At 45.3% G+C, this 65511-nt stretch overlaps 2 protein-coding genes across 2 annotated transcripts; one reads left to right on the forward strand and one right to left on the reverse strand.

Annotated features, from left to right (window-relative positions):
• Positions 1–6457: 6457 nt before the first annotated feature.
• Positions 6458–31242, reverse strand: TOP2A (DNA topoisomerase II alpha). Its single transcript, XM_081027045.1, has 36 exons — positions 31083–31242; positions 30053–30208; positions 29749–29839; positions 29407–29470; positions 27626–27771; positions 27340–27437; positions 26915–27127; positions 26406–26579; positions 26123–26224; positions 25882–26019; positions 24488–24626; positions 23632–23789; positions 23216–23341; positions 22796–22906; positions 22564–22669; positions 22365–22474; positions 22021–22113; positions 21364–21478; positions 21155–21276; positions 20032–20180; positions 17990–18221; positions 17675–17809; positions 17352–17552; positions 16984–17179; positions 15388–15479; positions 15124–15282; positions 14908–14991; positions 13841–14020; positions 12980–13070; positions 9818–9976; positions 9563–9715; positions 9209–9332; positions 9048–9091; positions 8509–8649; positions 7862–8061; positions 6458–7551 (listed from the first exon to the last, which is right to left on the reverse strand). The coding sequence occupies exons 1-36, from the start codon at positions 31101–31103 to the stop codon at positions 7423–7425; spliced, it is 4752 nt and encodes a 1583-aa protein (XP_080883171.1). The 5' UTR covers positions 31104–31242; the 3' UTR covers positions 6458–7422.
• Positions 31243–47811: 16569 nt separating this feature from the next.
• On the forward strand, positions 47812–59793 carry IGFBP4 (insulin like growth factor binding protein 4). The gene is made up of 4 exons (XM_081027265.1): positions 47812–48743; positions 55589–55746; positions 56507–56641; positions 58593–59793. The coding sequence occupies exons 1-4, from the start codon at positions 48395–48397 to the stop codon at positions 58725–58727; spliced, it is 777 nt and encodes a 258-aa protein (XP_080883391.1). The 5' UTR covers positions 47812–48394; the 3' UTR covers positions 58728–59793.
• The last annotated feature ends 5718 nt before the right edge of the window (positions 59794–65511 follow it).

Here is a 65511-nt window from a genome sequence, read left to right on the forward strand (position 1 = left end):
TAGAATAGGTATGTTTTATGTATGTAAATTGTACCTCAATAAAGTTGCTTTAAGAAGAAAAAAGTAATGTTAGTCTGTACTGAAATTCTTTTGCGGAGGTGATGAGAAAGTGAGACTTTCCCTAAGTCATCATTACATATCTCTCTCTCCATCTCCCTGGGAAAGCTTCTTTCCTCTCCCTGTTCTTTCACTTTCTTGTCCTCATGCACTCCACATTGGTCATCCTGACTCCTTTACCACCTGCCTCTTTCCCATTTTTTATGAAATAATTTGGCTTGCTCCTATCAATCTGAGTTTGATGTGTGAAGGGGGATTTTGTGCCCAAAATCAATATCCTTGGGTTTGAATTTATATTCTAGTTCTTAAAATTTTAAATTTAAAAAGTAACTTTTTCCTCTTAAGCCTTCAAGTTCAACTTACACATTTTGGTATTCTATTTATACACTTAATACTTTGAGTATAAAAATAAGAATAATCACTTCCACTTGTTCTTTAATTACTATTCAATTATCTCACAATTTTGAGAAGCTAAATTTGCCTAAGCTATGAACAGTAATTACAAACCTGATTAATTAAATTTTCAAACATTTCCAATGCCTGATGGACTTTCAGTCCTAACAAGTAATATCTTTGTATGCATTAAAGCAACTCCTATAATCCTAATAAACCAAATATACAAATATAGTAATTCAAGTTCTTTCCAATTTTACAAGTGTTTACAAATTTGATCAAAAAATTTAAAACTTTTAAAATCACATCTAAAAGTAAATTTAAATCAAAATTATAATGCTAATCTGTCAGATTCCCTAATGTCCAATTCTCTTAAACATTAGGGACATTCAAAATACGTAATACAAGCACATTATCCTGAATGATTATGAAACTATTCTTAAATTTAACACAGAATTATAAATACTGTTGGTTCGATTGCTTCATCATTTACCTTCAAGGTTGTAGAGTCATCTACCCAACTCAGAATAGTTTAATCATGTCAGGTGGACTGAGAATTTCTAAATGAAAAATATCAAGACTGAGATTCAGGGTTAGAATCAAGACTGAGATTTGGAACCAGGTTGACTCTTGTGGTTGAGCCTATGTGTCTTGTCAGCCCAAGCTCACCCTTTTCAGTGGGAATTTGTTTTATAATTCAGTTTGTCTGATTGTTCACATGTGGTGAGGTTCATGTTAGGTGTTTTTTCCCGTGACACTACATCAGGAGCATGTTGTTTTGTTTCATTATTGGTGTGCTATATTTGATCACTTAGTTAAGGTGGTGTCTGCCAGAGCTCTCCATCATATAGGAAACTTTTGTCTTTGGAATTTATTAAAAGTACGTGTTCATGTTGTCACTTTTAGCCTTTTCATGTTTATCACTTCCTGTCCTTGTTTAGCAAAGACAGTTACAAAGCACATGATTTGGGTATGCACTCCCTGAATTCTATAGCCATATAGGTGGCAATGCAACCGTTTCTTCATCCAGTTCCAACTCCTGTGTTCCATCTGGCAAGAAATGATACATTAGTGGTTTCCATGGAGATTCTTCGAGGCAGGATCAATAGTTTCCCCATGGTGCATCAAAAATCTCTCCCTAATAACCACAGTACATGTTCCAGTTAATTCCAGATCATATTGATAAGCGACATCTTTGGTTCTCTCTTTCAAGTGGGTTTCTTGCATAAAAACACACAGAATCTGCGATCACAATAGCTCTAACATGAAGGTCAGAGTATCACTTAGCAGGAATAGTGGCCACCATTTCCCACTCACTTTTATTCACACTGGATTTTCTATAGTTATTGAAGACCCATCTACTGTGTACAATACAAAATGTTAATATCAAAGGCTGCAGCTGGTCTGCCTCATGGCCACTGTTGCAGACCTGGGGCAGTCACTGTACAAGAGGTTCATTATTGTCACATAACTACACTTGTGGACCATAACTGCTGAGCACAGGACAACGGCCTCACCCTTGTCTGTCATCCTCCTCAGGGTTGTACCTGTCAGCAGTCCTCTGATCAACACTCTCTGCCTACGTTCTCTCCTCGCTCATAGTTGTGTTCATGGCCATACTCTCTCCTCGCTCATAGTTGTAGTGTTCATGGCCAACCAAAGATGGCTTTTGCCAGGGCCTTTGCAAATCTTGCTGTGCATTGAACCAGTGAAAGTAATTCCAGATCTGAAGGCAACGGGAAGTTGGGTTTTTTTGAGACTCCTTCCTGTGTTTTTCAGAGCAATGTGCCTACCTGCTCTAGAGATGTCATTATCAGGAGTTACAACTGTCCGACCTTTTGCAAACCAGCTGGTGGGCTGCACTGTAAATCAGCTGAGAACTTCTTTTTTTAATCTGGGGGTTGTATAACCAGAAAAATGAAGACTAGAAGGCTCTTCATAAGATGCTTTAATGGAAATTTTCATCTCTTTAGTCAATCCCCAGAGCACCCACCCACTTTGATGTGGTTGAGAAATATCGTGAAGGTGATTCTGGGTTGATTTCTAGCCACAGCTCAGCAGCTTTGCAAACTGTCCCCTCATTTCCCACAGGTAAATTGTCACTACTGGGAACACCTACCTGTAAGGCAGCTGGCAGCTGCATGAAAGCATTCTGGTGATACCCAGAAGTGAACTTGTGCCCACCAATCTTTTAGCATTTTAATTCCTCACAACTAAAGAGATAGGCAAAGTGCAATTATTCTCTACACTTATTTTTTGCTAAACATCTTTGACATTGTTGCAATAACTCTTCTACTTGTGGGAAGCGTGTTGTTTCATAAAACTGTTCTACAGTGCTGTCATTTATTGCCAAGTTACCGTGCGTAAGTTACTCTTACCTCTAAGGCCGTGGAGTGACACAACATCCCCCTAGTGTGATGGTTGTCCGCTCTTACTACTTCACTCATGAACGTGGCCTGAAATAAGAGCCACCCTGTGACCAGGGAGTCTGATGTCCTCACTAGCAAACACTGTGCCAGTGAGGAACTGCTCTTTGTTAAAGTTTTAACTGGTCCAGCAAAGACACAGCATATTCAAAATTGGTCTCTTGTGATGGGTATGATTGTGTTCTATTAATATCTTTAGGATGAGATTGGAAAAATTAGTCTTTCTAATGAAAGACAATCAAGTGAATGCTTCTCAAGAAAAAAGTGAACTTATCTGCAGCATTGAGAACTGAGGCTGGCATATCCACTACCAGGTCCATCCTGGGCTCTTTGGGTACCAAAGTGGACTTTGAAGGTTGTATCAGTCAGGGTTCTCCAGAAAAACAGAACCAGTAGGATATGCAGTAAGTCCTTACTTGAGGTGGCTGATAGGTGGTGTAATTCAGTCCGAGTTTGAAGGCCTAGAACCAGGAGCACTAATGTCCAAAGGCAGAAGATTAGATGTCTCAGCTCAGAGACAGCAAATTCACCCTTCCTCCACCTTTTTCTATTCAGGTCCTCAATGGATTGGACACTGCCCACAGCATTGGTGATCTTTCCTGTCTATTGATTCAAATGCTAATTTCTTCTGGACACATCCTCATAGATACACTCAGAAATAATATTTTACCAGCTACCTGGGCGTCCTTTACCCCCGTGATGTTGACACATACAATAATCATAAGAGTTTTTCAACACGGTCTGCAGATATTCTGCTCAGATCTGCAAGGGGGCAGCACATGAGCGCAAGAGAAAAGCACCTGAAGCTGATTCCTGCACTACTCCCAGGTCAGCATCACATTAGGACTAGAACCTATATATTACTTTCAAAACAAGAACAAAAAATTTTAAAGTTATTTTCATTTTGAAAGAGGACACGTAACATTTACTATTTTTATAAACTATAGGAAAATACAAAGAAAGCAAAAATCACTCAAATCTCATCCAGAGAAAAGCAGCTGACATTTTGTTGCAACTTGCAATAGGCCTTCAGTGCATGTAGCATTGGTTCTCACATTTGAGCATGCGTCAGAATTAACTGGAGAGCTTGTTAAAACAAGTGCTTTTAAAGCAGTAGCTCTGGAGTGGGCCCAAGAATTGGAATTTCTAACAAGCTCTCAGGTCACGCTGATACTGCTGGGCGAGGGACCACACATAGAGTGTTTTCCACCTTTGCTGTTTCAAGTAGGGTCTCCAACCAGCAGCAGTGACATCACTTGGGAACTTGTTAGTAATGCAGTCTCTGGTCCCACCCCAGAATTACTGAGTCAGAATCTGCAGTTTCACGAGATTCCTGAGATTTGTAAATACAAGTTTGAGACTCACTGGTTTATATTTGAGCCTCATACTGTCTAGCTTTTCCTTCCTACTTTATTGCGGTAAAAACTTACACACAGTAAAATGCACCATTTTATAATAAAACTTGATGAGTTTTGACAAATTATACAGGATAGTTTTGTGTCTTTTCCCCCTTAACATGTCTTTCTAGTGCTATTAAATGTCCTGGGAGAACAAACTGGTACATTCTTACATGTATTATAATACATGGTAAGTATGTATTATACTTAACAGGACATCAGTGCTGTTCCACTTTTCACCAGTGTACATAATGCTTCAGTGAAAGCTTTGGACCCAAACTTTTTGCTTTTCAGACTTCAGAATAATTTTCCCAAAGTGGACTTATTGAGGAAAGGAATACTGGACAGGCAAGATGTCCATTACTCTAAAAGAAAAAGTTAATGAATCAAAAATTTTCCTGTTTGGGTTTCAGGAAATGGCCAGAAATCACTTAAAAAATTCCATTGCAGCAGAACAGTGGGGTCCAATGTATCTTAACAAACAAAAGGGCTTATTAGTCAGCTTAGAGGATCACTTATCGTTTTTTTTGGTTGGGGAATATTGGGGGACGGTGTGTTTCTCCAGGGCCCATCAGCTCCAAGTCGTCCTTCAATCCAGTTGTGGAGGGTGCAGCTCACTGGCCCATGTGGGAATCAAACCAGCAACCCTATTCAGATCTTGTGCTCTAACCAACTGAGCCATCCGGCCACCCAACTAATATAATTTTTGAATCTTATTTTCTCAGTAACCATTCTTTTGTAATTTATAATTGATGTGATATCTATTCATCCAAGCAATATTTCATCTGTGTAGGAAATAACTATCTTCTATATAAAGGGTCTAAATGTGTATAACCACCAAATTTATTAGTATTGGAATGTTTATCTCCTAGAATGTCAGTGACTTAAGGAATGACTAGAATCAAGGAAATGTATTCACTTAGAGTATTTTTAGTAAGTACTTGAGTGATCAGCAGCAAACTTCTTTCAAAAGGGAAATGTTTTTGATGTTTTTCTTTCTAAAGAGGGTTTACATGTTTTTTCACCCATTATTTATTTTGTAAACAAATACATACTTACCAGACAGAGATTTCACCTTTGATTTGTAATGTGCTTTCTTCACTTCAGCAATGTCCTGAATCTTTTTATGTCAATAAATATACATGGTCATTCTTTTTTTTTAATATAAATTTTATTGGGGAATATTGGGGGACAGTGTGTTTCTCCAGGGCCCATCAGCTCCAAGTTGTTGTCCTTCAATCTAGTTGTGGAGGGCGCAGCTCAGCACCAAGTCCAGTCGCCGTTTTCAATCTTAGTTGCAGGGGGCGCAGCCCACCATCCCATGTGGGAATCGAACCTGCAACCTTGTTGAGAGCTTGCGCTCTAACCAACTGAGCCATCCGGCTGCCCCTACAAGGTCCTTCTTAATGAGCACTTGGTATCCCTCACTGTACTGTGTTATTTGAACTTGCATTTGTGTGTGTTTACCTAGCTTTTTGTACATGTCAATTCTTCTCTTGAACTTTCTTAAAGTAAGAATTGCTGGGACAAAGAGTTTGGCCTTTTTGTCCAGTTTCTGATGAATGGGTTCATTTTTCCATATTTCTGTCAACAGCATCCTTGGGGACAAGTTTAGGATATCCCTCTATAACTCAAGATGACTTTTCTTCTACTACATTTTAAAATAGTTTTATTTTTGACATTTAAATATTTAGTCTACTTGAACTTAACTTTGGTGTAAGATGTGAGGAGGGGTTGGATTTACATAACATTTGTTTTTATTCTAAGTGATTAGCCAGTTGCCCCAATCTATTTTACTGATATAAAGTAGTTGACCAGGTTATCAAAATAGTTGTTAAAATAGTTAATCATTAAAAACAAGACATGCACATTTAAAACTATATTTACTGATGTAGAGCCAAGGTCTTTGAGTATAGAGGAGATGAAGAACTTAGAACTCATGTATAAAGTCCCTGGAAAATCCTGACTGGCCTCCCGTAGGCATGGTACTGGTTTCTTACATCCATCTATGGCCCGGGGCTATCAGATACATCAGAATAGGATCAGAATATTCTCAAAAGGAAGTGGTAAAAAAAGTATCTAAATTCTTACAAAAGAAAAAAAAAGGAAATGAAGAGGGACACATTTTAGAGTAAGAAAAAGGGTATAGCGCAGGGGGAAAAAGGGCAATCAATGGTGAGTTGCAATGTTTAGAACGTTTTATTAAAGTACAAAACTGTTGGAATTATGCTAAATAGAAAAACATAGTAAATATTTACAAAAACATGAACACCACCAGTCAGGCCACACACATGTAAAATGCAGAAAGGTCTTTAAAAAGTTTACAAGTTGAAAATTATGGAGATTTCCCAAAATGGATATAACAGTCCACTGCTGAGTATGGCATCAATAAAATATGTAAGATCTTTGAGTGATTGTTGTCCCCACTCTTCTCAATCCAGTGCTCCCTAGAAATTTGTTCTTTGGGAAATTCAGACTCAGAGGCAACCAGAGGGGACAAATCAAGAGTCACATAACTTATGGTCTAATTGTCTTCATCCTGTTTGACTAAGTTGAGGTTATGTAGACACAGCCAAGGTGTTTGTCTTTAGCCTCTGCTGATAGTCTAAAGGGTATGAAGAATATGAGCCATTTCTCATTGCTTGGATAAAAATTCAGCACATGCAAGGCTGAGTGGGGAGTATCTGTACTAAAACTATAAGGTTCTAGCTGATGGAAAATTACCTGTACAACTAAGATAAAACAGAGAATTAATCATGCTCTATCACATACTTATGAAAGTAGGAAAGGAGGCACAGTAGACACTGTTATATCAAAGCGCTCCAATGTTAGCTTAATGTATGGCCCATAAACAAACGACATTATGCTGAAGTGACCACACAACTGTCTCTAGGGTCCAGAAGTTAATAATGGATTGAAAACAAACAAAGCAGAGAAAAAAGACACGCCCCATAAGATGGATCTCCATTCAGAGCGTATTATAATAAGAGACTCTGGGCTCTCCTTCCACACACTTCACTTTGATGGTTCTAGATTAAAACTATTTTCCCCAAACTAAATTCAAAGGGGAGGAAATTAAGAGATTGAGGTAACTTTAAAACAAGTCACGGGCTCAGTAAGACCATTACTTAAAATAGTCACCTCACATTTTAAAACAGATCGTCTTCATCTGATTCTTCGAGGTACTTTATGGGTTTCTTTGCCCGTCCAGATTTTGCCCGAGGAGCCACAGCAGAGTCCAGCTCCAGATGGAGGTCATCACTGTCCCCCTTGGATTTCTAAGAGAAAAGCCCAAGTAATTTGCAGTGTCAACCTGACAGCAGAATCTCAATGTAAAAAACATATCAACAGACTACAATCCTAGTTTTCCGCCTTCTAATAAGGAGTAAGAAATAGAGCTAAGGCAACTCTCTCATTGACTAAGTGGCATTTGTAACTTTGTTACAACTACACCAAACACTGTAAAAGCTAATGGGTTATGGGATTTAAATTTATTTTCTTAAAAAATGGGCCAAACTGTTGAGAGCAAAGCTTGGTTACATGTTTGAAAACACCTGCAGCAAAGGGGCCAATTAGATAAACACTCACCTTGCTTGTGACTGCTTTAGAAATCATTTTCTCAAAATTAGAGTCGGAATCATCAGATGTGGATGGCTTCCTCTTGCGGCGATTCTTGGTTTTGGGGGAATTAGGCTTTTGAGGGGCATCAGAATTCAAGCCTGGATCCTTCTTGGTTCCTTTTGGTGCAGCCCTTTTTTTGGCACCTGTTGTGGAGGTGGAAGACTGACCTGCAAGTCAACACAGGCATTCATCACGGCCACTCTTAGATGAATGGTTCTCTCTGTGAACTTTAGCAACCTGTTGACTGCTTATATTTAACTGAGGAAAAGACCACCTTGTCTAGCTGAAAATACATTAGAGAATCAAAGTATTCTTAAGCATCCAATTTTTTAGACTAAGTATATGTTTCACCTTAAATATTTGCAACTGTTTATAAAATCCTATCTCCATCATAGAAATGAGCTAGACACTAAGGCCTGGCATTTTGAGAAAAATGCCGATTTTAAACCTTTGGACCACCAATTTTGACTATAAAGATCTAAAGATTCGCTTTCATTTGGAAAAGGTTTAATTTCAATATCGACAGTAAATTTTGGGTATAAAAAATTGAAATTGACTTGTGGTGGCCAGTTAGTTAATCCCAATATTAAGCCATGTTCAAGGTTTAGGCTCACCTTTTGCCGCCCTCTTCTTCACCGCCACGTTTTTCTTCGAAACAGGGTTTATAATTTCAGTTTCAGCCGGGAAATCAGCAGCAGAAGAGCTTGGAGAAAGTGGCACGTCGTCCTTGGCATCGTCAGCACCAAGGTCTATTTCTTCAAATGAAAAGGAAAATAGTACATATAAATAACACACGAAAACCCATTTACTGCTTTGTCCCCGCCATGAAGTCTTCTTTAAACACTAAGACTGTGACTTTTGGGGAATATTTAAAACACTCATAACTTTGTTCTAATTTCTGGATTCTTTATTAGCAAGAAAAGTTATTTTTCTGTTTCTCTAGCACCTAGCACAGCACCCAGCAAGCACATGATTACTTTTAGTGTATCAAATGCAGAACCTATTTATGTGCAAAACTAAACCTAACGAACAACATCAATGTAATGCTAACAACCCACATTTCTTTTCCTGGCTAATGTCCTCCAGATAAAACCCAGCTGGACTTAGCTCCCCAGCAAAGCAGAGGCCTCACTACTTTTACTTCAGTACACACCTGCTGTGGCTCTCTTCTGTGGCATCTGTTCTTTGTTAGGACGTCTAGAATAAAAACAATCACATCCTGACAACCGAATCTCAATGTGTCAAACAACAAAGACTATGTCATTAGCTATTAAAAATCATCACAATAAAATCCACACGAGAGAAGATACTTACTTTGGAGAAGTCTTGGTCTTAATTGAACTGGCATCCGATGGGACAAAATCTTCCTCTTTACTTTCTTGATCAAAATCTGAGAAATCTTCATCTGAATCCAAATCAATCATGATTTTATTTTTTGCTATTAAAAACATAGACGAAGAATCAAGAGGGTAACAGGAGAAATATTTAATCCACAGATTGATATAACATTTTATGAAGATTTAAGCTTCAGTTTAATCTCTTAAAAAATGCTTTAGTTTTTAAAAAATTTAATATAATTACTGCTCTAAGGTAAGACCATTTCTGGGATGAAGTGCCCTGAAATGTATCAGCCATTCAAATCTTTCAGCATCCTTCAGCTTTTCTTACCTGCTGCTCTCCGTGGCTCTGTTTCTCGTGGAGGGACATCAAAATCATTTTCATAACTGCTCACATCTGACTCTGAATCAGACCAAGGGTTTCTCTGCTTTCTTTTTTTGATTGGTTTAAGCGGCAATGTAGTTTGTTTCTTTGTCTTGGTACCTAGAAGGGAGATAGGAATTAACCACCTTTACATATTCTCAGACTCACTTTTCTTTGCCATTCAAATCTTTCAGCACCTATATGTTTTTCAGTTTTTCTTACCTGCTGCTTTCTGTGGCTCTGTTTCTCGTGGAGGGACATCAAAATCATTTTCTTTACTGCTCACATCTGATTCCGAATCAGACCAAGGGTTAGGGTTTCTCTGCTTTCCTTTTTTGATTGGTTTAAATGGCAATGTAGTTTGTTTCTTTGTCTTGGTACCTAGAAGGGAGATAGGAATTAACCATCTTTACATATTCTTAGACTCACTTTTCTCCACCTATCATTCATCCATCCTTCAAATATTTAGTGAGTTCTGTGCTACTACTGAGAATACAATGGTGAACAGAAATAGACGCAGTCCCTCTTCTTGTGTAGCATGTAGCATACAGCTTGGTCACCAACCGTGTTTCCCCGAAAATAAGACCTAGCCAGACAATCAGCTCTAATGTGTCTTTTGGAGCAAAAATTAATATAAGACCCGGTCTTATTTTACTATGTATACTATAAGACTGGGTCTTTATGATATGATATATGATATGATACCGGGTCTCATATTAATTTTTGCTCCAAAAGACGCATTAGAGCTGATTGTCCGGCTAGGTCTTATTTTCGGGGAAACATGGTACTCCCATAAATAAATACAGTGTGTTTATGCAGGTATGAGGTATGTATACTTACGCATATAATATGAGGCTTCTCCAAGAAAGGGATACTTGCATTGAGATCTGAAGGTTAAATAAGAGTTAACTAGTTCAAGGGAGGTGGGTGATGAAACATTCCAGCTCAAGAAATAGCATGTAAAAAAACAGAGAGCACTTAGGAAACTGAAAAAAAATCCATTGACTGGAAAGTAGAAGTTAGTGGGGAAGTGGCTGGTCTTGTTAAGGATTTTGTTTTAAACAGGGAACCAATATGAGCAGATTTGCCTTTTAAAAAGTTCTCAGGTTGAAGAGTGGAGATCAGAAAGGGGCAAGAACAGGTGCACAGAGATCAACAAAAGGTTACTGCTGATGTCAAGGCAAAGGAGACAATTCACAGGGAAAAGAATGGCTGAGACCAAACCTTGAGGGGCATTTAATGGCCGAGTGAGGTGGTTTAAGTCTTGTTAACTCTTTTCCCCAAATGTCTCTCATACCCATCCTTTGCTTTTTATTCCCCTCATCTTGGTCCACAAAGATTACAAGGGCAGTCTCCTTATTGTTCTGATCTAGTCCTTTCTTCATATTTTTATCAGTATACCTATCGATTTCATAGTCCCTAGTTGAATTTAATCTTACTCATTCTTCAACAACCTGGTTTTCTAGCTCTCCATAATCTTGTTTAACTATGTTTTATTATTTTCCAATATAAAAACTCCCCTCTCTGTTAAGGGGCGTTCTCATTGTCCCATGCATATTATATGCCCATTTTTCTTCTCCCAATCTAGAATGTCTAAATTTTACCTAATCTTCAGTACACTAACCCCAAGTTTTACCTCTTTCACAAAGCCTTTTAATCTACATGTACCCACACTGCTCTCACCTTTCTCTATTTTTTTTACAATGGCTAGTATATACTGCCTTAACTTTCTTTCTTGATAAGCCTCTTGAGAGTAAATGCCATGCTCTCCCACTTCTTGTGCCCTCACAATATTTGAGACAGTAATGGGAATGGAAATGCTCAAAATACTTAACTGACTCATTGATTTCTATGCTAAATGATTGCTAGTTGGATTTAAAGTATAATGTGTGTGCTGCATTAGAAAGCCAAAATGTGTATATAATTTTGCACATGACATACTTTTATTCTTTTTAATACTAATGTATTTCCATTCATTTTATTCATCTTTGTATTCCCCACAGAACTGAGTACACATTATCTATCAAAAGTAGATACTCAAAGATAGGCAGAGGTCAATCAATGGAATAGAGTTGAGAATCCATAAATAAACCTTAATATTTATGGTCATTTGATTGTTGACAAGGTTAAAGATAGTTCAGTGGGGAAAGAAGTTTTTCAGTATGTGGTCCTGGGACAACCAGATATCTACATGCAAAAGAATGAAGTTGGACTTCTCCTTTATGCCATATACAAAAATTAATTCTAAATGTAAGAACTAAAACTAAAACTTTTAGAAGAAAACAAAAGGGTAAATTTTCATGACCTTGGATTTGGCAAGAGATTAGACATGATACCAAAAGCACAAGCAACAACATTAATAACAATCAGATAATTAGACTTTATCAAAATTAAAAACTTGTGCTTCAAAGGACATCATCAAGAAAATGAAAAGACAAATCACAGAATGGCAGAAAATATTTGAGAATGATCTATCTGATAAGGGACTGCCATCTAGAATATATAAAGAGCTCTTACAACTAATTCAACAATAAAAAGATAAATAACCCAATCAAAAAGTGGGCAAAGAATCTGCAGACATTTCTCTAAAGAAATACAAATGGCCAATAAGCACATGAAAAGACACTTGACATCAATAGCCAAGAGAGAAACGCAAACCCAAACCACAACGAGATACCATTTTATACCCACTAGGATGGCTAGCATGAAAAAAAAAAAGACAATTAACAAGTGTTGGCAATGATGAGGAGAACTTGGAACCCTCATATGTTGCTGGTGGAAATATAAAATGGTGCAGCTGCTTCAGAAAACAGTGTGGCATTTCTTCAAAAGGTCATACAACAGAAAAATCATATGACTCAGCAATTCCACTCCTAAGTATATACCCAAGAAAAATGAAAACATAAATCCACATAAAAACTTGTACACAAATGTTCATAGCAGCATTATTCATGATAGCCAAGAAGTGGAAATAACCCAAATACCTATCACAATTGATGAACAAATAATAAAATGTGGTATATGGGGGTGGCTGGTTAGCTCAGTTGATTAGAGCATGGTGCTGGTAGCACAAAGGTTGCCGATTTGATCCCCGCATGGGCCACTGTGATCTGTGCCCTCCACAAAAAAAAAATGTGGTATAGTTCTACAGTGAAATGCTATTTAGTGATAAAAAAAAGAATGCAGTATTGACACACGTTACTATATAGATGAACCTAGAAAACATTATGATAAGTGAAAGAGGCCAGTGACAAAAGACCACTTACTGTAGCTCTCCTTCATGTTACTCAATAATAACTTTTTGAACATCTATTTGAAATGCGCTAGGTAACAAAGATAATTTTATCTCAACTCTATACCATTTTCCTTAAAATGTTTTAATACCTGGTTCACTTTTCAGTTTCTTCTCTAATCTTTGTTTTAGGCCTTCTGGTTCCATATCATTCTCTTGAGAGGTTCCTTCAGTATTTTCATTCTAAAAGATAGCAAGATGAAAATGGTCTAGTTCTGCCAACTTATTATTTGGAATACTGTATGGTTAAACATACAAATATGTATCTGGTCAGAGAGTGATATTTTTTCCTTTGGGTTCTGGTTAAGAGCTCTGAATAAAGGTCTAAGTATGACTTTTTCAAGATACTTAAACATTAAAAAAAAAAAAATCAGGCTCATAAGAAAGGAATGTTATGGGGCCAGCCCGGTGGCTCAGGCGGTTAGAGCTCCATGCTCCTAACTCCGAAGGCTGCCGGTTCGATTCCCACATGGGCCAGTGGGCTCTCAACCACAAGGCTGCCGGTTCAACTCCTCAAGTCCCGCAAGGGATTGTGGGCTCCGCCCCCTGCAACTAAGATTGAACACGGCACCTTGAGCTGAGCTGCCTCTGGGATGGTTCAGTTGGTTGGAGCGCGTCCTCAACCACAAGGTTGCCGGTTGGACTCCTGTAAGGGATGGTGGGCTGTGCCCCCTGCAACTAGAAAACGGCAACTGGACCTGGCGCTCAGCTGCGCCCTCCACAACTAAGACTGAAAGGACAACTTGACATGGAAAAAAGTCCTGGAAGTACACACTGTTCCCCCAATAAAGTCTTGTTCCCCCTCCCCAATAAAATCTTAAAAAAACAAACAAACAAAAAAAGGAATGTTATGATTAGATATACGATAAATTCCAAACTATGGAATTTATAATTCACTTTTATGTGGAAATATGCTTAAAATATTTTATGTTTAATGTTTTCAAGAGCATTACCTTAATTTTCCTTCTAATTTTCTTTTCTGCCTCTGCTTTCATCTCTATGGTAACTCGGGGAATAACTCGCTTTCCACTTGGAGAAGGCAAAACTTCAGCCATTTGTTTTTTCCCTTTTCCTTTCCCCCCTTTCCCAGGAGGTCCCATTTGTTCATCTTGTTTTTCCTTGGCTTCAACAGCCTACAAAAGGAATAGAAGAAAGCAAATTTATAAGCTAACAAAGACACTACAACATCTTTCTTACTTTATAGGGACAGAATAAAGAGACAACTGTTAAATTGATTTCATTTTGTTACACTGCAAGGTAAAATTTGTGATAACCTGTTTCTATGACTAAGTATACCATTACAATAGTGAACATATAACTAAGACACACTGAAAAATTTGGAGACAGAAGATTGGGTTCTACTCTTGATTCTACCACTTAACCTTTTTGAGGATAAAAAGGGGAAACTGGGTTAGGGATAATATATATATATGTATATATATATATATATGTACACACATATGATGTACACACTTGTAAACTCAAAAGGATGTGATTCCACTAATGTACATTTATCCAGTCAATTGATTGCAAGTTGGACATCACACTGAAGTGCCAATAATATAAATTTGCTTTTTAGTTTAATTTCTGAAATGCTTTTTGTTAAAATAATGTTGGAAAACCATATTAATGAGATTTAGGTAACAAAGGAGCTTCTGAAACTGCTGACTGGCTAGCCCTGAAGGTAAACTGTCTTTGTCCTTTCAGGATGACTTGGGGGACTGGGTTGGTCTCCATTTAAATTCTCTTTAGCTTCTTAGTTCCAACAGGTCAAAAATAAACTCCTGCCCTTTCCTATCTTGGACCAAAAACGTCTAGGTAGTATTATTTCTTGGCATCATTTACATTATTCTAACTATTTTTTTAAAACAATTTATTCTTATATGTGCTATCTTGGAATATTTTCTGTGCCTCCTATATTCGTTCTATTGCCAGTTGTGAAATGTTGTGACAGACAGGTATATTGCTGGAATGTTATTTTATTAATAAAATTCTAACATGGGCATTATAAACTACACACCTCCAGTTCTTCAACAAAAGCAGCCAAGTCTTCTTTCCACAAATCTGATGGACTCTTTCTCTTTAATATTTCTAGCTCTTGCTCCTTCATAGGATAGTCAGAAAATTAAGAGTTAGTTTAGTGCACAAACAGCATTTTCATGAAGCACACAATTAAGTTTTTACTTTCACCATTAGAACATAACTAAGCAATATGTGCGATCTACCAACAACTAACTTTTTCATTTTTCAGTTTGCACAGTTCATCTTTCTTTTCCTTGGTGAGATACCAAAGAGGCATATCAAGAAGGTAGTTGAACGTTGGTCCAGTTACAGAGTCACTTTTATCAGTTTCCTTTTCATTATCGCTCTCTCCATTTTCGTCTTCATCTGGAACCTAAAGGAAGAATTAAAATGTAGCTTTAATAGGAACTGTGAAACATAGACATTGGATTCTTCTTCAGTCTTTAATAATATAGAAACATGCTAACCAAGAAATTACCTTTTGCTGGGCTTCTTTCCAAGCCTTCACAGGGTCCGAATCATATCCCCTCTGAATCAAAACTTTAATTAATTCTTTCTTAGGCTTGTTTTCTATTAAAAAAATGGAAACAGAGATAATGGTTTTGAGCAATATTTTAGGAAGGTGATAAGGTTTTACCATATTAATTCAAAAGATTAAAACTAGATATTAAACTGTCTTGGTCTTGCATAAATTTGTACATCCTGATACATACAGTTGATCCTTGAACAACATAAGGGGTTGGGGCATATAATGACTCCCCCAAAATGTAGCTACTAATAGCCTACTATTGACTGGAAGCCTTACCAATAACAAACAGTTGATTAGCATATTTTGTATATTAAATGTATTATATACTTTATTCTTATAATAAAGGTAGAGAAAAGATTAAGAAAATCATAAGGTTTGTCACTGAATTTTTTTCAAATTGTCTCAAATCTCCAAAAAATTTTCCAATGTATTTATCAAAAAGGATCCGTGTATAAGTGGGCACGCACAGTTCAAACCCAAGTTGTTCAAGGGTCAACTGTAATTAAGTATTCTCCCTAAATCATTGACAAGTATAAATTACGAGGGGGGAGTCAAATCATGACGTTGTGATCTAATCACAATTTTTATAAGAACAAAAGACAATCAAAACTTTTATTTCTGGTAAGTCTCTATCTCAATTACGCTCCCTGTTTTTGTTTTGTTTCAACATTTCATAGGGCAAGTTAGTGCCACTATACAAACACTGATTTCTTCATATTATATTCATTTCCTTTTTCAATAGTACTTCTAATGTCTACAGTAGTCAATGCAACCTTTACTTTTTGTTTTTCTTTGAGTCATGTCCAAAATTACTCATTTTAGTCTTGCCTTAAGCAATAATATCTGTGAAATTAAAGGGTTGAGATACTAGTGTTGTTATTTTTTAAACATATTCATGAAATTGAACATGTAGCTATCAAGTTAAACATTTTTGTGTACTACCAGAAAATTATCTTGTTGATCATCAGGAATTCATATTGTCATGTTTTGGGACTTGCTATTATAACCTAGTAGCATGAGTTAATTACCCAGCTTTCCTAGTTAGCCCTGGCCAGAACTGAGCTATTAATATTTCTTTTAACCTTTTCCATACCCCAAACTTTAGTCAAAACTGTTTTCTTCCTGGTCATTTAAACCGTGACTTTACTTCCAGAATGTCTTAATAGAGAAAAAAATTCTCCAAGACATGACTCTTTCAGGCTTAAGTACACAATTTACTTATAATAGAAGCCATTTATATTCTTACTTCCAGCCTTTTTTTTTCTCCCTGTCATACTTACTATCTCTTCTCAGGAACCGCTTCTAACTCTCTATTCTGTCTAAATGTCAACTAAATGTTGATTTCTCAAGGTGCTCAATCTAGGAAAAGCTGTCTTTCAAACTGAAAATGCCTAATTAAGTATTTCAAAGAAATGCTCATAAGTAGCCAGCTGAACTAAATGAATTTTTCCCACCCTCCCCACCATTGCTCTCTTCAGAAATGTTTAAAGGAAGTTTGGCATGATTGTAGTTTTAGTACAGGCAGTTATTATTCCAAAAACATACCAATAACTATTTTGCCATCGATTTTCTCTAAGATAAAGCGAGCCTGATTGTTCAGTTTAGCAGATTCAGCACCAATCATTCCTAGAAGCCATTCTTTTCTTAATCCATAATATTTAAGCCTGAGTTCAAAGAACTCTCTTAGAATATCCAACACTGTGTCATATTTCTTTAAACAGCCTACGTGGTCAAAAAGCACCTGGAAAAGAAAAACAAGATTAGAGCCAAGAATAGATAAATTGGCTACACTTTAATGTTTTAGAGAAATGACTTTATTGTTTGAAAATATAAAAGTAGCCTATGATTTTCTTTTAAAATTGATATTAATCTTAATGTAAATGGAAACATATGTCTCATAAAACAAGACATACCATAGAGTTGCACGTGAGACTAGTTTGGAGTTTGAAGACTTTGTGCAGTCCCACTCTCTCGGCCTCTGCCAGTTTTTCCTCAGTCATCTTCACAACAAACTTCACAGTGGTATCTGTATGGTATTCCCTGTAATCCGTTATTAGAGGAGGTGTCTTCTCAGTGCCATTCAACATGGGTTCTAGAACCTGTTCTTTATATGTCTAAAGAAATAAACAATCCTTTTGTAAGTTTCTAAAACATAGGCTCCTGAATATTCAACAAGCAGTACAAAAAAAGTGTTTCCCCTGATCACAAAAATCAAAGAAGAAATCCAGTTACGTACCTGGGTCCATGTTCTGATGGGAAGCTCTGAGATTTCAATGGTTGTGGAATTAAGAATAGCCACTTCACCACTAATCACATATTGATTGGCAGCCAGCTCTTCAATAGTACCCTTGAAGTTCTTGTAACTCGGCAGCTAAATTGTTATTTTAAAAAGAATATAAACACATTTTAAATGTGACACTAAAAACAGAAGTCACAACAGCATTAAAAATCTAACATTTAAGTATGAAATAAATTGTGTCCTCTTTAACCATAGTCCATTGAATTGAAACCGGAGGAAAACTACGGTTCCTAATACACACAAAATAGTTACCATCGGCAAAGGTTCTTCTCCATCCATCAAACGCCTGATATTATTCACAATTTCACGAATATCATAGTTGGGGATTTTGCAGGACCACCCAGTACCGATTCCTTCAGCGCCATTTATCAGCACCATGGGTATAATAGGAATGTACCATTCAGGCTCTACACGTTGGTTATCATCATATAAGAACTTTAATGTGTGATCATCTTGTGGTGGAAATAACAACCGGGCCAAAGAGCTAAAGAAAACAATCAAAGAATGTTATTATATAAAACTCATGGCATTGATATTTAACTTTCATGAAAAGGCCATGCGTTATCTCGTATCTATACATGAAAATTACCTTGGTTTTACTTGCTGACCTAATATGCACTTAACAATATTTCCTGAACACTTTCTATGTGCCAGGCACTGCAGACATTAAATCTCAGCCTGCAAGGAGCTCACGTTTTAGTACAGGGAGCTAGACAATGAACATACACTGTGTCAGGTGGTGGCATAAATGCGAAGAAGAAAAATAAAGTTGGTAAGAGTGATTGAAGGGGTTTAAGGAATGGTAGGTACTTTCTGATAGGATAACATTTGAGCAGGAAAACAACTGAGAGAACGAGCCATGAGCTTATCTAGAGAATGAGAACTGTGAGTAGAGGGCCTAGTAAGTAAAAGATCCTGAAGAGGAAGTATATAGCCAAAGAAGTCAGAGGTTTGGAGCAGAGATCATATGAGATGGAATCAAAAGATGGGGAGTGGGTGCAAAGATCATGTAGGGTCTGGTTAGCTAAAATAGGACTTCAGATTTTACTCTAAATGCAGCAGTTGGAAGGTTCTGAACCAGTGACCTATTTTTTTCAAGTTAATTGGCTGCCATAAGAAGGACAGTAGACCTTTATTACAATTGTTTGGATGAATGGGGTGGCTTAGTATTTTTCCGATGCAGAGCCCATGGGATTTGCTGATGAATTGGACACAAGTGTGGAGAAAAGGAGTCAAGAGTGACTTCAAGGTTTTTAGCCTGAGAATTAGAAGGACGGCATTCCATTTACTCAGACAGGAAGACTAAGGCTTTTGTTTTGGACTTATATTTGAGATACTTATGAGACATCCACGTGGTAAATGTTCAGAGGACAATCAGACATAAGAGTTTCAGGGCTGAAGTTATGAGACTGGGTGGATGGGGTGTCATCCATGGATGGGAAGTGAGTGTAGCTAGTGGAAAGACATCTGATAGAGGAGCTTTGAGGTAGGCCAGTATTCAGAGGTTGGGAAGATGAGAAGGACCCAGCAAAGACTAATAAGGAGGAGAACCAACAGTCTGGTGTCTTAGAGGCCAAAAAGGAAAGAAGAGTTTAAGGAGGATAGAGTGATTAACTATATCCAATGCTGCCAAAACGTTGAGTAAGATAACAGCTGAAAATTGACTATTCATAATGTACTTTCCATAGATTTGTAAAGGAAGATTTCAACTGTGGTATTTAGGAAGAATCAAACTCTTCTTTACTCTGACCCAAATTAGGCAGCAGGGTTTCTCAACCTCGGCACTAGTGACATTTTGTGTCAGATAATTCTTTGTTGTTAGGGGCTGCTGTCCTGTGCATTGCAGGGTGTTTAGTAGTAACCCTGGCCACTGCCCACTAGATGGCAGTAGCATGGCTCCCCTAGTCATGACACTTAAAAATGTCTCCAGACATTGCTATATATCTCCTGGGGGGCAAAATCTACCCTGGTTGAGAATCACTCTCTATATGAAGAGAAAAAAATATAAGAAATGGAAGTAAAAACATTTATAGTTTGGCAAGGACACAATACTTCTAAGGGAACACAAAAGCTGTAGTTATCAAACTGAAATAGAATTTTGACTTTCTGCTCATTGCAAAGAGTAGTATAGTTAACGATTAATGACCTAGTTTTAAAATAAGTTAATACTCTAAGCATCTGAATCAAAAGTACATTTTATGATTAGTTTATTTTTTTACATTTTTGGTCAAGCAAATCTCACATTATTTCAAAATGGGAAATGGCAATTCATTAGCAATGGAAAGCATACCCACCTGAGCATTGTGAAGATGTATCGAGGACTAGCAGAATCCTTGCCACCATGCAGCCTGGTACCAAACTGACCAATGGGCTGCAAGAGGTTCAGGTTATTGCTACCCACAAAATTCTGGGCCAAATTGATAATGGTCATCATTAATGACATCTGGGGAGGGAAAAGATTTGTTAATTTGACCTGTGGCTTTTAAGAGTACATGCCCATTAGTATGACTAAGCCTTACTATAATCCTGTAAGGTTTTATGAGGTATAGATGTTTACTGACTTTTCCTAGATAAATACATGGCAGATGTAGTAACTTAACCCAAGACTTCTGGCTCAAAGTTCTGGGCTCTTGCCTTTCAATCATTTCAATCGAATCCTTGAAGGCAGAGCTCCTCTCGTCACCCAGAGCAGAAGGAAATATTTCCTACTTTGAGTTATAACACTTGGCTCATTTCTACTCTAGCACGTACAACTTTATTCTATAGTTGTGTGTGTGTGTGTGTGTGTGTGTGTTGGCCCTCTGGGTTAAAATGTGATTACACCTGGAAGGTGAGAAACATATTTATCTTTGTTTACCTGGTACATGGTAAGTACTCAACAAATGTTTGTTATGTGAACATTTACTGAGTACCCACTATATTTTCATTGAAAGCAACAAGTAAGATAATCATTACATTTAAAGTTCTAGAAACTTATAGGCAATCTAGTTCTTTAAAACATAATGAATGCAAAAAAGCAATTTAATCACAAAACAGAACATGGACATTCTTCAATGTTAGTAAGTAAAGATTTACTTCAGTTATATCACTAATTCCATGCATAGAAATTTATAACAATTTTCCAATCAATGGACATTTTTGATGTCTAAATTTTAGCACCACAAAGTTATAATACACATCACTAAATATCTTTGAACATAGATCCTTGCTGACTTATGATTATCCTTATAGGAATATTATTTTTAGAAATAAATGTGTTAGGTAGAAGTGTAAGCACATTTCTAGTTTGATCAATCTCACCAAATTGTTCTCTATTATGGATGTGCCAGCTTATATCCTCACCAAGTGTTTGGAGAATGATTTTGCAGATATTTCTGCTACAGTGCTTTCTGAAAACATGACAGATTGTGTGTTTACCTCACCATGATGATAAGAGGACATCTCAGCCACTGACCCAGCTAACTGGGCAACCTTCACCTCCCTCTTGTCATTCCGTTTGAAACATGTAAACAAAACCTTTCTCTGACCTGGTTTCAAACCTTCAAAATGAAAGAAGTGCAAATATTAGTACCCTTAACTTAACCATTTCTGGGCACTGATTTCTATGTTAACAAATTGGGACTCACCATCCACCATAGATGGAATAGATCTCTCATTATCAGAATTTGAAAACAGGATAAGTTCCTTGTTTATGAAGTCATTGTATGTCAGATAAGTGGTAGCTTGCCCATACAAGTAATCCTGAGGGACCAAAGAGAGTATTACATGATCTAGTTTAAAATAATAAAACAAAGAAATCTCTCAGCAGTATTTTCTATAATTCTTAAGTCCCTCAAAAACATAGAATTATGCTGAAATATTTTATATGTTTTAAATATAAAGCAGGTAGTAGAGAGTAAAGGGGGTCAAATACATGGTGACGGAAAGATCCGTAACTTTGGATGAACAAACAATGCGATACACAGATGATGTGTTATAGAACTGTACACTTGAAACCTAGATAAGCTTATTAACCAATGTCACTCCAATAAATTTAACAACATTTTAAAAAAGATAAAGCATATTTAATTGCTGCACAATTAGAAAAAAAGTGCACTGCCTCTGTAATTTCTGAAAAATTTAGGGCCAATACATTTATGCAGCGTCTACATAATAAGAATATTTATACAGTTACCGACTATTATACTATTTACTGAAATAACTACTCAGTAAGTTAAATTTGCTACATCAATCCTAAAAGGTCAGTAAATAGTACATTTTGTGGGATAATTTAAAATTTTTACCTCAGGAAGGCCACATAACTTCCGTTGTCTTCTATCCTCCATGAAATGAGTTAACCATTCCTTTCGATCATCTATCTGTTTTTTGCTAAAGGCCTACAGATGAGAAGATGAAAAATAATGTCACTGGTACTAACAAATTCCAAAATATCTCTTGGGTAAAAACTAAACAAACAATAAAAACTCAGTTTCCTAAAATATCTGATCTCTGTCTCTGGGATATGCTTACTAAAGACATTCTAGTCTATAACCCGTTTTATTATATAAAAATGTAAATGTTTCAATTGACTACCTAAAGCAGTGATTTATAAAACTAGAATGTACGTATGAAATACACTCAAACTCACCAGGCTGATGGCAGCATCATCTTCAGGACCAGAATATTTGAATTGGATACGATGTCTTTTCATATCTGCAAAGTACTCCTTAGCTTCTTTTGATGTGCTGGTGCCCAAACCTATACAACCAAGAACACCAAGTTACTCCATATCATTTTGTAGTGGTATATAACAAAATGAAAAATTCTATATAGGTTTAATTACAAACCTTTGTAATACTTGACTTTCCATTTTTTATGATTCGGTGTAGAACTCTTCCATTCTTCAAATTCAGGAAGACTATAGAATGCGATTTCTTGCTTGTTTTTAGACACCTGCAGTAAAGAACACACTGCCGTGGCTTCTGCGTACCGCCAGACATCACTGAGGTTATGTGTGTATCAAGGGGTGAGATATAGGGCTTTAAAATATCCATCATGGTATTTTAGAAGTTAATATACCTTTACGATGGGAGTGATAAATTCCTCCAGAAAACGATGTCGCAGAAGAGAGGGCCAGTTGTGATGGATAAAATTAATCAGCAAGCCTTTGATATGAGAACCATCTTGGTCCTAGGAATATTTGGAAAGCCAAACACAAAAGAATTGTTAGAAACTAAAAAATTTATGATCGACATACTGGTAATACCTCAAAATGTTTTCTGTGGGGATTGAAAAAAAAAAAGGCTATTCAAAGACTATTCAAACCCAGACTCTTAACCTGTATTGTAATATACATATGAAACAAGCGTATCTGATTAGATGTTGATTAGAGATCATAACTAAAGCTCCAACTTAAGTAATTTCCTTTCATGGCAGAGAAGCAATACAAGACATGTTTAATATTCTAACAATCTAAAATGTCTGAAAGGCAAACCTGACCTGATCTGTCATAATCATTATCTTCCCATAACGCAGAGTCTTCAAAGAATCTTCATCTTCATAGTTTTTCTTGTACTGAAGACCCACAATCTTGATGATATTGTTAATTTCAGCATTTTCCATTATCTGAAATGGACATTACCAAAAAAAGTAATGTTTTGTTTATAAATTTGAAAAGAACAAAGAAATACAATAGTATATGTTGCTTAGATTTTCTTAAACTCCAGTATTTTGAGTTATTATTAGCCCATACTTTAGTAAGTCAGAAAGATCTATTAAAACATGCTATAATGTACCCAATTTCTTAAAATAACAAGCTATCTAGAATACAGTTCAAAATGCCTGATGAGGAAATAAAAGCATGAAGTCCTGCATTATAAAACTAGACAGACTCTAAAGATAGTTTTATATTCTACCTGTTTATGAGAAGCTTCTCGAACATTGAGTATTTTTCCTCTAAGAGGGAAAACCCCATATTTGTCTCTCCCAACCACACCAAGGCCTGAAACAGCCAAAGTTTTAGCTGAGTCTCCCTCAGTCAAGATAAGCGTACACTCAGTGGAGTTTCGGCCCCCTAAAATAAAAATATACAAATTAATATTGACACGTTTAGTTCAATCTCAAGTATTAACTCAGACTTGCTGTTGATAGCTGTTGATTCCCTCAACCTTCTCCCCTGAAGCAGGTCATAAGACCCTCATGTGAAAGATGCCCTCTGTATACCCAGAGGAAAAGAATATTCTTATCTTCATCTTCAAGATTGTGGGACACAGAAGAATTTGAACGAACAGGCCTCATTGAGCTTCCCTAAGTTTACTACACTGAGTTCATACTCTTTGCTTATCATATCTTTCTATTACTTTCCACTCTTCATCAAACCTAGCATAAAAACTCAGGTTTTACCATTTCTTTGGACTTCATTTCCTCCTGTGTCATGTAAAACTTAAATAAATTTGCATGCTTTTCTCCTGTTAATCTGTCTTTGTCAGTTTTGATTTTCAGGGACTTAAGAGTGTTGAGGAAAACCTTTTCCTTCCTTATAGATCAATATGTAAACATTCTTGTTTTATACCCCAAAATAATCATCCTAACATTATAACAATGACAAACTGGAAATGACCTAAATGTTCAATAACAGGAAATTCATTGATTTTTAACAAAGTAAAAATATTCTCTTGATATTAACTGTCAAGGAAAAAATCCATCGTATGCTGTTAATGAACAAAACAACTGAACTACAAGATGTAAAGTTTGGTAACATTAAATGTATACCTGCATCATTGGCATCATCAAGTTTGGGAATTCCCTTGATTCTGTTATGTTTTACAGCTGAACACTTCTTGTTTAATTGGGCTTGAGCCTTGAACTTCACCCAGTTTAGTATGCTTTCTACAATACCACAGCCAACTGCCTGAAAACGAGAAGATTCACGTTAGGGAAGAAGAGTTCTGTCAGAAATCTAGAATATGAATGAGCTCTCATAAAAATAATTAAAAGATTGAAGAGGTAGAAAACTAATTTCTGGATAGAGGGTGGTACATCTTCCTGTCTCAGGTTATCACTACTGAGGAAGCTGGTTCCTTTGGGCTCATTCATTCGATAAATGTTCACTGACTACCTACTCATGTTGGAGATCTAGTGGTTAAAACAAATTAGGCGTGATCCTTGTCCTCATGACGTTTAATACACAAAGACAAAACAGAAATGAGAATTCATGAGTGTAATGAATGTTATGGATAAGTGAAAAATGTGCTACATATAATAATGTATGGCCAGTGTTATATTTGGACGAACTTAGTTGGAGAGAAGGGTAGAAAGAAAAGACTTTCCTGAGGAAATGACTTAAGACCTGAAGTAGTTAGCCATATGAAAAGCATTTCGGGGGAGCGATTAGCATGTGAAAAAGCGCTCAGGAAGGGAAGAGTATGCGTTTCAGTAATTTAAAACCAGTAGGACTGAAGATTACACAACAGGAAAAACTGCCACTGAGATGAGGTTGGAGATGGTAGGGTCTTGTAGGCCAAATTAAGGAATTTGGTTTTTTTCTAAGGGTGGAAGTCACTGAAAGACTTCCAAAAGAGAGTGAAGACAAAAATGTGTGCTTTAACACACAAAAAGATTACTCAAAAGCATTGCAAAAAAAGGACTGAAACTGTATGAATATTAAACTATTCAGAAATGGTAGTGGGAGGCTACTGACAGATCCAAAAGATTCTCATTGGTTGGGTTAGAGAGGAGGATAAAGAGAATGCTCCCAGCTTGCTTGTTTATGCAACCGTGTGGTTGGTTAGGGCCTTTTGCTAAGATAGGAAATAGTTTTGTTGTTTTAGGGGTGGGGGAGTTCCTTGTATGGAGGCCAGAGGGTATGGAGAAAACTGAGTTTTGGATGTGTGACTGAGAACAACTTTAGGCACTCAATGCTTGTTAAGCAGTCAGATGGGCTGAATTCGGAAGTGATCTACACTGGGTGGTGATATGAAATGGGGGAATATAGGCATATACATGGTAAGTAAGCCTCTGGTAAGACCAATGAGATAAAGCTGGTTTTTAAATTTCCTTTAGAGTGAAAAAACATGTGGGAGGAATCTTTGTTTCTGTAGAGTTGAGAAGGGCAATGGAAAATAAAGCAAGTTGCTTCTATTTTTTATTTCCCTCCAAGTACTCACAGCTTTGATGAATTTTTCACTTAATTGGCATGTGGATCCAAAGTTCTTGACTTGTAAAGTCATGTTTTCTTTCGTCTGAGAGTCAAAGGTTGGGTTTTCAATTAAGGCATTCACAAAAATCCACACGTGATTTTTCACCTGCAGTAAAAGTTGATATTAAATCACTAAAAATTTACTCATGCTTTATTTATAGCCTCTTCTTCCTTGACTTTTGAAAAAGAAAACTGCTGAAATACAATACCTGATGTGCCTTTACCGCAACGCCACCCTTGTTCTTCTTCTTCACAACATCAATAAGTTTAGTCACAATCTGATCCGTTACATAATCAACATGTCTGCCACCCTAATGAGGAAAAACACCAGATTGTGAAGCTCAGTATCCTCAAAATTATAATAAACATAACTCTAATTTAGCTTCCTTTATACCAATGTAGCCAAATATTCAAGTTCATTTTGTATGAGAGAAATAACATGGACACATATGTAAACACAAATCATGATTAATAATTCAAGAATAAAATTACCTTGGAAGTAGCGATGCTGTTGACAAAGCTAATTTGCTGAAAGCCTTTTTCACTCATTGTTAAACACACTTCCCACCTGTGGTTTACTTGTTCATGGATTATTTTCAACGGATTACCAGTTTCATCTACTTTATCCTTCAAATACATATCCACATAACTACGGAATCCTTTCACCTATAGAGGAATTAAAGAATAATGGTATAAAGAACGTTATAAAAAGTAGATTCAATAATAGACTAAATATTTTTCAAAATGAAATGGTGTTCACTGATGGGCATAAAAGAATGGTCATTAAAGGGCACAAAAGGATTTACTTAGGTGTTTCTTTGAGAAAGAAATTTCCTTAAGTTTAAAGAGAGCTGATTAAAAAAATGTGGTATATAGTTTTCTTTTCAGGAACATATCTGAGAAGTGGTAAGAAAAACATATCAGAGGGAAAAAAATAAATTTTGCCTTTGACAATGATCACAAAGTCCCTCATTACCCTTCACACCCAGCAAAATACTTACTGGAAGCTTATTTCCATTGAGAAAGACTTTGACATCTTTAGTGGATCCAGCAATATCATATGCTCTTCTAACCATTAGTGCAACAATATCTCTGTCTAGGCTTTGCATTTTAAATTTAGACAAATCAGGCTGGAAGGTAACACATGTATAATCTTCTCCACTAAAGGGCTTGAGTACCATCTCACTAGCTCTCCCCATGTTATCCATCCATGTCTATGAAAGTAAAGAAAAGGAAAGATGAAAAATTCAAGTCATCTCACAAACTAGAACCAAATAACACAAATTTATGTTCTAAGAAAAATATGTTTATGAATAATTTTCCGTGTTTTAATAGGTCATCATGTTAAATGAAATCAACCAATAATATCATCATAAATTGTTATCGTACAATTTATAATCAAGAAACAAAATACCTATTTACTTGCCTGTTTGAACATTTTCTTGTATTCTTTAGTGGCTGTTTCCACAGTAAACTTGGTACTGAATATGTTACACAATTTGGCTCCATAGCCATTTCGACCACCTGGACAAATACATGTAAAATACTGTTTAATTGCTATTATCTCATTAACAGCTTTATGTTTTAATCACTGGCAAAGCGGTGCAATTATAGACTTATTCCCTTTTTTTTAAACTTTATGCCACATATAGTCATTTAAAAGACATATTCTTTCAGCAACAATATGTTCCTCATTTTCCTCAGTACTCTACCTGTTACTTTCTTTTCATCATCATCATAGTTACTGGAAGTTAGGAGTTGTCCAAAGATGAGAGCTGGAACATATACCTTCTCAACTTTGTGTTCAACAACAGGAATACCTTTCCCATTATTCCATATACTAATTAAATTGTTTTCCCTAAGAAAAGAAAATTAAAATTTCATTGTAAAACAAACGTTAAGCTAGTGGTTAAATTTTTTTTAAAAATATCATTATTTCTAAAATATATAAATTCACAAGTCTCAATTTCTTTTTTAAATAATTTTTTTCAATTACATTTGATATACTATGTTATATTAATTTCAGATATGCAACATCATGATTAGACACTTATACATCCTACGAAGTGATCACCTTGATAAATCTAGTACCCATCTGACACCAGAGTCATTACAATATTGACTATATTCCCTATGCTATACTTTACGTCCCCATGACTGTTTGGTAACTACTAATTTGTACTTCTTAATCCCTTCCCTATTTTCACCGATATCCCCAACACCCCTCCCATCTGGCAACCATCAAAATGTTCTCTATGAGTTTGTTCATTTATTTTGTTTTTAAATTTCCACATATAAGTGAAATCACGTGATCTTTGTCTTTTTCTGACTTATTTCACTTCGCATAATACCCTCTAGTCCATCCATGTTGTTGCAGAAGGGAGAGCAAGTAATTGAAAACATGTTTGAAAAAAATGATGGAAACTTCCCTAACCTGGTAAAGGAAAGACATAAGAGGGTAGAAAGCTCAGCGTCCCAAACAAGATGAACCCAGAGGCCAACACCAAGACACATCATATTAAAATGCCAAAGGTTAAAGACAAAGAGAATTTTCAAACCAGCAAGGGCAAAGCAGTTAGTTACCTACAAGGGAGCGCTCATAGATGAAGTTGATTTCTCAACAGAAACCAAGATTACTGTACCCAGCAAAGTCTCAATTTCTTTATGATTCTTTTTCATATACACCCTCTGAAATTAAGCATGAACTACCTTGCCCACCATGCTTAGTTCCTGACACTCCTAAAATAGGAGCCAAGAGAAAAAAAAAAAAACCTTTTCCAACACCTGGACAGACATTGATAATGTTAAAAAAAAACATGAAATTTTAAAATGTTAAAATAAACAAAGGGACATGATTTATGCTCAATGGAAAGAAAATAACATAATTTGGAAACAGTGTTACACTGCTTTTGAGAGGATCATCTGTACTGTCCTAGCTCTCTTAGCATTTTCCACCCAACAAAGCTCATTGCAAAACAAATGTGAAAGGGAAAAACATCATTTGTAAACTTCCTTGCTTGCCAATAAAATACTAAAAATTTATTTGGACTTTGATTAGGCTAATAAAAAGGTGAAACAAGCATCCTGACCACCCACAAAGGGATCACCCAACATTTATAACCAGAAATGTTAGATCTCTATCACCACCTTCTGGTTTACTATTTGAATAGCATCATATGAAAAAAAGTTCTAGATTGTGGAATACTTTGAGCAATTGTTGGAGATGCTTACTGAACTATTTAGGGATGAAGTGCCATAATGTAATTTATTTTCAAATGCTTCAGAAAAAATATAGATGAAGCAAATATGGCAAAGTGTTGATAACTGCTGGATCTAGGTGGTAGATATCATAGATTGTTCATTTTAGCATTCTGCCTTTCTGTGCTTTTGCAAACTTTCATTTTAAGAAAGCCAACTTCACTATAAATCTAAGTAAATGCAACTAGCAGAACAATGAACTATAAGAAAAAAATAGACTAAGCAAGAGACTTACGGGTCAATTGTGACTCTAATACAAGACATTTTTGGATCCCTTTGTTTATTGTCTGCAGCATTGACTGAAAGAAAAAATACACATTTGTAAGAAATTAAAGTATTCATAAAAAAAATCTTTAACTCTTAGAAAGCAAAAATCTCAAGTGCAGTAGGATTAACGAGGTGTTAATTCAGTGATTTTTATTCACAGTACTGTTTTTAGGAAAGAATTCAACTTCACTGCCTCACCGTTGCCAACTATTGTTTGAAATGACAGCTCTGGCTACATAGGGTTTGCTAGGAATTATACTTCTTATGAAGGATTTGACCAGAAGATCTTTATGTGAAAGAATTTACTTACCTAGAATCTCGTCAAAGATTTTGTACAAACCAGGAACAAAAGTGACTTCCCTGAAGTTCATGCCAATATCTTCATCATAAACCCACATTTGCTAGAAATAAGGCAAAGAGATAGTTATTTTTACCCTATATTTATTCTGTTTTATCATCAATGATTACTGTTAAGTTTTCTGGAATATATATATTGATATAAAATAGCCTAGGCCAGTGCCAGTGCCACTCAAAGTACATGAAGTGTAGAAAATTAACCTGGAAAAACACACATTTTAACTCCTTAGTAACTGCATTTAATTAGCTTGTTTTACCTGGGTCACTAATTCCACAGAGCCAATATAGGTGTCGGGACGGAGCAGAATATGTTCCAATTGCGTTTTCTTTTGATAGATTCTTTCAATAGATAGTCTTTTCTTAGCATCTTCATTTTTCTTTGTTTTGTTCATCTGCATATTTTCGTTTACAGGCTAGCAATTTAAAAAATTTTGAAGCAAAGGGAATTTTAATCATAGGTTCATCAGAAACTAGAAACAAAACGTCTACCATTATGATATGCTTTAAACATTGTAACGAATCGCCGTCTTTCAATGAGTATTGGTGGAGTTCACATCGTTTTGTACAAACGTGGCAATTTCCGTTAACTGCAGCCGGGTACCCAGGGTTTACATTTTAAATGGACATACATCTTATCTCACTAAATGTATCTGATATGGAAACATTTTCCTTGAGGGCTGTAGATGTCATCAATAAAACACACCCCCTTCTTCATCGACTGCGTCGACTCTGTGCCTACTGGGTCCCAGGCACCTAGCGGGTTCTAGTTCAGCAGCAGCAGTTGGGCAGGCGCTCAATGCAATCCCTTGGCCACGTTAACGTCGTGAGCACAGAAGGACGTATTTTGAGCAACGAGGGCCTGCCGGCTCATTGGGAACACTGTGCCTTGCTCTGCACCTTCCAGGGTCAAGGACATTCAATGCCATGTTCAGCAGGAGGGTAGCAGAGGAAAGCGTCAGGGCGCGTTGCTTAGTCACAAGGACCATTACAGTCCAGGTCTACGATGGGAGCAGTTGCATCCTGCCCCTAGAAACGGTAAAACACAACACGACACCCTAGAAGCCCGTTTAGTCCATAACACTTCAATATTAGCACCACAAAAAGTTTCACCCTCGTCACGATCGCGCCGAACCCAGGAGGCCCGGGTCCACACGGAACGCAGGCTCCCAGCCCGCCGCGGCCGGACGACCCCGAATCCCAGGAGCTTCGCTCCCTCACTGGCAACCAGAGAGAGAGAGATCAGGCCGCGCTGAGGCTCCGCGACTTCGCCTATTTCGCGAGTTGTACCTGCAGTGGTGACACCTCCATGGTGACGGTCGTGAAAGGGCTCGAGAACCCTGCAGGAGACTAAACCGGCGGGACCCACGAGATTATCACGGGGCAAGCCGCTTCTCCACAGACGCTGGTCGGTTGGGAGAGCAACTCCAGTCCAATTTGAACTTCCCTCTAGCCCGCCGAAACCAGGTAAGCCAATCCCTGATTCGCTCTCACCGGTTCCGTCCTGAAGAACCAATCGTAGCTGGTCTTTTATATTCTCCAAGGAACGCCTGTTCGAATGAACCAATTAGGCAAGGGAGACGGGACTAGAGGGTTCTCAAACGACACCACTTTGGGTCGTAGCGGAGGGATCGACAGGGAATCTGGCCAATGAGGAGGGCTCGTGTGTCTTCGCAGTGCAGAAAACTCGGTGGACCGCGCGGTGGAGATAGGAGGGGGATTTCTGAGGTGCAGACTGGCGTAAAAAGAGGAAGGAAAAGGATATTTATTCCCCAGGAACTGCTAATTTATTTCAGATCCCTGAAACCTAAAAACCATCCTGTGTCCCAAGGTTTTTTTTTTCTTTAGCGAGGAGAACGAGAGTCCTCGCTCCATTTTCCTGAAGAAACAGTGCCGGCTGTGTGTACCGGAAGCCTGGCGATTTGACGGAGCGAACACAGGTTCTGACGTCTGCCTCGCTCTCCCCTCCCCTCCCCTCCAAGAATTTATTTTCAAAGACACGAAAGTGCTACAGTTGTGGGTTTTGGTTTTCATATAATAGAACAGTGTAGAGAGGCCGCGCGAAACAGCCTTCGAGTCCCCCGGGAGAGCGGCCTTCGGCTGCAACGGGGGTCGTTTCGAGTTACGGCCTCGGGAGCTGCGGAGGGCTGGCTTCGGGGCCCATTCTAGTGCTGAGTTTGGGGGGGTTCAGGCTGCCAGGAGGATGCCCTGGTGACGTTTGCTCTCTGGGCGAAGGCCCCTGGATTCTGCAATCCAACACAGCTGCTCAGGTTCGACGAGGACGTGCCAGATTGACGTTTTTTTTTGTTGAGGGGCTTTCTTTTTTTTCCTCCTCGGTTCACAATGTTCAAACGGCCAAAACAATGTCGTCGCCCTTACCAGATGCTAGAAAAATTAAGGAGTGCACCCTGTGCATGGCTTACTACTTCCTGTGACAGCTGCGTGATCTCGAGGGAGGCGGCTTCTCAGTCGCTTTCATTTCTTCGGCTGCCAAAGGGAAACAGAGCTAAGGGCGTCCCCTCAGAGTGGTGTGCCGCCTACCCGAGGGGACCGGGTCGGATCGTAGGCTAACCGTGTCGGAATCGGGAAGCAGGACCTCTCCTGACAATTGGGGGGTGTAATTTTTCCTTCGTCTAAAAGGACCAGAGGGCCAACCCGTTGCTAAAATCCCGCGGGCACAGGTGACGTCCACGCTGTTGGCAAGGCGCGGCCGGGCGGGCCCGTGCGGAGGGGCTGTCGTGCGGAGGGGCTGTCGTGCGGAGGGGCTGTCGTGCGGAGGGGGTGTCGTGCGGAGGGGCTGTCGTGCGGAGGGGCTGTCGTGCGGAGGGGCTGTCGTGCGGAGGGGGTGTCGTGCGGAGGGGGTGTCGTGCGGAGGGGCTGTCGTGCGGAGGGGGTGTCGTGCGGAGGGGCTGTCGTGCGGAGGGGCTGTCGTGCGGAGGGGCTGTCGTGCGGAGGGGCTGTCGTGCGGAGGGGGTGTCGTGCGGAGGGGCTGTCGTGCGGAGGGGCTGTCGTGCGGAGGGGGTGTCGTGCGGAGGGGCTGTCGTGCGGAGGGGGTGTCGTGCGGAGGGGCTGTCGTGCGGAGGGGGTGTCGTGCGGAGGGGCTGTCGTGCGGAGGGGGTGTCGTGCGGAGGGGCTGTCGTGCGGAGGGGCTGTCGTGCGGAGGGGCTGTCGTGCGGAGGGGCTGTCGTAGGCCGAGGTCCGGAGGGAGGTAGCCCGCCGGGCCCGAGTGCCTGGGAAAGCCGAGGGAAGGCTGCTGCTCCGGCCGGCGCTGGCCCGGCCTCTGGCCTCCCGGCCCCCAGTGGCTCCCGACTGGTTTCAGCTTCGCGCTGCTCACTGCATGTGTTGACCAGAAAGGCCACCTCAACGCGCAGGACCACCAGCGTCTCAGAGCGGCTGTGGGGAAGCCCATCCTGTGGCTCTGGCCGCCCAGAGGTGGGACAGGCCTTCTCGTGTCGCTGTCTGCAGCTTCCCCAGGACACAGGAGGACGCTGACAGAGACCAGCCATGCTGCCGTCTACCCCCCGGAACACAGAGCTCCAGGGGGGTAGGGAGGGTGGCCATGCTTCCCCTGGGACAGCAGTCCCGCCTCTGCCCCGCTGGCCTCCACCCTGTTGCTCATCCTCGCCTGCAGTCCCCAGGAATTGGATAAGCAGCTCTAGCCCTATATTCTGGGAGCCAGCGTTAAATGTGCCCCGCAGTTTAGCCTGATCCTGTTCCCAAAACCTGGAAGCAGACCTGTGGAGTCTGAAGGACTTTGGAGTCGCACACGCACACGCATGAGTCAGAAATCGCTCTGAGCCTTAGTTTCCGTATGTCATTATCCTGTCTCAAAAGTGCAAAGGGCTAAATGACATATGGAAGCACCTAGGACAATCCTTCTCCAGCCCTCTAGCACAGAAAGTTCTTCTCTCCATCGTGAAAGGATCTCCACTTCTCTCCCGGACAGAAGCCATTTCTGTCAGCCTGCCTCCTTCCCAGAGCCTATCACAGGGGCCCTGCAAGACTGGTGGGGGCCCGCTGAAAAGTCCAGGATAGGTGGGCCTGGGAGGCATTGTCCATAAAGAGGGAATTCCGGGTGTCTGCAACTGTGCAAAGATACATGGACAAGGTTATTTATTGCAACATTGTTTTTATGTAGAAAAGAACTGGCGGCTATCTAATGGAATTTGGAACGAAGTTGATCTAGGTGTACTGATAGGGAAATATCACTAAGCTATATTAAGTTTTTAAAAAGTGAAGGAAAGAATTAGAACATAATCCCATGTAGGGAAATGTTTATGTATGCGTTGAACACATCTGGAAGGAATCGTAAATAATTGGAGGGGGAGGAAAATTTTCATATTTTCCTTTCTATCCTATTTGATCATTTAAAAATTGTGGACATGTCTTATTTTTATAATGTAAAAAGTTAGCTTAAACAAAATTTAAAAGATTTTCTTCTGTAATTGTGGGCCCTGATAATTCTCGGTGTTCATGACCCATTACCAACATGTGACTTTCTAAGTGTTTGTTTCCATATATTCCCTATACCCTTTTCACCCCTGACCCTTTTCCTCACCTCACTGAAGGCCTATCTGTCTATACAAGTTTGTGTGAGAATGTGAATTTTGTAGATACAGATAGAGTCTCAACATACTGGGGGAACTTGCAGTTTAAGTGAACCCAGGGGTGAGGACTCAGTAGAAAATCTCAACCTTTGGGCCAAATTGAGGGACAGTGTATGGTGGGAAATCCTCGCCCAGTTCTACTGTCACTAGTTGCATGACCTTGGGTAAATCTCCTCTCTCTAGGTCTCAGTTTCCCCACCTGTACACTGAAGTCTAGGTAGCTCAGCTAGAGGAGTGCGTTGCAAAATGGCTTCCACAGAGTCTAGAGAGGGGGTGGGACGGGCAGTCAGAGGAGATGAGGCCCAGATTCTCCAACCCAGAGCAGCTCCACTTTCATCTTTTTACGTGTAAGAATTCTGTTCTGTGTAAAAATGGCAATCCACTACTTATATTTAAAAAAAATCCCTGTGAATTGAGTTGGTTGAAATCAGGGTTTGCCGGTACCTTGGCTTCCCCTTCCCTGCCAGTGCCCAGCCCAGAGCTGCATAGGAACGAGCTCAAGCCCACTGGGGCTGGGGCATGGTGTCAGGGAGGTGAAGAATGGTCTCTGATTCTTTCCACTCCTTATGTGACATCCCTACCCCTTGCCTCCTGGCCTAGTAGCATGGCTGATGTAACCTTAAATCTCTGCCAGGGTCCCAAGACCTCCTGGCTACCCATCTCTAGCACCTGTGGCTACTAATGGCAGCAGCTGGAACTGGCATTTGGGCTTGGCATCTTTGCCTCCTGGAGGCTTGGTCAGCAAAACCTGGACAAACACAGCCATGAGCTCCTCCCTTCTCCCTCACCCCCAGACTCTCCAGCTCCTCACATCCTTCCTCTATAACCCACAGAGTGGAAGTGGTAAAGGGAGTGGGATAGGGAGCGCTTCCTCTCTGACAACAGAGGCCAGGGCTGGGCCTGTCTGCTCTCTCGGCTTCTCACATGAGAAGGGGAGGCAGAGCTGGACTGGATTGAGTGTCTTGATGGCCAGGCTACCTGAATGCTCATTCCTGGTACGTTTTATGGCACTCTGGAACAGAGAAGGTCATCACTGAAGAACTCTGGGGCAGAATTCTCCACGTAGGAAGAGGAATAAAAAAGGACATTTCTGGGGTGTCTTCTGTCTGATACTAATCCGATAGTTGTCTCCCCTGCTGGTACTTCCCGGGGCAGGTTTAAGTCCACAGGGCCCCTTCACAGATGATGTCAGAGATCAGGAAGATTGGTAAGGGGTGGAGTGGAGTTAGGAGAAAGTTATTCACCTAAAGGAAATAAAAAGCTATGCCCTTCTGTTTGGGATTAAAGACAAAGATGGTATTCCTGAAAGGCCTGCAGCTAAGTGCTGCCTACATGTTTCTCTTTCCTCCCTCTTGATCATGAAAGAAAAGAAGCTACATGAGCAGAAAAGTGGGAATTTACAGAGAACAGAGAAGACTGTCATTTGGAGCAGGTAGTTCGTCCTTTTCTCACGAGATGAGCTAGAACCTGCTATAGGAGAAAGCCTGCCTGGGCTTTTGAAATCAAGCTGTCTTGAAGCACTCTGAATGTCTAAGAAAGAAGTTTTGACCTGATAAATGAACATTTAGGGCAAGTGTAAGGAAGTATTCTATCTGAGGTTGGGAAAAAAAACAGGATAAGATTAGTCTTTGATAGGTAAGAAAGACTGATTTTTTTCTTTTTTTATTAGTAGTAGGTATACAAAACAACATAGTGATTAGACTTTTATATACTTCACAGAGTGATAACCCCAATAAGTCTATTACCCATCTGACAGGAGTGATTTTTCAAAAAGCACAATCAGGCGAGAAAATGTAATATCGTCCCTGTCTGGAATAGCCTTTGCTTGGAAATGACCTTGGCAGTGAGTAATGTTCTGGCTCAACTTGCTATGCTATGGTGTGCAGTTGTTTGGTCAAACACTAGTCTACGTGTTGCTGTGAAGGTATTTTGTAGATGTAATTAGCATCTACCGTCAGCTGACTTTAAGTAAAAGGAATACTCTCTATGAGGCTGGTGGGCCTCATCCAATCAGTTGAAGGACTTAAGAGCAAAAAACCTGAGGTTTCCCAGAAAAGAAGGAATTCTGCCTCAGGAAAGTAATACAGAAATCCTATAAGAGTCTCCAGCCTACTGGTCTGCCCTAGATTACAGACTTGCCAGCCCCCACAGCTGGAATATACATACATATATATATGTATATACATACATATATATATATGTATATACATATACACACATTTTTGAATGTCAGTTATGTACTGGACACTGTAATAAACACTTTATGTAATTTCCCCCCTAATCTTTATAACAACCCTTTAAACTGAGAAAACTGAGACTTGGAGGGGTTAAGGTAATTTCAAGACAGCAAATTTCTGCTTAGCTTTTAAGACTCAGAGTCAATGGCACCTCCCTTTGAAGTTCTCCCTAACCACTGGGGACTCCTGTTTTCTTGGCATTCAATGCATTTCTCTCTATTACATAGCACCGATCATGGTGTGTTTACCTCCCGGTCTCCCTCTGCAGACCACAAGCTCTTCTGAAGGCAGGGATTTGCGGGCTCCTGTGGAACCCTCAGCGCTTAGTACAACCCCACTCCCCAGGAGGCCCTCTGTGAATGGTACTGTCAGTACTATCGTTGTCCACCTGGGGGCAGCATACCCAGAAGCAGACCCCCTTGTGCAGGAGCGCGTGGACTCGAGGGATAGCCCGGCCAAGTCAAACCCTTAAGTGGAGGGAAAGGTCCACAGGCGCCTCTGCTTGCGTCGTCCTGGAAGCTGGGACCCACTGTACCCACAGTTTGCTCCATCTTCTGGCAATTCAGTGGAAGGCTCAGTACCCACTGCTGCCATTGGCAGGATGCCCTTGGGAACACTGGGATTGTCCCTGATCATCTACACCTCAAACTCAAAGAGAGTTTAGGGAGCCACGGGAATGAAAACCCAGAAGGGGCAGAGGGGTCAGCTGCAAGGGTCCCAGGAGACTTTTCCTGAGTAGGACTGCGTCCCTAGTGAAAGGGGGAGGACAGTTGTCCACAACGGCAAATGAATCTTGCTTCTAACTGGGCAGTGGGTAAGAATCAGCAGCTCAAGGAATCTCATTCACAATCTCCCTTTCTCCTACCTTTTTTCTCAGATATTCTGGCCTTCCCAGATCACTTCTAAGGATGGGGCGAGGTGGGGGTGCAGTGGCGTCAGGTGCTCCTACAGCCACGTGCCTCACCTGAGATCAGCAGAAAGGTGGGAACCAGGTAAAGTCTGTTCTCTGGAAGCAGAGACAGGGCAGTCACAGGACGTCTCTGTAGACACCCTCCTACTTGTCTTACTTGGGGCTCTCTGGAGGCAGAAGGTGCTGGTCCTGGAGGAAGCAGGGAGGAGGGAGGAGAGCATCCACTCACCAGGGCGCCTTGAGAGAGGTGGAGCAGAGGAAGGCATGAGGGAAATGCAGAGGATTGCCGATGACTTAACTTTTGAACCAACAGATGAGAGAAGAGAGGGTAAGGGAGGCATCTAGAATGATTTATCCAGAGAAAAGATATTTTCACAGGCTTCACTGACATGCGAGGTGACATATCCAAGATCTCACAATTCCCCGTCTATTAATGTTCTACTACACACACTACCTTCTCAAAGCCAAGGGAATTAATCTTTAATGGTGGAAGGTGAGATTTGGGAGGACTATTTGAGGATGTTGCTTCAGGGAGTAAGAGGAAGTAGAAGAGAAAGGGGAGAGAGCGGTGAAGGAGGAGCACCGTGGCCTGTTCTCAGGGAGAGCCACCTGAGCATAGATCATATTTCCAGGTGGACCCGGGGCCCCGGGAAGCCCCTTCAAGCCTGTAGGACAAACCTGGGACACCCATGGGGCCTCTCCCTTTTGACTCTGGAAGGGGAGTAGCACCCAGGATGACGCAGGTCCCCAGCACAGGGGGGGGAGACCCCCAGGAGAGAGAGACACCAGGGGAGATGGGTCTCAGTGAACCAGCAGGTGTTACTAAGCATCTATATGTGCTAGTGTGAGACCACATAGGATGTGTGGGACGGTGTCTTACCTGTGAGCAGCACCTGTTGTAGAAAAGGGTGTAGGGAACGATGGGGGGGGGGCGTCAATAAGGAAGGAGGGAGAGAATGAAGAAATAAACAGAAGAGCAGGAAAGAAAGGCACAGTAACTCACTTTCTAGTTGTGGCAATAGGACGACAGACAGAATGGCTAAAAGGCTCAGAGATAAGTGAGTAGTCCCCAGAAAGAAGTGAAAAATGGTGTTAGGGAAATTTCAGGTGGGCTTGGGATAGAGGAGGTGGGGGACCAGGCTGGGTGCCTTTTTCTCACGTGTGGACCTGGCTGGCTTGGCAGGCCTGGAGGAGACTCTAACCCCGTTTCTTGTAGGAGAAGGCAATGGGGCCAAGTCAAGGTCCCTGATGGAAGTAGAATGTGTGTATGGGAAAGAACCTGGGGCTCTGAGATCACATAAGGAAATCTAAAATGGTCCTGGGCATGGGGCATTCATTGAGCCACCTATAGAGTCATTAATCGATTGTTGGGTTCCAGGCCCTATTAGAGTACTTGGGTATAAATATAGAAATTGCCTCAGAGGAATCTGGTTTCTTAGTTTGAGACTCCTCCTGTCACCACCTGTACCCCAGATCCCCGGTTCAGAAGACCCTCAACTACCCTTCTACCCAAAGAATGCTATCATATGTCATCCCCCCACCATTCGCCCATTCATCAACCCCACATTTGCTCATCCACCACCTCCCACCAACCATACACCCTCCACACCTCACCTCTGGTTGGACTGCTCCTTTCAAAGGTGGGGCTGGTCTGGGGCTACAGCGTGTACTGAGAGGCCAGGGGCTCCTGGGCTCCCCGTAAGCCAGGGGCCCAGTCCTGGGGTACTCCTCTAGTTCTCCCTGTTGGAGCAGGCAGGTCTGTAGGAGAGATGCAAGCGGGGAGGGGGGTGCTTTCAGTTTCACTCCGACTCCTCAGTCTTCTGTTCCCTCACCTCACTCCCACTGCCATCCCAGAGCTTCCCAAAGTCCCTGAAATTTACCTGCCATTCAGGGGGCTCAGAAGGGCAGGCACATCATCAGAAGGGCAGGTGGGTTGGGAGTAGGGTTGGATCACCATGGAAGAAAGGTTAGAACTAGGCTGGGTCTTTGATCACTAGGTCCAACCTCCTCATTGTACAGATGGGGAAACTGAGGCACAGAGAGACATGTAACTGCAGGTGACTGCAATGTGACAGGAAGGTGGCTGGGGAGATAGAGTGAGAAAGCCAGTTATGTCTTCTGATGTGGGGAATGGGGTCACCTGGACCTGTCACTTTCTTCCCAGCTCTGAAATTGGCAGAAATCCCAGACAAGGTCCTTGGGAGGTATGATATTGTGATTTATAATAAGAAACATATTTAGCCTTCCTCCACATTCCTGGCACAGAGCTCCTAAAGCCCTTGGAATTTCCTAAGTGGAGAAAGCAATAAAGGTATCTTTTGTTATGCTAATAGAGACTTTTGGAAAGCCCTTAGGTAACTTAAGGATGAGTGCTGGTTGCCAAGGGAACCAATCAAGTGATTAGAGGGTTGAAACTTTTGCTCTTAGTCACTGACGTCCCTCCCCACCTCCTGGTAGGGGATAGAGGCTACATACTAATGCCCCAAAACCCCAGGAGGACAGGTTCAGAGAGCTTCTGGGTTGGTGAACACGTGGAGGAGCTGGGAGCGTGGCTCTTTGGGAGAGGGCGTGGAAGCTCTGCGCCCTTTCCCCACACCTTGCCCTATGCCATTCCTCATCTGGCTGTTTTTGGGTTATATCCTTTTATAATAAACCTGTAATCTAGTAAGTAAAATGTTCTGTGAGCCACTCCAGCAAATTAATCGAACCTAAGGAGGGTGTCGAACCTAAGGGGAACCTCTGATTTATAGCAGGTCAGTCAGAAGCCCAGATGACAACCTGACTTGCAATTGGTATCTGAAGTGGGCTGGGGGCAGTTTTGTAGGACTGAGCCCTTAACCTGTGAGATCTGATGCTAACTCCAGGTAAATAATGTCACAATTGAGTTAAACCGTAGGACACCAGCAGGTGTTGGAAAACCCACACATCAGAATTGGTGTCAGAATAGCAGGAAGCTTTAGGGTGGGGCCCAGAAAGAGACTAGTAGGATGGAGTGGGGTGCTGTGTGCCTCTACACACATCCATCCGTTTCCATGGCGAGCTCATCTCTCGGGTTCTAGATCCTTCCTTCCCTCACTCTATAGGTGCTTACTTGTTTGCTGGTGGGGAGAGTCTGAGTAGAGGCTGAATATCAGTGTGATCAGACAGATAGGGAAGAGCTCATATTCCTTAAAGAGAGTCTCAATGGGAATAGCTTGGCAGTTGCTGTCTCATTCCTTCCTCTAAAGAATGAATGAATGAATGAATGAATGAATGAATGAATGAGTGAATGAATGAATGGGGGAATCTGGATCTTTGGTTTCATATCTGTCTTGAAATCTCTCATCTCTCCAAGTTCTTCATTTCATCACATCTATCCATCTTCGCTGCCTTCCCATCTTTCTGTCCTATTCCATTTCCAGTCTCTCCTCTCTCGGACTTTCCCTTGCTAGTACCCTCCGCCCTTCTCTCTACCCTTCCATCTCAAAGCATCATAGAATCTTATAATTAAAAAAGTCATAATGATGCCACTAATTTGTAACCTGCTTTCTGGACCATGTGTCCTTTCCCTTATATGGCCTCATTTGATCCTCCTTAATAGCCCTGTAGAGTGAAGTAGGGACTGGCAGGTCCATTTTTCAGATGAGGAAACTGAGGTCCATCATGGTGCAGACCCAACCCACAGTATATAGCTAATCGGGCCAGAGCTGGGATTTGAAACCATGGTTCCGACTGCAAGAGCTCGCTGCCCCCCAGCCTGTGCACCCCAACCTGAGGGCAGAGCTCTCCATTGCGGGCTGTCTGGCGTTCCCTGGCTCGGGGCCGGCTTCTGCTGCTCTTTAGATTATCATGACGGGGTGGGGATGTGGACCAGACGGCACAGATCTGCAGCATTACTGGCTCCAAGCAAACATCAAGCCTCTGGAAAAGTTGAGGGCTGAGGGGGTGACGATGGAAGGAGTCCAGGCTTCAGGAGGCTATGGATTGGGGGCTCCAGGTAGGATGGGCCTGATTTCTGGGCCCACTCAGCCCTGTCTCTGTGCCCTTAAAATCCCCCGAGCCCTCACCAGCCCCTACCTCTCAGGACAAGGACAATCACGGTGGCACACCCGGAGGCCCCTGGCATGGAAAGCCTCTCTCTGAGCCCCTCTCTCCCCACAGCTGGAGCCCCATCTGGCTCTGGGCTGCACCCCCAGCACCCTGACTGAGGGCACCAGAACTATCCGGTTGGTGCAAGAGCTGGGCAGGCAGGGAAGGCACAGCAGCCTCTGGGCACGCAGAACCCTGACAAGGGCAGCCTGGCAGGAAGAAGAGGAGCTCTCTGGGTTTGAGCAAAACTCTCCAAGGCTGTGACGCCTCTGGGGTGCAGTGTGTGTGGGGGGGTGCCCGTGGCTCTGTATCATCCCACAAATGGGTTTAAATCATATTTAGTTGCTTGTGACCTGAAGCCAGTCTTTTTACTACCTGGAGCCCCATCTAAAAAATGGGTTTATAGGGTTTCCGTGGTGATCAGCACTCGTAATGGCTTACACATATTGAGACTTGCTCCGCGCCAGGACTGTGCTGAGAACTCTACACATGTCGTCTCTGCAGTTCCTTGCACAGTCCTATCAGGCTGGGCTGGCATCCTCCCTCTTTTACAACCAAGGGCATTTAAGGATAAGAGGGAGGATGTCACTTGGCCACAGTCACAGAGTGTAAATGGCAAATCCAGAGTTCAGTGCAGGCGCTTTGGCTCCAGGCTCTTCGTTTCACTTGGCTGGTCGTGGCTAATAACTAACACTCATTGGGCACTTAATATGAAGCAGGCACCTCGGTAAGCATTTTACTCAGATTCATTTATTTAATCATTACAGCCACCCTATATAATCATCACTTAAATGAAAGATGGCACAGAGAGGTGTGCTAATTTGTCCTAAATCTCCTGCCAGGAATCCAGTCCAGCCAGGCTGACTTGAGAGCCAGCACTCTTAAAAAAACAAAAAAACAGAAAACAAACAGAAAGCTTTTTCTTAAAAATATTCAAGTGTACCATACATACAGAAAAGTGCAGAAATAAGAAATATTTAGCTTGATGAATTTTCACATAGTGAATACACTATGCAACTGGATAATAAATATTACCTGTTCCCCGTAAGACCCTTTCTAGTAACTACTCCCATGCTTCTCCCCAAAAGTACCCTCTATCTTAATTTCTAAAACCATTAGATTAGTTTTGCCTGTTTTTGAATTTTATATACATAGAACCATATGTGATTCTGTTCAATATGTGATTCATCTGTGTTGCTGGATGTAGCAATAATTGATTCAATTATCGATGTATCTATTCTATGTGTATATGGACCCCAGTGTTTGGCTGCGAACACTCTCATATATGTGTTTTGAAACCCACACTCACACGTTTCTATTGGCTGTATATTTGCGGGGGGAATTGTTGCTTGCTCCGAAGTGGTTGTACAAATTTGCTTTCTGTGTGAGAATTCCCATACTCCACATCCTGGTATTGTCAGGATTTTAGATTGTCACCAAGCTGGTGGACATGCAGTGGTATCCCATTGTGTTTTCCCACATGTCTGTATTAAGTGAGGCATAATCAGACGCAAGCACTCTTAACACCCTCTCTGCAGCTTCTCATAACAGTCCTTTGGAAGGCGTGGTTACCATCCCCATTTTGTAGATGAGGAAATGGAGGCCATGGTTACTCCCTTTCCCCGTCCTCTCACCTCACCTTTCCTGGGCACCCCTCCCCATTCTTCCCAGTGGGGCTGGAATGTCTGGTTACTACCAAGCTTGGGAGGCCCCTTCAGGCCAGAATATTCTCCTGGGTCAGGAGAAGAGGAAGGCTGGGGTGCAGTGGGCGGGGGTGGGGAGGAGAGAATGGATAAGGCATAAAGGCTGGGGTGAGGGCCCAGAGATGCTAGCTCTGGGCACGGGAGGGTGGGGCCAGAAGAGAGGTCTGGGACTAAGCAGAAGGCACGACTGCGGCTACTTGTGAACTCCTAATGCTGGAGCGCAGGGAGGACGTGTATAGCTGGGGAATGAGGGCCCCTGTGAGTGTGGGTCTTGGGGAGCCCTCTGCATCCCAGACCCTCTCTCTGGGGTTTTCCTGAGACTGAAGAGTCTTCTGTGGGGTCTCGAATCCTAGAGCCCTTTTGAGGGGTCTGCTCTGATTCCGGGCTTCTGATCTCAGATCAAGAGGCACCTGGCAAGCAGGAACCTTGCTCTTTGACTGACAGGTGTCAGGGAAGGCAGGGCAAATGATTTTCCCACTGTAACGTCAGTCTCTCTCTGCCCAGTGACCTCTGTGTCTCTCTCTACTTTCACAAGTGTCCCCTACGTAGATTCTCCCCCGGCCCCACCTTCCTTGAATCCTCAGACCAGGGCTCGCAGGTGATGCCTGGCAGCACAGGCACCATGGCACAGGGGCTAAGTCCACAGCAGGCAGTAACTATTTGCCTTAAGTCTTGGCTCCATTGCTTACTAGCTGAGCTACCTTGAGTGAGCCTTGTCACCTCTCTGGGTGGTGGGAGAGCTCTCACAGGACCAACATCATTCACTTGGCTTGTCTCCTGTGCAGGCTTTGGGCAATGAGAAAGAGATTCCGTCAGTGCCAGTCAGCTTGGACACAGTGCCCACTCTGGAGGATCTGGAGCCATGCCAGTATTGGGTCTAGGACCATGTGAAAGGGCTCCAGAGGTTCTAGATTCCTAAGCTGCCTGAGCTGAAAGGGGCTTCACAATTCAATGAGTTCCCCTCCCCCATTTTACAGATGGTTAAACTGAAGCTGAGGAAAGGGAAGTGGCCACAAAGCTGGCAAGGAGCAGAGCTGGCTGCACTGGAGATATGAAACTGGATCCTGGCCAGCCCGGCTGCAGATGGACCCTCCTCTCGCCACCCCTTTCCCCTGCCTGGGTGTTCACTTCTGGAGCCGTACATCCTAAGGGAAGGACTCAGGCTCTCTGAGTCCTTCTGGACCAGCCTCTCTCTGCATTGTGGGGTCTCTAGGAAGATCCTCACTCTCTTGATCTGGTCTCTCCAAGTGTGGGGCCCTGCTGGGCAAGGAGGCAGCCATACTGATGGGTCATTGCTCAGCCCAACACCTGGGATGACTGTGGAGGATGCTGTACCTGGGGCCTGGACATCAGCTGATACGGAGAGGGAAGCTGAGCTCCCTACTCAGTGTGGGTGGTCAGGGAGGCCAGGGCGGGGCTGGGCAGCCCAAGTTATGGGGAGGCCTGGGCCAATGTCATCTCTGCTCTGCTCCCTGCACCGGCTTGCGCTGTGTAGCACAGTCTTTTGTCCTTGACACTTGTTTAGAATGCTCATGACAGCTGTTTTGGAAGGCAGTAAAACAGAGGGATAAATCATGTAGACTCTGGAGCCAGAGGCTGGGTTCACATCCCTGTTCTTTCATTTACTTGCTGTGTGACCTTGAATAAGTTACATACCTCTCTGCTTTACATACCTCAGTTTCCCTGTCTTAAAAAGGGGATGATGGGGTTGGGGAGATGAGAAAGATGAAAGAATTAGGAAGTACAAACTGATAGTCACAAAATAGTCACAGGGATGTGAAATGCAGTATGGGAAATATAATCAATAATGTTGTAAAAACAGTATGGTGTCAGATAAGTACTAGACTTATGAGGGGTTCTCTTCATAAATTATATAAATGCCTAACCGCTGAGCTGTACACTTGAAACTAATATAAAATAATATTGAATGTCAACTTAAAAATATATATAGTCACAGGGTGTAAAGTTCAGCATAGGGATTATAGTCAGTAGTATTATAATAGCTATGTACGGTGTCAGATGGGTAGTAGACTTGTTGCGGTTATCACTTTGTGAGGGGTGAAATGTCTAATCATTATATTGTTTTGTACACCTGAAACTAATAATAATGCTAATAATGATAGCACCTACATCATAGGGTGTTGTGAAGTGCATATGAGTGAAGCACTTAGAACCATGTCCAGCACATACAACGTGAACCCAGGCCCTCTGACTCCAAATCCCATGCCCTTTGTAGACAGCGTCTCCCAGTCCTAAACTACACCCAGTCCTCCAGGAGCTGCCAGCCCAGTGCGGGAGACTGGTGCTGCAATCAGCGGGTCTCCAGCCATATGGAGAAACTAGAGTGTTTAGGAGGAATTAGGAGGAAACAAACACACGCGCTTTGCACAGTCTACTCTTCCCTCTCTCCCTCCCACCCTTTTCTCTTTCTAACCACAAAGTCCCATTGTCCAGGTAAGGACTGTGAAGCTCGGAGAGTCCAGTGAGTCCAGTGGCAAAGCCGGGATTGGAATCCAGGTCAGCCTGATGCTAACTAACATGGGAGACCGTGTAACATTGGCGCAAGGTTCACCTCCTCCAGGAAGTCTTTCCGTGCTGTGGGTGTAGAACTGACTGCTTGTGCCTCTGGGTCCCCACTGTGCCCCATGTAAACACCCCCAGGGCACACTTCTGAGACTTACTTTATATGCCTGTCTCCCCTCACTAGGCAGTGAGCGCCTGGAGAGCAGAGAGTGGTCTTGGCCATCTCTGTATCCTCTGTGTGTAGCACAAAGCCTGCGCACAATAGGTGCTCAGTGAATATGTGCTGCATGAATGGTGCGGAGGTGCTTGGAAGGCCTCCTCATGTCCACGGTCCTCCTCCTTGGACTCATCCCAGACAGTGATGGAGGGGAGTGGGGACACCAGAGAATGGATTGGGGCAGTGCTGGGGTACAGGTGTGAGCATCTGACTCACCTGGAAACCTTTCCAGATTTCCCACGCTCACTTACACTCGTGCGTTATTGCGAGGCTCTTCTCTTGGCTTCAGTCCAGCCTCTCCTGCACGCCTCCCTCCACATCCTTTATCCCTCCCAGGTTTGCTGTCTAGGAGACAAATCTGGCATAGGGATCAGAACCATCCTTCTGGGACCCATTTTATTCTCACAAGAGCTTTAGAGGTAGGATAGAGGGAGAAGGCCTACCTCCATTTCACAGTTAGGGACATTCAAGCACCAAGGGGTGGGGTCCAAGGTCACACAGTACGTTGGTGGCAGAACTGGGTCCAGTATGATGAAGGAGGAAGAGAGGGCTTGGGGCAGTTTTCTGAATCAAGGACAGGCTGGGTTTGCCCCAGGGACTTGAGAAAACTGGCTCTGTTTGCCCTTCTCTTAGGTACATGGGGCAGAAGAGACCCTGGTTCGTCTGTGAGATACGGAGAGAATATTGTCTCTGGCCATGACTCTCCGGCCCTTCTGCAGTCTTGATGGTTGCCAGTAGGTGCCCTCAGCTTGCAACTTTTGGTTCTGTCCCTGCAGGTCCGGGCTTCCAGCTCCTCTCTTCCTCCTATCACCAGGATAGCCTGCACTTGCCAAAAGGAGGAGATGATGGCCTAATCCCTGTGAGACTGGAAGACCCCTGCCCTGGGAGAGGAAGCAGAGAGAGGGTCTCTGATCTGTGCTTCCGCTTGGCTGCCCTGCAGTTTTCTAGGCCAAGCTCAAAAAATTGCACAGTGGGTCACCGATTATGCCTGGACAGGTGTCCTTACCCTGACACCAGTTGCAGAAGAACAGAAGCTTTTGTTGGGGAGGATGGGTATTAGGAGGACCTGAGAGAGAACCTAGGAAATGGCTCCCTGCTCCAGATGTTATCCTCAGGCCCCTCCCAATCAGCGGGATTGAGACAAGGGTGGGGGTACAGGCACCAACAGGATCTCACAGAGGGCCAAGTCAACCCCAAATTGCAACACTGTGTAAATTAGAAAAAGGCACCCGTTCCTCAAAACGCTTGATTGCCATCTGATGGAAAACTGTGACAACGGCTATCCAAATCTACAATGATTGCAAAAGAAATGGCGCCCCCTGGAGTTGTGCAATGCACAATTTGCACACTGAGAGTGGCAAGCTCCCCCGCCAATATCCCCCTCGGAGGGGGTCTGGGCAGCAAAAACAAACATCCAGGAAGGAAGGAGGAAGAGGCTGGGAATTCGGTGATTCCATCTGGAAGGCAGTGGGGGCTGGGGGAGATTGGAAGGGGAAGTGTGAAGAGAACCTACTAACGTCTTAGTAGGTTCTCTTCACACTTCCGAGACCCTCGTTGGGTGCCTGTACCCCTTCCCCCACTTCACCCGACTTGGTCTCCAGTGGTCAAGACCGGAAGCCCTGGAGGGGAGCGGAAAGGACTCTGGCTGGGGAGACTGAGTCTTTGGGGCCGGGAGTCCAGGCTCTGAGGTTGTTCACAGTAGGGCGACTGCAGGCTGCCGCGGTGGGTGCAGAAAGAATCCTCCCAAGTCCAGGGAGGCAGTCAAAGAACAGCCCAGCCCGTTCGCGTCTCCTCTCTCTTGTCTCCTCTCCCGGGCTCTGGTTCCGAGGCGCTCTCGGCGCCCAGCAGGGCTTCCAAACTGCGCCGCTTCCTTCTCGGGCAGAAAAGGACTTTCAGATGTTGCAGCGGCCGCGGCGAGTCAGGACAGCGCCCCCTCCCCCTAACGGCCGCGTCTCCCTCTCCCCTTCGCCCTCCCCCAACCCACCCGCTCCCCCACCTCTGGGAAGGCGCTGGGGGTGTGGCTAGGGGCCGGTATAAAGTCCGCGGGAGCCGGTCCGGGGCAGCCGCTCAGCCCCCTGTCCCCCCGCCGCCCGCCTCCCGGGCTCGGCCGAGGATGCGGCGCAGCGCCTCGGCAGCCAGGCTCGCTCCCTTGCCTCCTGCTTGCTAACTTCCCTGGTTTCGTCCCTGTGCGCCAGCGGAACCGCCGGGTCTCCACGCGCTCTCCGCGTCGGGTCCTCCAGGCGCGCCGGGTGCTGCCCCTGTGTGCCCCCTGCTGCCAGCCCGCGCGCCCGCACTCTCCGCCCGCGCCCCGCGCCGGTGCCGCGTCCTCGCCCGGTCATGCTGCCCCTGTGCCTCGTGGCCGCGCTGCTGCTGGCCGCCGGGCCCGGGCCGAGCCTGGGCGACGAAGCCATCCACTGCCCGCCCTGCTCGGAAGAGAAGCTGGCGCGCTGCCGCCCCCCCGTGGGTTGCGAGGAGCTGGTGCGGGAGCCCGGCTGCGGCTGTTGCGCCACTTGCGCCCTGGGCAAGGGGATGCCCTGCGGGGTGTATACCCCCCGCTGCGGCTCGGGCCTGCGCTGCTACCCGCCCCGGGGGGTGGAGAAGCCCCTGCACACGCTGATGCACGGGCAAGGCGTGTGCATGGAGCTGGCGGAGATCGAGGCGATCCAGGAAAGCCTGCAGCCCTCTGGTAAGGTGCCCCCGTCCTTGCACGCCTTCCCTGCCGTGCACCCCTTCCAAAAGCCCCTTCCCCAGTCGGGCTGGCCTGGAAGGCGCTCGAAAATCCCCTGTGAGTTGAGGAGAAGGCAGGTACGTGGCAGGGCCCCACTGGCATGGGACAGGCTCAGCCAAAGAAACTGCTATCGAGTCCCTAGCAGCCTGTTGCCACCGTCAAGGAGGATTCTGTCCCATCCCTCCATCTCAGACCTGCCAAGGATGGCTATTTGGGAAGAGTCGTCTTGGCTGCTGGTGCAAGTGTGGAAAATTAAGTGACCTGGCCCAGCCCACAGCCTCCAAGTGAGCCAGATAACTGGAGGATGGGGACGGTGGTGGTGTGCTGGTGGCGGGGCTTTCTGTTCCTGATCCAGGGACCTCCCCTCACCCTGGCCACAGGTGAAACCCCAGGGAAGCCCTGAGACGCCAGGGCTTGGACTTTTGGCATTGAGGTTGGGTGGAGGGGTTTGGGTGGTGGGGGCATAAAAGTTGCCCTTCCCCAAAGCCCCAGGCCAGCTCACCTAGCTGTTTGAGAGATATATGGAAGACAGGGGCCACTCTGCCAGGCCTGGGCATCTCCTCCTGCCCTGGTACACAGGCACCCCGCTCCTTCCTTTTGGCAGGTGCCAGTGGAGGTGGCAGAAAGAAGCAAGTCTTGGCTCCCAGATCAGAGCTGCAGAAATCTAACGGGTGTGAGATAGGGAGCAGAGAAGAGAGAGAGGGAGACAGGCTTAGAAGGCCCTTTGCCCGAAATTCATTCTTACACTTTCTCTTTTTCCATTTTTCAGACAGCCTCTCAGTTCCTCCTTATAATCTTTCTCAGTCTCTTCCCTTCTTTCTCGTATTTGTTTGCTGCGGCATCTTTCCACCTCTAGTTTCACTAACAGCATTCTGAGTTTGTCTTCCTCTGTACCTTCTGCCCATTATCCGTTGCTTTCTCATTCTCTATCTTATTCCCTTTTTCTGTTTCTGTTGCCCTGCTTCTCTCACTCTCATTTCAGTCTCTTTCTTTTGCTCTTTCTGTGTTTCTCTTTCTTTGTTCTTGTCTTTCTGTTACTTTTGGAATCTCTCTCTCTCTCTCTCTCCCCTCCCCCCTCCCTGTCCTTCGCCCTCCCCTCTCTCTGCCTTTCTGTATGTCTGCCTCTATTTCTTGTTCTCTCTCTGACTCTGTGTTTGCTCTCCCTGTGCCTCTATCTGGGTCTGTCTCTTTTCCTGGTGCTTGAAGCTTCCATTGTTGCAGTCCGGATGCTGGGACGCTGGCCCCAAGCTTCCTGCTCTGGGTCCCAGACCGCTCCACTTCCTCAATCCTCTGCAGCTTGTTAGCCAGAGGAGAGCAGGATGCAGGGAAAACAGGAAGGAGGTGGACCCCAGGGGTCTGGGCCTTGGGCCTCTCTGCCCTTCCTGCCCCTGGGCAGTGAGAGATGGGTCAGCAGAAAACATTCTAGGAGAAATGCCAGCCTGGCACCCAGCACATCTGGGAAGGGGGGGTTCTGGGGGATTAAGTCGCTGATCCTGGGGGCAGAGATGCCAGTGCCAGTGGGATAGGAGGGGTACTGGTACCAGACCAGGCTGGGAGTGAGGGCTGGGCCTTCGGGCTCCCTGGGTATAAAAGGACCACATTCCCTTTGTATCTCCCTCCTCCATTGGCCAGTGGGTGTCTGGCACCAGATTAGGATGGCTGGTAGCCTGCTCCTCTCTCACCAACTTGAACATGGGGCAGCAGAGCCCTCAGAGGGTCTTGTGCACCCATTTTTCCTTGGCTGGGTAGAAACACCCCATCCTGTGGTGGAGAAAAGTCTGTTTTCCTAGGAACTTTGGGCGGGCATGGCACGAACAGTTTTTGATTGTGCCGAGGATATTATGCAAACCAGCCTCCAAAGGTGACTTTAGGTCCCCTTTGGATTACAGGGCCCAGGTCTCTAAGGCACCCCCCCCCCCTTGCTTGCCTCATGCTCCTCCCGGGCAGCCCATGCAGTGCATGCAGCTATGTGGAAAGGGCAAGGGGAAGTCTGGAGGAGCCTGGGGAGACTAGGTACCTACTTGGCAAGCTGTATCCCTGCCCTCTTAACTCCCACAGAAGTGCCCCTGGCGCAGCCTGGGTCACAGGGCACCAGGTGAAAGTCGCCCCCGATAGTTGTGCAGCAGCCCTTAGGGTCTCTGGTGAGACGGGGTGTGCAGGGTTTGGCCCCTATCCCTGCTATTCTTTTCGCCTTCCACTGTCAGTAGGCCGCTGTCCCTCCTAGGTCCCAAGGCTTGGGGATCTAAGCCTCTTGTTTGGCAGAGGGGTCAGGCTCTTCTTTCTGTCTTTTCCTCTTGGGGCTGTACTTCAGCAGGTGACTGGGGGAGGAACATACCCCCTACCTTGAACTGCTGTGGTCCAGCTGCCTATTAGGGGCCTATTAGGGGCAGGTCTCCCCCTTCCATCTCCAGCCTAACCACCCCCACCTTCCTGTCCCAGCTTTCCAAGACAGAAAATGTTGTGGATTAACACCTCAGAGGCCACCAGAGGTGGGGGTGGGGTGGGACATGTGCGTCACCGGTCCACAATTCTGCATAAGTGTACTGACCCTAGACTCATGGAATCTGGGGGAGTGGACAGTGGGATCAGCGTTTGGACTGGGGAGTTCCTAAACTGTGTTCTGGGTCCCTCTGGGACAGGGTTAGGGAACATGCAGGCTGGGTTAATTTTTAGTCAACACAGCAAATCCTCTCCCCCCTACTTCAGTACTGGGAATCCAGTCATGTCCTGGGAACAGGGCCTTCCCAGAAAGTCTGTGCCTCGGGGGAGAAGGGAAGGAGGAGCATAGCTACTGAACATTTTTTCTTTAGCATTGGCAAAGCCAGAATGATTGCTGCCTCGGGTATCAGGAGTATTTCCATTTAAAGACAGAGGAGCTGCAGAGATAAGTCTCTCCTCCTTCCCCCCCCCCCCCCAGTCTACTTCATCTCCTTCTCTGTGAAAAGGGGATGACCGTAGGCCCTGCCTCACAGGGTTGGGGTGTCTGGCATGGAGTAAGAGCTCAATAAATTGGAGTGATGATGAGGATGGTGGTGAAGAGGAAGCTGGGTAGATTTAAGTTGAAGCTTAAATCCTCCTCTGATGTTGGGACTTTGGTAAGACAAGTGAGGAAAACTAGGGGGACACTCAGAGGAGTTGAGAGGTGTCTTTTGGTGTCTTTTGCTGCTGTAAACATGGGAAGAATGGTCCAGCTGTCGTTCTCTCTGACTCTTGAGGCCGGCAGCATGTCACAGCAGTGAGGGGGACACCCGTTGAGCCAGAGCTCAAGACCAGCATGGTGGTCTTGGCTTCTCCAGCAAGAGTCCAGGGGAAGAGGGAGAAGGTCTTTCTTTCAGGGCAGGTGGGTGACCCTCCAGGTCATGCCTGAAACGTGTCTAGGTGGTTCGGCCCACCCACCTCACAGCCTTACTCTGGGTGTCTTGAGTTAAGGAGAAATCATGGGGATGAAATAAGGCAGTGAGAAAGAGAAGATCCTCTAGCTTTCACCATGAACTTTGCAGCCAGTGGAGCCAAAGCTGTGAAACCTCTTTTTTTCTGTGGATGCTTTCCCTTCCTCTGTTGCTGGAGCAAAAAAGTTTCCCTCTGTGGCTGCATGTCATTGGCCTAGCTCTAAGCAGAGGCTGCAGGAGTCTACCTGGCCTACCTTGGAATCCCCACCTCCCAAACACACCTTTTGGAATCCCGGAGATCAGAACTTTCAGGGGGCTAGGTCTGATTCTGGCTCCTTCCAACTCAGAGAAGAACCCACCAGGATTGAGGTTTTCTAAAGAACACCGCCTGGGGGAGCAGTACTGGACCCTGGAACTCCTGCATGAGCAGGGAAGTAACAAGTATTGAGCCAGTTTTGCAGGTGGGAAGGTTACCATTCTCCAAAGACCCAAGGCTACAACCCTCACCCTCCCAAACCCAGTGCCTGCGGGTGGATCCTGGGATGGGACAAGCAAGTCTGGGCAAGGAAAAGTTACAGATTAAATGGAAAGTCAACAAGCCAGGGTATGACCCGTGTGTTCTGCCTCAGGTCTGTGTCTCTGCCCAGGGCCAGGTCAGAGTACCGAGTGCATGTGGGTATGAACGTGTGGGTGAGTATGTGTCTAGACACGTGATTGTTTGTATATGTTTGTGATTCTTGAGTCCCGGCCTGTCTGTGTCTGAGTGGTCAGATACGGGTATATTCTGTGTACTGATGTCCCCAGGAGAGTAAGTAAAGAGCTATGCTCCCTGCTTTGGTGTGTTCTACTTTAAGCGTACACACAAGTCAGGCGTAAGTGTGCTTGATGGTGGGGAAACCAAGAAAGGGGAGTCCAGGCATGCTGCCTGCTCGGCTTCCCCAGCCACCCTCCTCTATGTGACGGGGGTCCTACCAACCCAGGAACATAAGCTCTGCTTCCAGGCTCCATGTAGTCCCAGGTTTCAGTGAGCAGACCCAGTACCTCCTAAGTTAAGGGATAAACATCCCAAATATCCATTAATGATACCAGGAGCATTAGTCATTTGTGAACTTCAATGCATAGAAGTTCAACATTAGAAAGCCCCATTACAGTTGAACTTCTACTTCAGATCTCTCTAGATTCTTGAGTCCTCAACTACTCAGACACTCCACCCCTCCAGGGCACGGGGCTCTCTACTGCTGGAGGCAGCCCCATTCATTGGAAAACTCTTTCTTACTCTTGGAACCTAAGAACATTCTGCCCATTTACCAAGAGGAATAGGTGGCACTATGCAAAGTGGTGCTTTCCTTTACGGTGACAAAAAGAAAGCAAGCTCAAAGGAAAGACAGCAAGACCTTTCCAGGGTTGAACGGCCCCTCTCTAGTTGGTGTTGTGGGCTGTGGCAAATGAGTCGCTGTGATCCCGTCCAGCCTTTCCCAAGTAACGTGTGGTGCCTTTGCTGACATCTCAGCTCAGCCTCTGTCGAGCCACGATTTGGCTCTAATTCTTGGAGGTCTTCTATTTCCTTGTTCTCTCCATTCCCCAGCTCCAGCCTACACCCCTTTGACCCCCACAAGTCTCATGACTCTGTGCAAAGTGGACGTGGAAGGGAGGTCACTGGCCAGCTTGGGCCTTTCTAGCCAAAAGTCTTCTTGGGAGGCTCTTCAGGGAAGAGCCTGGATCCCAGATCTTTTTTCTGGTTCCTGACCGAGGGCTCGGGGTTCATCTTATGGTTCCTTTCGTACAATCCTGGTCTTCTAAAATATATTTGACCCTTCTTTTGCCAGCCCCATCAGCTGGGAGGTCTGGCTATACTGCCTTCTCCTTGGTTGACCTTCAGGAACTTGATGTCATCTCTGGGTTATCTGATGACATGCCTTCTGGACTGTCCTTGGGATGTTAAGTATGCGGAAGGTTGGAGTATATCTATCTGCTCCATTTATTCCTTTCCTTTGATTCCTCTTTGTAAGCCAGCCCTCCACTCGTGACAAAGCCTTCTTCCCATCCTTGGTGACTCAATTTTATAAATAACCTTTGGTGTGGAATGTTGACAAAGACTTTCTGAGGGTCTCAAGTTTTCCTTGCCTGGTTTTCCTTTATCCACATGCTTCCCCCTACACCCCCAGAAATAGGAGAATAAAAAGAGAACTAACCCCCAACTCACTTTGGCTAGGCGGAAAAATACCATTTGACCCAGAGGCAGCTCTGGGACCGCTGCCATGCATGGAGGAACCTGCTAACTCCTCAGGAAAAAAAATCCTGACGCAAACCAGATGTAACCTTCTGTCTGGCTGCCAACATCTGGAATGCTGGCAGGGGCTTTGCACTCAAGCCGGCAGCGAGCTGCCAAGCCTGAGCATTTCAGAGGTGGCTCTGATGGCGGAGAGATCTTGCAACCTCTTTCTCCAGCTCAGCCTTGTATTCCGGTTTTGGCTGCCTGGAGGGAGGAGCAGCAGTTACAGTTCTGGGACTTCTGGATTGGGTTGTTTTTTGAGTTCAGACAGAGTCTTCAGGAGATCTGGGGGGGGGGGGAGAGTTGGTCCAGCCTCACCACCCCCATCTCCAGATCCCTGGTGCCCTGGCTCTGAGCAACAGACATGGACTTTCGAGGGGGTCTGATGTCTAAGGGTGGGGGACTGAAGGGATGTGGAGATTATTCTGCTGGTCTTGGGGCCACACAGAACTTTATACAAGCGTGCATGTGTGTACATGCATACACGCGAGTGCGTGTGCGCTCGCGCGCACACACACACACACACACACACACACACACACACACACTTTCACATGCAGGCATACACACCCATTCCCACTTCTCTTCCATCCAGCCAATGGGGAGAGCCTTTTGGGGCCAGATTTCTCATCACCCCTGTAAACTTTGATTTTGGCCATTTGGAAGAGGGACAGCAAAGCTGACAGCTCTGGGGTTCCCTGGTTGGCACAGCCAAACACTGAAAAGAGCAGGAAAGGAGACAGGAAGACAGAGCAGACGGAGAGGGGGATGGTAAAAGGAGCTGCCTGGAGGGAGACAAGATCCAGCAGGGGGCCCCCCTGCCTGCCTCAGACCTCCCTGCAGGGCCCAGGGGATCCTTCTGCTGTCTGGGCAGCTGTAGCTGGTGACTCATCTGAGGGCCGGACTGGGTGGGGTGAGGAACAAGTCAAGGACTTCAAGAGGCCTATTCGCCTGAGGAGATCCAGGGGAGTGGGAAGGAGATCGGGTGCTGCTTTCACTTCTTCCCACCCCCGCGCCCCCTGTTCTTCCCCAGTGCTAGACTGGAGAATCCCCAAGAAGAAGAAAACAGGTGGGAGGCTGGATTGCTCTGCTGCCCTGTCCTTTCCCGGTGCTTACCTCTCCCCATTTTGGCCTGACTGCAGACAAAGATGAGGGTGATCACCCCAACAACAGCTTCAGCCCTTGCAGCGCCCATGACCGCAGGTGCCTGCAGAAGCACTTCGCCAAAATTCGAGATCGGAGCATCAGTGGAGGCAAGATGAAAGTCATCGGGGTGCCCCGAGAGGAAACTCGGCCTATGGTGAGGAGCTCTGACCTCAGATGCCCATGGGCCCAGGCACACACAGCACCACCAGCACCACCAGCACCACCAGCACCACCATCACCACTAGATTCGTTCAGTAAACATTCGTTGTGCAAGATGTACCTAGTATGTGCCACCCAGACCCAGAGAGTCCTCATTCCTTTCCTTGACATTCCATTCCTGCTCAGCAGTTCTATACATTGGGATTGCTGAAGTGATTGTTAAATACTGAAATACTTCTGTACTGGTTGGTAAATAGTGGTTGCTCCAAGCCTCCTGGTGTTTCATGGCCCTTCTCTTGGATTGTCCACCCCAGGCCTCAGTATCTAAAGGGTTAATGCTGTCCATAGCAGGGGCCTTGGTTCTAGTAAATGTCCTTTCTGATGCGTGGTTCTGAAGGATCCATGCCTGGGTCTTATAAGTTGTTGATTATGTGATTTGATCCATCTCTCCTGCTTAGAAATCACCCCTTGCTAGTTCTTCTCCACAGGTGTTTCCACAGCCCTTTCCCCCAGAAGGTCCCTTCACTTCATGCCTCTCCTTTTTAGAAGTTCTTTGACTCAAGATCCTCTCTTCAGTGTCCCTTTGCTCTCCCCACCAGTGTCCCCACGCCATGCCCTTGACCTTACTGAGCCCTGCCTGGCCTGCAGGCCTTGGCCCTCTGTCAGGGCCTTCCGTCACGATCTGACCCCCAGCATGTATCCTTCTTCTCCCTGTCTCCCTTCTGATGAGCAGTCTCATGCCCCCTCTTCTCCAGCCGCAGGGCTCCTGCCAGAGTGAGCTGCACCGGGCCTTGGAGCGGCTGGCCGCCTCACAGAGCCGCACCCACGAGGACCTCTACATCATTCCCATCCCCAACTGCGACCGCAATGGCAACTTCCACCCCAAGCAGGTGGGTCTCCATCTCCCTCCTGTGGGGCCCTGGCCTCAGCTCCGGGGGCTTCGCTGGCCTCTCCACAGCGTTGTCCAACATGGAGATCCCAGGAGTGGGGAGGCTCCCCCACCCACACCTAACCGCGAGGGCCCTCCCCCAGCCTTAGAACTTCGGCTCATTTTGTCCACCTCACTTCGTTTCGGAAATGAGGAGCCTGAGGCCCAAAGCCACAGAGTGAGTTAATGGCAGACCAACTGTCTTTCCTCCCCATCCAGGGCTATTTCCATCATCTCTTGATTCACCATCTGTGATGTAGACCTAATATTCCGGCCAACCTCTGCCTCCCAGCATTCTCTCAGTCCCCCTACTCCCTTCTTATGATTCATTCTCCTTTGTCGTGCAGTGTCTGAGATCTCCCCTGGGAATGGAGAGGCTAAGTCCAGAGGGGTTAAGGAGAAAACTCAGGCTGCCCCTTCCCCCAAGCTGAGCAGCCAAACCACCTGGGGTACAGCCAGGATGGAGGTGAAGTGAGATCTGCCAGCTGGAGATAGGAGCAAGAGAGAAGACATGAATGTAGGGAACCTCTAAGTTCCCTCACACCCTTGGAATCATGAGTTCCTCCCACAAGCCTCTAGGAAGCTGGGGTGTTCAGGAAGGTTGGCCTGCTCCAGCCCCATCTCTGGCCAGTCAGAGTTGGACCCACTTGGCAGGGTGGCATATCTTGGTAGGGCACTGGGGTGCCTGGGGAGCCTTGGCCTGGGTCTCCTTCTCCAGTTCTTTGGGGTGTAGTCACACACATTCTTACACTTCATGCTCTATAGACAAATCCAGAAAGTGGGTTGCCACTCAGCCAGCAGAGGCCCAGCTAGGAGGAGAAAGGCTGCTCCTGAGTGTGCACATCCAGAATGGCACGCGGAGGTTATGGGTGGCATGTGATGGGTGGAAGACCAGGGAGGGCCCCCCAAAACCAATGCCAAACCTATCTCCAACCTTGATCCTAAATTTTATTTTTGTCCCAATTTTTAAAAAACTTTTCCCCCCAAATTTTAAAAGCTTTTTTCCCTAATTAAAAAAAAAATTAATAGACTTCATTTATTAGAGAGCAGTTTTTGGTTTACAGAGAAGTTGAGCAGGAGGAACAGGGTTCCTATCTACTCCCGCACCCCCAGTTTTCCCTATTGACATCTTGCATTCGTGTGGTATATTTGTTACAACAAAGGAACTAATAATGGCACGTTATTATTAACTAAAGTCCACCCTTTCCACTAGGGTTCACACTTTGTGTTGAACAATTCTATGGGTTTTCTTCCCCCAAGTTTTATCCCACTGAAAGTTCTCACACTTGACCCTTTATCCCCAGACCAATTCTGACCCTTGAGACAACCTTCACTCCAACTCTAATCTCAACTCTGAAATACACTTTTGCCCCCTGCCCTCCCTCTTTCCCCACTCTAACCCCAACCCAGACTGTAGCCCACCTGCTTTAGTTGCTCCGACCTTGACCTCTATCTTTACCTCAATTCTATTTCTGACCCGGGCTCTAAGCTTTACCCAACCCATGTGTTCATCAGAATTTCCAGTTCAGATGCAGCTCTTCCCCTGATCCCACCTTCACTTCAGCTGGGCTCCTGCCATTATTCCCATCCTTAAAGTCCCAACCCAGTCAGAACACACTCAAAACATCTGAACCCGAGCCTTTCCGATCCAGCCGCACCTCTAAATCCTATGGCTCCAGTCTCCTCCCCTCCAGGTAGGCTATAGATCTTTCTTTAAAAGACGCTGCCGTTTCAAACCCTCTGGACCTTTCCTTCTTGGTCAAATTCTCTCTACTCCAGTGAGCTCAGTGGACTTGCGCTCATGAAAGAGCCTCTATCCTTGGGCTATCTTCAAGCAACTGTCTGACTTGGGGGCTGGGGTGGGATTGAGCCGGCTGCCTGGGAACTTACCTTTCGTGCCCTTGTCTTGGCAGTGCCACCCAGCCCTGGATGGGCAGCGCGGCAAGTGCTGGTGTGTGGACCGGAAGACAGGAGTGAAGCTTCCGGGGGACCTGGAGCCGAAGGGGGAGCTGGACTGCCACCAGTTGGCTGACAGCTTCCGAGAGTGAGCCCTACCAGTCGGCAGGGGGCTCAGTGCCCCCTGCTACCCCTTCCCCTGGAGGCTGCAGAGCTGACCTGGGGCCTGCGTCTGAGTCCTAGCTCTGCCTCTGGCCCAGAAGTTTCCCTCGGGTGTTTGTGTGTGTGTGTGTGTATGTGTGTGTTTATGAGCATGGGTGTGCCCTTGGGGTGAGCCGGAGCCTAGGGGTGTCCTCTTTGGGCTTAGATAGCCCGAGAGGTCCGAGAATAGCAACGGGGAGCCCTAGTGTATTTCCAGATTGATCCTGGATTCATTCATTCATTCAGCCATCTGAAAACATTGATTGACCACATACTACCTGCCAGCTCTAGTTTTCAGCACTAGGGGCTCGTATTCTGATTTCCTCTGATTTGAACATGTGGAGCCACCTCCTACAAGTCTGTGGGAGAAGTCTCATTCCCATAATTAGAGGAATGGCCTCCCGTAAACATGGACCGTCACCACTGTCCCTCTCCTCAATCTAGTCAGAAAGTGGAGGCCACCGGGAGGGTGTGGGGAAGCAGATGGTTCAGTGGTCAAAGCTAAGGCCCGCCAAGCTCCCCCCTCTTCCTCCCCAGGTCCCTGCAGGGGCAAGGAGCTGCAGAGATAAGCCTGCCTTTGGGTGGTGTGTAGTGCCATCTACTTGGTTGCCTGACACCTGAGACCCTGCGATGGGGGATGGGAGAGGGTCAGAGGAAGGCCTGTAGGACAGAGGGCTGGGGCTGTGCGGTGCATCTCAGAGTGGTCAGGGTCGGAGGAAAGAATGCGTGAGCGGACTGCATGTGCCTGATGGAGAAAAGGACCGGCGTGCTGGGGGCCGAGGGACTTCCTTCCATCTGTGGTCAGAGCCATGACATCACCAGGATGACTCCATCCTTCAGTGGCTTACAGCCTGTGGCTCTGCCTCCCTCCCTACACCTCCTTCCCCACACCTCCCTCCCCTACACTTCCCTACCCCCTGGGCATTTTCTGGCTTGACTGGATGGGAGGAGACTTAGGGACCTATCAGTTGGCCATGATGTCTTGTCTTGTCTTGTCTTTTTTTTTTTTTTTTTTTTTTTAACAAAACAGAACAAAACGAAAAATCCTAGATAACTGTGTTTGGTTGTTTTATTTACAATTAGAGACAGGGATGTACCAAGGGGTGGGGAGGCCTGTCCTATGTGGTAAAACGGTGGTGAAGGGTCAGCCAATCACTCTCCTCTCCCTGGTCTCTTCCTAGGGAGACTCCCTGTCCCAAAAGTCTGTGCTGTCTGTCTGTGTTCCGACTCCTGGTGGGGAAAAACTGGCTTCTGAAGGGAGCCAGGATAGCCCTGCCGGGGCCAGGACCATATCTGGGAGCTGGTGTGTGACGCTGGCGCCTTTCCCAGGGCATCAGGCAGATTGGGTATGCATCTGGATTTGATTTATTAATCGAGTGAGGGGAGGCACTGCCCTGAAGTTGAGAAAAGGGGGCAAATTTTCGACCACATTCCACAGCTCCGCTTGCCTGGATTCCTGACTGGGGGTTGTGCTGTGATTTGACTCTGAGGGGTCATTTTTGATCTTGCTGTCCTGGGCACACCAGGCTGTGAGCTTTTGGTGTCAACCCCATAATATGTGACCACGTGGTACGACTGGATTCCTGGTCCTTTCCCAGTGTCCCTCCCCCACCCCTATCTCTGTACCAGGCACTGATTTCTTGGGTGGAGGCCCCTTTCTGGGAGGTCACGGGCAGCCTGGAGGTGCTGTGCCCCCCCCCCCAGCAGCTGCACTCTGGGGGAGCGCCCTCCTGTCTGGCAGTCTCCTGGGTTCCTAGCTCCTCCCCAGTTCCAGAGGCAGCCCCAGGGCCCTGCATCCCACTGGCCCCTGCTGTGCTGGCCCCTGCACTGTGCCACCCTCACTCAGCTCTCCAGCTCTGACCTGGTGGTGGTACCCGCAGCCACCTGGTCTCCCTGTGGCACCACAGGCTGCTGCCAGCAGCAGGCAATAAAGAACCAAGTGACGCCAACCTTGCTCTCTCAGGCCACTCTTCACAGAGCCCTGTCCCTCCTTCTGGGGCCAAGGCCCAGGTAAGTGGGGGGAGACTGCTGACTCAGGTTTAGGTCCCTAAGCCAAATACAGGAAACGTATTTCTTTAAATCCCCTTTGTCTCCAGGCTGTCTTCCCCATGCTCTAGCCTTGCCCTCTGCGGTAGGTGGTAGGACATCCCGTTCCTTTTATGAGCCTTCCAGCAGGGCCTGCTTGGGAAGTAGCTGCACCTACGGCCGGGGACATGCCGTTGTGAAACATGTATATGTATTGTGTGTGTGAATGTAGCAAAGTGGTACCTGAAACGTGAGTGAGCGTGTGGGCTTTACAGGGCCGCGTATACCTGGTCTGCTGTGTGTAGGTGAGAGCACTTGTCTGGTGTGTATATATGGGAGGTGTGAATCTGACTGAATGTGCGTGAGGGGAGGAGAGGGAACGAGAAATTCAGAGTTCGGATTGCATTCACTCCAGGCTGTGCATGAGTGACCTCTCATTCGGTGTCCCCACTGCAGGATTTGTGGGGAGCTGTCTAGCATCAGAGAATAACGGATGTGCGCGTTGGGAGGGCGAGTTCCATTTTCCACAGAAACGCTGCCCCCACCCCTGGCGCTTGCTCCCACAATCAGGGAGCCAGGCTCCAGGTGTCAAAAACAGAAAAGGAAATCCAAGCAGCTCAGAGTCAACGTGGGCACCCTCTGGGGCAAAGTGACCTGTCCTGGGTCGTGTCGCAGCGGGGAGAAGCGGGCTACAGACAGGCTGTGTGGGCCTGTGTGCACCTCGGCCCTCCTAGCACAGCCTCCACATACCCTGGAAAGGTCAGTCTAGTGCCACAGGGACATCGGCATCTGGCAGAGGTAGAAAGGAGTGGGACGGCCCAAACCCTTATGTACTGGTGGCGCCATCATACCTGGCTGAACTTAAAACCACAGTCCTGGAGTGCTCTACCCGGCCTCCCTGAAAAATGTCATCCCCCCTCCTGTGGCTTGGAGCAGAGGAATGGGGGGCACCCCGCCAGATCCCCTAGCCCAGTGGAGTTGCTCTACATCAGGCATTTGGTTTCCATTTCCCAGCTCATTAGTGGAGATCAAGCCCTGATGTCGGCTGAGGGTTGGGGGCGGGGTTTTCCATTGGCAAGAAGGCAGGGTGGGAGTAGGGGGGACAAAATGGAGACTTGGACTGACTCCAGTGTTAGAATCAGGTGGGGGAATCTCTGGAGAGCTGGCCAAGCCTCCCATCAGGGCCCTGAGTTACCAGCCACCGCTACCGCTTCAACTCCTTCCAGGAAAAGGCTGCTTGTCCCAACCCCTCTACCCTCTGGGCCAGATTCCGCCACCAAGCTGCTCCAGGAATGTTATGAGGCATGCAGGACTTGGGGCGCCTCTTGGCCCCCCTTCCGGGGGAGGGGAGATGGCTGTGTGGTAAATGACCCTGAAACATTCCCAGCCAGAGAAACTCCCCCTGCATTCCATACCCCTATGGCAATGTCCCCTCTGACCTAGAAAGAGAAAGTCAAGATGATGTGGTTGGACGGAGCTGGGAGGAAGGCTGGCAGCTGGGATGTTGAGTGGAAAGGGGCTTGTTAAGACTCAGGGGGAAGGGTCAATGGGGAGGAAGCGTATTCAGGGGGAGGAGGAGTTAATAGGAACAGTAAGGGGAGGAGAGACAATGGGGCCCCTTTGGGCCCCCCCACGGGGGAGCAGACACCACTGCAGCCAGCCAAGGGTCTAATTAGATCCTCACTGTCAGAATGACCTGTCCCCTCTATGTCTGAGGCCCCAGGGGGTTGGGGAGGGTTGGGGTCAGGGAGTAGAAGCGGGAGGGTGCTGCAGATAATTAGAAACATGCTCTACTGAGAGAGCAGGCATCACCAGGACCACCTCTCCCCTCATGGACCCCCTGTCTTCCCCAGGCCTCCGGCCCCTTCCCCAGGACCTAGACATTCCAGCCAGACTAGAGGAGGGGCTGGTGGAGCCTGGGAGTAGAAACCCGGTGGGATTGGCTTCCCTAGCCCTTACACACTCTCTAAAGTGCAAACAACTTATTTTCGCCATGCAATGGTATTTAATTACACATAAAAACAGAGCCATTAAACTGAAATTAAACCCTTGTTGGAACCACTTAATTCAGGGCATGACAAATTGTTTTCAGTGGAGGCGGCAGTGAAGTTCCCCCAGGCAGAGATGTAGATTAGTAGCTTCCACGGCTGGCTGGGTCCCCTATTCTCTTGGCCTCCTTGCCAGTTCTAAATTCTGAAACTGGGGTCAGAACCTTCTTTCTAAAGACCACCCAAGTCACGGGGAAACCTCTAGATTTGTTCAGGATGATAGGAATAAAGGGTTGGGGAACTGCAGAATCACTGTTCAACTCAGTTTCAGACAACCAGTCCACTTTATTGATGGGCAAGTTGAGGTGCCAAGGTCATCCAGAGCCAGGATTAGAACCCTGGCACCAATCCATGACCAGGGAGGCTGTTTTTTTAGGTTTGTATCCTTCATACCGTGGTCCTGGAGACAGAGGTTGGAGCTGGAAAGGTGAGGGTTGGGGAACCAGAGTAGGCCCTGGCTGGGGAGGGCAGATTTCTCCAGAACTGTGTTCCTACCTGGTCCAAGTCTGGAGATAGCAGGGAAGGCAAAATGGTGGCCCTGGCGCACGGGCTACTGAGGCAGTCTTGACTTCCTGGAGGGGCAGCCTGGTGCTCAGGCTCTGGAATCAAACAGACTTCGTCGCTTACCACTTGAGTAGGGTTGGGCAGGTAAGACCTTTCACTCCTGTGAGCCTCAGTTTTCCCATCTGTCAAGTGGGGATGGGAATTCCTATCTATAGGGTGCCTGTGAAGACCAGTGGGCAGCATGTGTGAATAGGGCTTGGGCCCAGTTCAGCAAGTGCTGCTATTAGACTTCCTTCTCAGGACCTCTGATTCCCTGTTTGTGATAAGGTTCAGCTGGGACCTGGTGGTTTCTAGAGCCTTCACTCACTCTGACTCTGTTTGCAGCCCTTTCTCCTCCCTCCAGTTTTCTTCCTTCCTTCAGTTTCTCTTCTCTGTGGTTTGGACGTCTATGGACAGACGTCTGTGGTTAGACTCTTGGATAGTAAGAGGCAGGCCCATGAACCCCTAAAATTCCCCTGCCTTACCTAGTCTTCCGGTGGCTGAGCGTGAGGCCCCTCTGGGAGGTGAAAGGAGACCAAATAGGACAGGGGCCGCACTCTTGGAGGGCTGCGAGGCTGTGGCCTCCCTCTTCCATGTACCCTCCAAGACCTGGGAACCTGCTCTCCTGATTGAAACCAGATGGGTCTGCTGTGGCCGGAGGTCTGTCTCCTCAGTCCACTCACTCAATGTCCTCCCCCAGGAGGGGAGAGAGGGGGCAAGACCGAGAGGAAGTGGAGGTTGGGGGTGTTCCTCTTCATTGGGGCTGGGAGAGAGAGTCCTTCTTTCCCTTCTCCCTACTCTCCAGGCTATTGGCCTGGGAACTTTTCCATTAACCATGGAGGGTGGTGGTGGGCTGGCGACCAGCTGAGAACAAGTCTCTCACTGAGGCTTGGGTGGGCAATCCTCGACCTGGGACCACCGCCCATCCCCGCAGCGAAGCTCAGCTGCAGGCGCCAAGTAGAGGCTGACCATTCCTGTCCCTTGTCTCCTGGACTGGTCTCAAGGTCATTCCCCTCACTCCTGGACTCTTTGGACTTGGTGGACAGGGAGGTTCTTGCTCGGGGGGTTGGGGTGGAAGGGCAGGGGCTGGGCTGAGGCCCAGGGTTCCCGTCATTTCAGGCCTGGCAGCTACCCGGCTGCAGATGGCGCCCCCGCCAGCCTGGCGGCCAGCACAAATGCTTTACAGCTGTACTTCTCCCTATGGGCTTGCCTTTGAGTCTAGAGACAGAGATGGGGAGCCCGGGAGATTCAGAGGGGTACACACAGAGAACTGGGGTGGGTGGGGGACAGGCCAAGACAGCTGGTTGCTGAGAGAGTGAGAATGACAAGGAAACTTGAAGCTCCTGAAAAAGTTTCCTCAACATGCAGGGGTTGGAGTGGGGAGTTTGTGAGGAAGGATCATGCTGGAGGGTGGGCGGTGAAGGTGGGGGGCTGCCTGGCAGGGCCAGGGTTCAGAGTCACCGTCTCTGAGAAGAGCCAGAGCTTCTAAATTGGAGCAGCAGGGAGAGTAGCCCAGCCTCGTCTCCACCCAGGGGAAATTGGACCAGACTGCTCAGGAAATAAATTCAATTTTCCAGCATCATGGAAGGTTAGTCGGACAATAGAGGTTTCTTCCCCGCAAAAAAACGTAAGAAGAAAAGAAAGCCAAATTGCTTTTGGCTGAGCTGTTTCCCAACTTCATTTCTTAGCCTCACTTGAAGGCTTCTCATTGCAAGTGACGTTTGACTGTTCGGTGACCCCTGGCCTGATCACAGTCTGAAGGGTTAGGCCAGGCCAGCCTGAACTGTGCTCCCAGGACCTGTGACCATCCCCGTTTCCAAAGGCCCTGGGGAGGCCCAGCCCCATGCAATGAGGGAAGGGCTGTGGTGAAAATAAAAACCCTCTCCCCAAAAGATTTTTGATTTAAGGTTGGGTGAGTCCTAAATCCCAGGCAACAGGCTCAGAGGGGTTTATATGTAAGTGAACCTTAAAGGTTTTCTCTTTTTTTGGTGCGGGGTGGGAGGGGGGGTGGGGGGGGCCCTGCGCACGAGGGGGGGGGGTTGCCTTTAAAATGGAAATGGCCAGACCCTTGCAGGGGACTTCCCTGGGGCTCTAATGAGGGGAGATGGGCCTGCAGACT

This window comes from Rhinolophus hipposideros (genome assembly GCF_964194185.1).
Source record: "Rhinolophus hipposideros genome assembly, chromosome: 20".
NCBI classification, from domain to species: Eukaryota; Metazoa; Chordata; class Mammalia; order Chiroptera; family Rhinolophidae; genus Rhinolophus; species Rhinolophus hipposideros.

Coding starts and splice junctions, on each gene's coding strand:
- TOP2A (XM_081027045.1), bottom strand. CDS start 31,103: ATGGAGGTGTCACCACTGCAG. Junction 22,114..22,364: donor ATGATGCTGCCATCAGCCTG/GTGAGTTTGAGT, acceptor TCTCATCTGTAG/GCCTTTAGCAAAAAACAGAT. Junction 21,479..22,020: donor AGTTATGTGGCCTTCCTGAG/GTAAAAATTTTA, acceptor TTGGTCCCTCAG/GATTACTTGTATGGGCAAGC.
- IGFBP4 (XM_081027265.1), top strand. CDS start 48,395: ATGCTGCCCCTGTGCCTCGTGGCCGCGCTGCTGCTGGCCGCCGGGCCC. Junction 48,744..55,588: donor GGAAAGCCTGCAGCCCTCTG/GTAAGGTGCCCC, acceptor GCCTGACTGCAG/ACAAAGATGAGGGTGATCAC. Junction 55,747..56,506: donor GAGAGGAAACTCGGCCTATG/GTGAGGAGCTCT, acceptor CCTCTTCTCCAG/CCGCAGGGCTCCTGCCAGAG.